At 36.5% G+C, this 72,089-nt stretch overlaps 1 protein-coding gene across 1 annotated transcript; it reads left to right on the top strand.

Annotated features, from left to right (window-relative positions):
* Positions 1–50,061: 50,061 nt before the first annotated feature.
* LOC125117318 (proline-rich protein 3-like) lies at positions 50,062–65,735 on the top strand. The gene is made up of 2 exons (XM_047763120.1): positions 50,062–50,174; positions 65,291–65,735. The coding sequence occupies exons 1-2, from the start codon at positions 50,062–50,064 to the stop codon at positions 65,733–65,735; spliced, it is 558 nt and encodes a 185-aa protein (XP_047619076.1).
* The last annotated feature ends 6,354 nt before the right edge of the window (positions 65,736–72,089 follow it).

The following is a 72,089-nucleotide window of genomic DNA, read 5'->3' as shown; positions in this document are numbered from 1 at the left end:
GATGGCCAACAAGCACTTGAAAGAATGCTCAACATCCCTGATTATTAGAGAAATGCAAATCAAGACTACCATGAGATACCACCTTACACCAGTCAGAATGGCCGTCATTAATAAGTCCACAAATAACAAATGCTGGAGGGGATGTGAAGAAAAGGGACCCCTCCTGCACTGTTGGTGGGAATGTAAACAACCACTATGGAGAACAGTATGGAGGTACCTTAGAAATCTATACATAGAATTACCAAAGGGCCCAGCAATCCCACTCTTGGGCATATATCCAGACAAAACATTCCTTAAAAAAGACACATGCACCCGCCTGTTCACTGCAGCTCTATTTACAATAGTCAAGACATGGAAACAACCCAAATGTCCATGGGACAGACGATTGGATTAGGAAGATGTGGTCTATATACACAATGGAATACTATTCAGCCATAAGAAGAATGACATAATGCCATTTGCAGCAACATGGATGGAACTAGAGACTCTCATGCTGAGTGAAGTAAGTCAGAAAGAGAAAGACAAATATCATATGATATCACTTATATCTGGAATCTAATATAGAGCACAAAGGAACCTTTCCACAGAAAAGAAACTCATGGACTTGGAGAAGAGACTTGTGGTTGCCAAGGGGGAAGGGAAGGGAGTGGGAGGGACTGGGAGCTTAGGGTAAATAGAAGCCAAATGTAGCCTTCAAGATGGATTAGCAATGGGATCCTGCTGTGTAGCACTGGGAACTCTGTCTAGTCACTTATTATGGAACACATAATGTGAGAAAAAAGAATGTATATGTGTATATGTAACTGGATCACCATGCTGTACATTAGAAAAAAAATATATATAAATAAATGATTTAAAAATTTTTTGAATAATTTGTATACTGGCATATTGAATCACTATTTTGGTAGAATTTGAATTTATTCAAGTCAAACTTGGACTGGTGGAAGGATGTTTTGAAAGAACGGACTTGTGGGATTTCTTTTTTTTTTTTCTTTTTAACAATTGCTTTGTATTGAAATTCTTTCCTGTATTGCATTTTCTTTTTTTTGCACTACTGATCTAATTGTCTGCTGACATATCCATTATCTTTTATAGTCATTTTGAGTAGCAAAAGGATTAGTTGCATATGATTTTTACCACTTCGCTTGGACTTGCAACCAGTTCTCCCTGATTGCTTCATGTTAATGGCCTATATAATGCAATTAAAAAGCTCTAATAACTATTTTGGGTGTGCGATGGAAAAGGCCAACTAAAAGACCTTAACAATGACACTGTGTATGCAGGAAAAACTGCTTCCTTGGGGTAAAAAAATACATGAACAAACAAAACCACAATGTCTGGAATATAGGAAAATGTTATGGGAAGAAAAAAACAGAGCTTTTTTTCCTTTTTTTTTTCTGAAAGCTATGTAGTTATTGTAAAACTTCCAAATTTCCTTTGTCAGACATATAAAACATTTTCAACGACAGGAAAATGTTTTTATGGGCCTATCTTCTTACAAGGATTGAGCATTTTATCAGTAGTCACTCCTTCCATATTCTAAATTGTAGAGTCTAGTGACACTTCTCAAGATAATAATAACATTTACATAATCCTACCTCCATTTTTTAAAAATAAAGCAAACTCAATGAAATATGTCTTCCTGAAACCCAAACAATGTTTTTATTTTTTTCAAGACTGAGAAGAAACACCACTGTTTGATGTGCAGTTATCAATAGACTGCTGCTAGTGGAGTTCCCGTCGTGGCTCAGTGGTTAACAAATCCGACTAGGAACTGTGAGGTTGTGGGTTCGAATCCTGGCCTTGCTCAGTGGGTTAAGGATCCCGCGTTGCTGCGACTCTGGCATAGGCCGGCGGCTACATCTCCGATTCCACCCCTAGCCTGGGAAGCTCCATGTGCTGCGGGAGCAGCCCTAGAAAAGGCAAAAGGACAAAAGAAAAAAAAATGGATTGCTAGTGTTTTATTACACTTGCCTCCTTCCCTCTTTCTTTCCTTCCTTTCTTTTTACAATAAAACATCTAATTCACTCTAGGGGAATGAATTAAAGGAGTCCTTCCCTCAGATCTCCTTAAATCTTCTGGAATTTAGGATGTCATATACTTTTTCCTTAAATGGCTCACATGACATGTGGGGCTTTGCGTTTTCTCCATAAGCACCATGACTTAAGATTGGTTTCTGTCCACTGGAAATCAAAGGCTGTATCAAATACTGAAATGGATGTGTGAAGGTTAATTTTGTGTGTCAACTTGGCTGGGGCATGGCTTTCCCTTAAATATTATTTCTGAATGTGTCTGAGGGTGTTTCTGAATGAGATTAGCATTTGAATCTGTGGATTTAGTAAAGCAGAGGAGTAGGCATGATCCAGTCCTTTGAGAGGGTTTGATTAGAACAAAACCGGGAGGGAGATTAGCCCCATTGCTTCCTGCCTGCCTGAGCTGGTTAGGTCCTCCCCTGTCCTTGGACTGAGACTATGCAACTGGCTCCCCTGATTCCCAAGACTTTGGACTCGTACTTGAGTTGTATCACTGGCTTTCCTGGGTCTCCAGCTTGCAGACAATAGCTCATGAGATTTAGCTCCCATAATCACATGTGCCACCTCCTCAAGATAGATAGATAGGTAGATAGATAGATAAATAGATAGATCTATCTCTTGGGTTTTGTTGTTGTTGTTGTTTTTGCTGGAGGACTCTGATTAACACAGTACATTTTTCATTTACGAACATTTTTGGTGAAAATACAAAATCCTCTATTTGATTATTCAAAATAGGAGGGCAGAATATTTGATGGGATGATCTATTCGTAAAGCAAGATTAGAAACTTATCAGCCTTGTTGGCCAGAGGAAGCCCAGAAGTATATTTTGGGGAGGAAGAGAAAAAGGATGAAAACAAAATCAGAAGAAAGAGAGTAAGAAGATAAGGAAAGGAGAAAGAGTAAATGACTTTTTTGGTCTCATAATAGGTGGTTGACAAAAAGTATCTTGATGGAACAGGGAAGAGAGCCACTGGCATCACTTCATGAAAGTCTATGACAGTAGCTCATTCACTCAGAAACATGTGCTGTGGAACTAATATGCATGCAGACCTCTTTGCGTCAATGGCAAGAGCTTGGTGTCTAGGTTCTCAGCTACTGTTTAGTAAAAGAAATAGCCATATAAACAACTGAAAGTCCTGAGGTAGGCAAGAGCAGAGCTTCATACAGGTAAAAATACAACTGACAAGAGGGACCAGAGGTCTTATTCAGAGTAAGAGTTAACATCGGATTTCCCCTGGCTCAGTGGTTAATGAATCCAACTAGGAACCGTGAGGTTTCGGGTTTGATCCCTGGCCTTGCTCAGTGGGTTAAGGATCTGGTGTTGCCATGAGCTGTGGTATAGATCGCAGACGTGGCTCGGATCCCCCATGGCTCTGGTGTAGGCCAAAGGCTATAGCTCCAGTTCGACCCCTAGCCTGGGAACCTCCATATGCCGTGGGAGCAGCCCTAGGAAAGGCAAAAAGACGAAAAAAAAAAAAAAAGAGAGAGTTGATAAGGACACAATAAGGAGTTACCAAAGCCAAAATCTGGAACATAGCCTGCAAAGATGGGAGAAAACTAATTCTGAAAACTCCAGAAAATGAATAGGAACTCTTTAAAGGTATACATTCTTTGAGCAGAGCATGATTAACATAGGAAGTCTGTTGTCAAAGTTGAAATACTCCATCAGCCTTTAATTCTCATAGCAAATTAGAGAACTCAAAGAAAGGTGTAATGATAAGGAAGTGAAGGATTCACTAGACTCTGATAACATCCAATGCCTTAAGTAATCAAAAAAAAAAAAAAAAAGGAAAAGGAACCTTCAGTTTTAAAAGTGACAATGAATTACCTGATATCTTTAGGGAAAAAGAAAGGAATATCTCTTCTAATCCCATTTAAGAGCCTTTTCTTTCTTTCTTTCTTTTTTTTTTTAATCTTCTCTAGGGCCACACCCACGGCATATAGAGGTTCCCAGACTAGGGGTCTAATCGGAGCTGTAGCCGCTGGCCTACACCACAACAACTCGGGATCCAAGCCGCAACGCCGGATCCCTAATCCACTGAGTAAGGCCAGGGATCGAACCCCAAACCTCGTGGTTCCTAGTCAGATTTGTTAACCACTGAGCCACGAAGGGAACTCCCCTCATTTAAGAACCTTTTCAATTCAAAGATCATTTTTAAATTATCATCACAAACTTTTAATATGGCAGTATAGTACAAATTACCAGGAGCAAAGCTTAGAAACAACCTAGTCAATTTATTAATCCAGCATTTATTAAATAGCCACGATATGACCCATTCTTTCTTTGAAACTGCAAAAATAATAGACTTTTGCCCTAAATTCTGAGAAAGTAATAGCAGATTTATAGTTTCATTTACTGTAAAAGTGACTCAAATATTCTGAAATGTTATCTTTAAAGGAATCTCTTTTGGTTAAATTTTAAATCTCAAGACTCAACATATAACTCCTAAAAAATGATAAAAATTAAAAAATATAAAAATCTTCATATTGAAGAATTGATTCATATTGAATCATTTCACAGAAACGGTATCATAAAGCTCTTAACTGTATTTGTAATTTTATTGGGTGACATAAAATTCTAAAGGACTAAGATATGGTAACAGTAAGAAACAAAAGTCCCTATATATCTTTAAAAAATGGATTATATGTAGTGGACAATGTGATAGTGCTCTCATTTAATGACAGTATCAATTTTAGAGACCATACCTTCAGGCAGTTGTCTGCTTCAAAGAATTTGAAAATGGCTCTATCCTACATTCAAAGTATTTCCCCTATGCAATTACAGGTAATCCATAATTTACCAGGTAGAAAAGTGTGGCGTTTAAATATGCAGGCTGTGCTATAATCACCCAAGGTGGAATCTCAGCTTTGCTCTTTTTATCCTCCCTTTTGCCTCACTCATCGAATTTGAATCACAGCAGAACTCTCGCCATATGCAAATCGTGAAGACTAAATGATTAAACTTTATAGTTCAAATGTGGGAAGTAGGAAAGCCATGCTATGCTAAAGGTTAAAGGGATTTTTTTCCTAAAATTTTCACCTGTCTACTATATCGCCACCTAAAATTCTCGGTAACATGAAATGTAAGAGTTTTGGGTCATTTCTGATGAGCTATTTTGAAATACTGATACTTCTGGTGGAAACGCCTTTTAGCCTTAAGACATTCCTATTGTTGCAGATTCTCCTTCCATTGCCATCTGAACGATGAAGAATTACGTTGACATTTCCTATTCTTTCTTGTTCATTTTATAATCCTGACACAACAGCATAGTCACCTGGGGGTAATTTAAGTTTCTGGTCACCAAATCCCATGAGAATAAATGTTTTTGTCATCTTTATCTCCTAATTGTTAACAAATGTTTTTGAGAAAACACAATGTCACATTTGAATAATTTGCATATCTTGAGAAAGTACAAAGTTATAAAGAAAGTCATTATTTTGACCAAAAGCATAGCAGCTGGCATGAATCTTAGTCATGTCCTCAACACAGTTACTTAACAAAACTGTTTTGTCAGTGATTTTGTTCACACCTGTGTGTAAAAGCTGTAGAAATTTATTAAACCACTTCTCTATTTCGACTCACAAACTATAACCTTATCAGCTTATTTATAAAGGTTAGAATTAATTCGCAGTACCTCATAAATCAGCCAGGATCCTTATCTCTTTGCTGGAAATTGATATAAACTTTTATCTGGTATTTAAAATTTTTTCGAAAGGCACAATGAGGAAAAGTAGATTCATTATTAAACACAGCAGAACCCAAAAAAAGAAGCTTTTTAAAAAAACTCTTAGTTAATAGATATACTTTGTGTTCTATTGTCTAATAGTTTTAATAAGGATCATGTATAATGAGAAATTTCTATTTAGTTTGAAATTTATGTGCTTTTGGATTGTAGCTATATAAACCCCCCAAAGTACCTATGATACATTCTGAAAGAGTGTCGCTGAAACTTCTTACCTTTTACAAGTATGAGGCAAACTTAGATTGTGGGTGGGTGATGGTTTTAGCACAAAAAGTGGCCCTCAGAATCTGTTTATTGATTTACACATACTAAATTTGCACCTTAATGATACAGCATGGCATCTGCTATTTTCAGCAGTGCACTGAATTAGTCTCATGACTATTATTAAATATTTAACAATGCATCTATGCATATAAAATCTAATCCTGATTCTTAATTTTTACTTTGCCAAGTGGCTGCTCACAGTACTTCTAATCTCTTAGTTTACTTTTACATAAGTCAACGTACCTAAAAGATACAGTTAAGCACCTGAGAGTGGGGAAAAGAAAGAACAGATGTTTGTCCCTTTCTAGTAATTTGAAGACTTAACATAGTGGTTGTCAAAATGTATCATCCAGCTTGATCAACTGGGAGCACCTGCTGTAAATGAACCTTGCTGTATTCCCAAAGTGGAGCTCAGGAGTCTGTGTATTAATATACACCCGTCTTTTGATGCAAGAAGTTCATGGGTAACATTGACAACATGATGACATCAGGGTGATTAGAGCTGGGGAGGTACAAGTGATTTGTATGGTGTGTTATCAACCAAGAGCAGAACGTAGTTGTAGCGGCCTGAGACCAGGGGGGGATCTAAACTGTTCAAATTGGAGAGGGCGAGAAGAGCCAGTAAATACTGAACCAGGAGATGGAAACCCAGAGTAGTACCAGTGACGAGCAGAAGATCATGTAGGAACACATTTCAAAGGAGAAGAGTAGGTAGAAATAGCCTCTAGCAAGGCAGAGTTAAAGAGAGGCAGTACAGAGCATTTTTCTTTTTTTAGTTCCTAGAGTAGCTGGCAATCTTGGACATCTAATGTCCATCGCCCCTCTCAGAAAGTAATGTTCTATGCAAAATTATATAGTTGATTTGTCTATACATCCTGAGTAAGGCTATTTATTACAAATAAATTTTTCTAACTCAAAATAAGAACTACTCTTTACCTTCATTTTTTTCCCTCCTTCCTTTGTCTTTTACTTTTTGTCCCTCTGGATGATCTTTGCTAGCTAGCATCCTTTCCAAATGAGCCCCTGTTTGAACAGTCTTCAGCCATCTCCTTACTGGTCAGCTTTAAAGGAGTGGTTCTCTGCCCAGGCTTCTACCAGCTTTCCTCACACCAGAGACTGCTTTGTACATCACTTGGCATCAGAGTATCAGTGAAGACTGAGCCCCTCCCTGGGCTGCTGTGATGTTTGAGCTGTCTGCCCTCAGGGCAGCATGAGCCTCTTGCTGGCTCTCACTAAAGCACCAAGTTCGCTCTTGTTCCTTGTTGATAGAGGGGATGTTGGCCCAGGTCTAGTTCACTGGTAAGTACAGTATCACCTATGACACAGTGTACTTGAAATCATACTTGAACAAGTTAAAATGACATTTCTTCCAGAAACACATTACTTTCACATCAGTAATTTATTCTTTAGATTCATCTGCACAAGAGTCCCTGAAAGAACAGTTCCTGAGTTATTTTCCTCTGACTACAATGATATCTGAATACAATGAAATCGTGTTTTAAAAACTCATCCTAGAGTGGACTTCAGAGTAATCCAGATTGATCTAGATACTCACAAAATGAATTTAATTACTGAAATGTCAAAATAATTCTCATTATGTGTTTCTCGCATATTGTCTGTCCCCAGAACAGATTACTCAGAGTATTGCATCAGAAAGTCCACTCTTGTGCTGCAGTACAAGTTTGCTGAGAGAGCTCCAAATTAACTGTATTTTTTATTTATATGAATTGATATGAGTCCAGAATATAAGCAAAGTGAGACTCAAAGCTGAAATGTAGTAAAAAAATAAAAGCAATTGTTCTCTGTTTGAGTAGAGTTATTTTTTTATCTTTGTGGAATGTCTAAATACTTAAATCATATTATGAAGTATTAGCAGTGAAAATCTGTGGCTGAACGACATATATTACAAACTGATTTAGATGAATGAGATCTAGTTCTAATGTCCAGCACATGACATGCTGAAGGTGGGTAATGACCCATGCACAGACGCAGCAGAGGGGGAATTTAACAAAATTGGCAGTGGCTTTTATTAGATCGCACATGGTCAAATAGCATTTATCTGATGTGAAGAATGAACTCAGTGAATTATCAAACAGATGCCTTTTTTTTTTTTGGATGTGCTAAGTCTCTCTGGGTTTATAATAGCTCATCGGAGAACACAGCAACCTCTAAAATTTTGCTGCAAGGTGAGAAAATACCAAACAGAGACAAGTTATTAAAAAGAGAGAATATATCACTTTGAACTCTAAAACACTTGTTCTTAACACATGATGCTTCTTAAAACAAATAAGATGACAGAGGTATATGATTTATAAAACATTTTCTTGTTTAGGAAAACAAAGTGATAAAATCGAATTGATAGATATAGTAGCTGTGAGACCAAAATCATTCTTTGTCTATATAAGCTGTATGTAATAAAAACTCTAAAATAATGTCCTCTATTTTTAAAATTCATTTGCTGGTGCTATTTATATTTTTCAGTCATCTGGCAAGTAAATTTTCTCTCAGTACGCTGAAAATCTAAATCATTACTGTTGATATTCAGGGAATTGAGAGGTATGATTGCTAACTCAGAAACTCCTATTGTATTTTTTTTTTTTTTTGAGTGTGAACAAAAGGGAGTATTGTGATAGGTGGAAAGATGGGCCCTTGAAAACTGTCCATGTCCTAAACCCTGCAACCTGTTAATAGGTTACCTCATGTGGCAGAAGGGACTTTACACAGGTGATTAAGGGTCTTGAGATCGGCATCTCATTTTTCTGGGTCCCAATGACAAGAGACCTTGGGAAGGGATGGCGGAAAGTCAGAGTCAGAGAAGGAGATTTGATGACAGAAACAAACGTCAGAGTGATCTAATTTCTGGCTTTGATTGAAGATGGAAGAGGGTCACGAGGCAACTCTCAGAGACTTGGAAAGGCAGGAATGCTATTTCTTCCCTAGAGCCTTGGGAAGAAATTCAGGCCAGCTAACACCTTGGAATTAGTCCCAAAAAACCTATTTCAGACTTCTAAACTGTGAATATCTCTTATCGCTGTTATAACTTTACTGAAGCATCTTCAAGTATGTGGAAGCATGTGGAGTATTAAACCCTACTTTCCATTTTTGACCTTTAAAGTCTGAGCTCAGGAAGTGCTTCTGTGTCCCTTCATATGATGCTCAGCGAATGCTCAGCACTCCCGGAAGATGTCTTTGTTCCTGGTTGTTGGATATTTTTACTTCAGCGAGGGAGGGCATCCTTTGTGGTCAACAATTGGCCTTATAGATATACTGATTTGACAGTACAGAAGCAAATAAAATCGGTTTCAGATGGATTCGTGTTCTCTGAGAAACGAGTAAGTAGTCTTTCCCTATTTAAAAAGAATCAACTCAAAAAGGAATTTTTGAAACCACCACAAGGTATAACTATAAATGGGTATTTTATATGACTTAGCCCAAGAGTAGATTGCAATTAATGAGCAGAAATAAAATATTGTCTTTCTAAATGATTTTATAAACATTATAACATGGCAATAAAAATGGGATTCTTTTAAAAACAATTACATAAGTGCTTCCCAAAGAATGTTAAGAAAAACCAGTCTGGGAAGCTCACTTTAAAATAAAAAAGGATTTCCCGTGTTGGCTCAGGGGAAACAAATCTGACTAGTATCCATGAGGACACAGGTTTAATCCCTGACCTTGCTCAGTTGGTTACGGATCTGGCATTGTCATGAGCTGTGGTATAGATTGCAGACGCGGCTCGGAACTGGCGTTACTATGGCTGTGACATACTGGTGGCTACAGCTCTGATTTGACTCCTAGCCTGGGAACCTCCATATCCTGCAGGTGTGGCCCTAAAAAGACAAAAAATAAAATAAAATAAAATAAAATAAAATGAAATATAAAAGAGAGGGCTTTATGTTTGGCAATGACACTAGCTTTACCTTCTTCCCTTTTTATAGGAGCATCTGTGAAGGCTTGTCAAAAAGAATGATGTTCAAATTTAACTAAGCTTTCCTCAGTTATTTAAGTATGAGACTTTATAATTTCCTAACTATAAAAAGTGTTGAGCCAAATGAAGATCAAATCTATTTTATAAAGCTGATGGTAAATACTATAATGTATTGCTCCACTTTGAATTCAGGGAGACCCTCTTAAAATTATTATGATAAGGCAGAATTTCATTAGTTCTACCATTGAGATAATCTCCTTATCCCCATTTTTCAGGTATAAAACCTGAGGCTAGGTAGGCTGTGTTACCTGCCCTTGATTGCCTTATGCCTAAGTGGTAGAGATAGAATCAGTGGGAATAGAACTAGTCTGTGCTATGTGTGCTGTGATGTCTTACTTTTCTAGTATTTTGGAATCTTTATTAAATATCCTTCTATGTTTTTTTACTCATGTGAGTAAGACACTTTCATTTAATTTTAAAGTAGAGAAAGTTTCAGGAAGACCAGAAATGAAGCATGTGTTTCTGGTGGTTTATTTGCCTCCAACATGTCCCCAGAATATACTTCCCATGCTATAAATTAGAGCATGTGATGAATTTATGGTGACATTGAATAGAAAATGAATAGTGTATTGAGCAGTAATATTTCATAGACTCTAAAAGAAGTGACAATGTGTAACATCCTACGTGTACAACAGAACTGAATGACCTATCTTGATACAATTTCAGTGATTGCTAATTCAGTCTTTTAGAATGAAACTGAATTCTATTATTAGTCTTTTTTGAGTCACTAAATTTAATATTTAATTGTTCAAGAAGGATAGATAGTAAGACTCCATCACTTTACGTCCCAGAAGTGAACAACTAACTTTTTAACATAAATAATTTTTAGGTTTTTTTTTTTTTTTTTGGTGAGCGGAGTTATATATACCGTGCTTGCAAAAGGCAAGTATAGACTTTGAATCTGTCTTCATTCAGGTCCATCATATTAAGTCCAGCAATGGTTATGATGGTTAAGATTGTTTGGCAGTGGGTAGCTTTATTATTCTTATAAACAGGAAGCTTAAAAATTGTGCCATCTTTATAGAGTCGAGGGAAATTTGCCATGCATGAGATAGTACTTATTAATCATAAATGACCATTTGTGTAAGACAGTATTATCATGGTTGTGGTAGACAGATAGATAGATAGATATAGATAAAGATACTTTCTACCTTGAGTTTTTATAAGACTTGCGCTACAATAACCTGGATGCTCACTTTGTGTTGCCTGTATACTAGCTGGCTGTGACCAGGGATTCCTTTCAACCAAGTTTATCTTCCCGTAGAACTGGGGCTTCCTCCTCTGACAAGGGGATTCCTCAAGATTTAAGATCTCCAAGTGTTAAAATTCTAGTATTTCCAGAACAGCTTTATAAATAGATGGCCCCTAAATCCAGCAGTTCATTGATTCCCTCAGTGAAAAAGCTGTTTTCCCATGTCTGCCATAAAAAAAAAAGATGTCATAGGGAGGGCTTCACATTTCAACAGGCTCTGTGCTTCTGCACATCTCTCTGTGGGAATGATGGGAGGATCAGAGGCTCCTAAAAAATCGCTTGTTGACCTTGGTCCTATGTAAGTTTTCTCAATAAAGTATATTCCTTAAGCCATGTCCTACCTTATGAAATTGATCCTGAATCCCGGTGCACGGTGGGTAAAGACCAAGAAGAGATAGGATTTGCATGGCAAGACTCTTTATGATGTCTGTAACTTACTTAAATTATAGTTTCTGTGTTGGAAATAATTTTGCACTGTCTTTTATATAAAAAGAAATCAATGAGAAGAAAATGGTAGTTCATCATTTTTAACTTAAGGGAAAATGAGGCAGTTAAGTGAAGACTAATATTTAACCATAGCACTTTGTCATTTTATTCAGGAAAAAGAAACATAAAATGAAATATTGTGACAACTGTAGATTCACAAAATTTACAAAAATGTATAATGTGCTTGATTTCACTGAGTAAAAGCATCTGATATTTCATTTTTCAGTAGTTTATCATCATAGTTTTTCAGACTTGTAAAATTCTCTGCAACACTCATGTAAATTATCCTAGACATTTTAGATTGTTTATAGTGTTGGCTACATATTTTACAAAATTAAATTCAGATTTTATTTATTTATTTATTTATTTATTTATTTTTGCTATTTCTTGGGCCACTCCTGCGGCATATGGAGGTTCCCAGGCTAGGGGTCTAATTGGAGCTGTAGTCTCCGGCCTAAGCCAGAGCCACAGCAACGCGGGATCCGAGCCGCGTCTGCAACCTACACCACAGCTCACAGCAACGCTGGATCGTTAACCCACTGAGCAAGGGCAGGGACCGAACCCACAACTTCATGTGGTTGCCCTTGCTCAGTGGGTTAACGATCCGGCGTTGCCATGAGCTGTGGTGTAGGTTGCAGACGCGGCTCGGATCCCGCGTTGCTGTGGCTCTGGCGTAGGCCGGTGGCTACAGCTCCGATTCAACCCCTATCCTGGGAACCTCCATATGCTGCGGGAGCGGCCCAAGAAATAGCAACAACAACAACAACAACAACAACAACAACAAAAGACAAAAAAAAATTATTTTAGTATCTTCATTTACTGTGAGAAATTTCCAAGTTTGGAAGAGTAAATTATACGATCACCCCAATTTATGTATTCTTGAAATTTTTTGCAGTTATCCTCAGCCAAGATTTGGTCACTTGAATTAGACCATACTGCTACTCCTTGAATTCTATTCCTTCCCACAATTTTACTTTCCTTTTTATTGAGGTACAGTCTCTCTAATTATTGAACCAATTATGTATGAGTGATATAATTTTCCACTATTTGAAAGGACTGTCTTTATATTGTACTATTTTTGAATGATAATTGAGTTGGTTCCAGATTTTTCAGTGCCACATATTTTCTCTTAGTACTTTTAAGATAAGGTTCTATTGTCTTCAAGGCTCTTTCATTGGTATTGAAAACAGTCTAATTTTTCTTTTCTTAAGCAACTCATCTTTTGTTTATGGTTGCTTTCAACACTCTTTCTTTGTGTTTGGTGAGGAGCTGTTTAACCTTGAACAAGATGTGAATTTCTTAATCAGTTCCTTGGAAATAAGTGGCCAGTTTCAATCTAAGAAACCATGTCTTATCTAAATTCTGGATGATTTCAGCCATTGTTTTTTGAAATATAGCTTTCCCTTTAATTTCTCCTATTGTAACTCTTAATGTGGTAAAACTCTACTGCTTGGTGAGTTCACACCATTCCTAGGTTCCTTCTTCATTATATATGATTACTGAAAAGACAAATGCTGCTAAATACTCACTTTCCCAGTCTCTCTTGAAACTAGGGCTTGCCAAGTAGCAGTTTTAACCAATGAGATGTTAATTGGAATTTCTGTGTTAGCATTTCTGGGGAAACTCTTTCATGATGAAAAGGGAGACTTAGCTAGTGTTTCTTTTTTCCCCTTCCTTCTTCCTCCCACAAATTGAAATGCAATGAGAGGAGCTTCAGCAGTCTTAATTTGGACCAAATGAAAGGCTGAGAAGAGTCAGAGATGGCATCCGTGATTTACCTAAGACAGAAATCTTTTGCCTATTTGCTGCCTCCCTCCAAATTTCTAATTATAAAGTAAAATAATCTCAGTTTCTTTAAACAGAGTCAGTGGAAAGGATTTAGGTGCTGATACTTTACTTGAGAGGAATGTACCAAGAGTGAGGATGAGACAATGAAGCAAGGAAATATGCCAAGCAAGATAATGCCACGTATTACTTACCACCTGGCTACCTGTTTACCAAGAGACACAGAGAGATGCAATAGGCATGTAAAATGTTTTTAAAACATTGAGAGTAGAATCTTCACATCAAAGTAGTTCACTGGAGAGATAATAGAGGGCCGGGCCTCCTGCTTCTTATGAGATCACATGGGTGGCAAACACATGATGAGAATAACTTCATGGAGTTCTCTTCTCCTTCCCTGTTATGGGGTCCAGCCTCTTCATGGCCATTCATTAAGCCATGTCCCATACACTGTAATATGAGATTTCATACCAGTATAAATGAGAAGAGGTGATACTGAAAGGTGGGGTGTGGACCACAAAAAAGGAAAGGGGATATTTGTGAGCATCTAAGAAAACACAGAACTTCCTCATTTAAAATTCCACAACTTATCCTGAGATTTCTCATAATATTCCCTTATTTTATGTTTTTTTTTTTCTTTTTTTTAGGGCTGTACCCGTGGCATATGGAAGTTCCCAGACCAGGGGTCATATCAGAGCTGCAGCTGCTGACCTAAGCCACAGCCGCAGCCACAGCAACATGGGATCTCTGAGCAGTGTCTGCAACTTATACCGAAGCTCACAGCAACGCCAGATCCTTAACCAACCGAGTAGGGCCAGGGATCAAACCTGCATCCTTATGGTTACTAGTTGGGTTCATTGTCACTGAGCCACAATGGGAACTCCATTCCCTTATTTCCTATAATAGGATTTATTGCTAGCTAATACCATGGTAATATATTTATATTATTCATATATCTATTATCTTTCACTTTATAATAGTTGGAAAGCTCCATGAAGTCAGAATTTTTATCTATTTGGTTGTTAAACTGCTATTTCCCAGAACCAAGAACATTAATTTATTGGTATATAACATAGGAATGAATTGTAGCCATGTCCAGCCCTCATCTCTTGTATATTAATATATACAGATTCATCTTTCAGTCATTTGGACAGCTTAGACTCATCCCTATTGGATGTTCCCTACACAGCAGGTGATTTGACTTAGTATTTTAGTGGTTTAGAACATTAACTTTAGAGTTACTTTGCCTGGATTTGAATTTTATCTGTTCTGCTTATAGTTGTGTGACCTTCAAAAATATTTAAGCTATTTCGTTTCACCCTCTGACAAATGATGATATTAATATCTATTTCTTGTGGTTATTATAAGGAAATATACAGCATCATTTGTAAAGCATTTTCATGATGCCTGGCACCCAGTAAGCCCCTGGTAGTGGTTTTTAATCCTCGGAATCTAACCAGAAAAACAGAAAACACTCCAAATATTTAAAATAGAATTTGGTGTATATAAGTTGTTATACTGGTAATGGAAAAGCAGAGAAAATGAATAGAAAACCATGGTGAGACAATTCACCAATGAGCAATAACAGGACGAGCAATAGCAACAGCAGGATGTTGCTACCATCTCTAGACATTGGGCAGAGAGGGACAAGGTAACATTATGAAAATTCAGGGACCAGAGGCAAGAAACTAGAAGCTGGTGTCTTGAAAGCGATATAGGCACAGTCTGATGATCAGGATGAGATGATGCCTAAGGCCAAGATGGAACCAAATAGTCTATTTCCTCTTTCCTTTCACTCTTCCATCCTCCCTTTTGTGGAGCCCCACAGAAAAGCCAACTGATAAAAGATCCTTGGAAACACAGTTTATGGGATCCCATTACCCATTTTACAGAGCCAAAAGGAGAGAAGTAAGACATGGGTCCAATGGCAAATAGGCCCAGGGTCTGCTCCGCCTTATCTATCATCATTGCCAATATTTCAGCCTTTCCCAGCTCTATCGTTCAGTGTAATTCAAAAGATTTTTATTTCTTTGATTGCCTACAAATGACTTTATACTCGATTGCATTTTTAGTGCAGATTATTTACTTGGTATATAATCCACCTTGCAAAGTGCCTTGTTCATGGAAAATACTCAAGTATTCAAGGAATAAATGAGCCTGATTCTGTAAAGCTGTATTAGGACTTTACAATCAAAACTTGACCATTTCACCAGCTTAAAACTTCACCTACATACTTCTAATTTCATTTTATGCTTCCTTGTTGGAATAAATCACACTTTTTATCAAAGCAAATGTGTTCCATTTCCATTACTGGCTTTCTATGCCAGAGAAATCATATATGATCAAGGATTATTCCTGTGATAGTTTCTAAGAATTTGTTGTGCTCTACACCAGTTGTTATTAATGGATGGTTTATTGTATCTAGATACTGTTCTTTGTTCTTTATATGTTTCTCAAAAGCCAACTAGTTTCAGTATTAGTGAATCACATTTTCTTAATTTCATTTAAAATATTGTGTGTGAATCTAAATTCTGTCCATTTAACAAATAGTAAGTTTTAAGCATACTTCCCCTCAAATGTTACTTAATTCATGAAATTCCATATTGCTTTTATGAAAAGAATACCTTTATTTTCTAACTTTGGAATCTTTTTCTTGAGAAGTTCCTCAAGCTAATGTATCTTCAAATGCAATTCCATTTGTATATAGGACATCACACTATAAATCCTCTACTTTTCTAGCTATAAATACAAGTCAGACCCAGAAAATGATACTTTTCATTATGTTATTCTACTCTATTTCTAAAATTACTCGGTTTTTCCACAGTGAATGCTCCTATGTGCTTCAAAAAAATTTTTTTTGTCTTTTTTATTTTTAGGGCCACACCTATGGCATATGGGGGTTCCCAGGATAGGGGTCGAATCAGAGCTGTAGCCACTAGCCTACACCACAGTCACAGCAATGTGGGATCCGAGCCACATCTGCAACCTACGCCACAGCTCATGCCAGCGCTGGATCTTTAACCCACTGAGCAAGGCCAGGATTGAACCTGAGTCCTCATAGATACTAGTCAGATTTGTTTCTGCTGAGCCTCGATGGGAACTCCTAAAACTTTTTTTAAGATTAAAATCTGTGTAATAATATTTCACCAACATAGTGCACATTTCTTCTGGCATTTATATACCCTTTATCTTACTCATTGTACAAATACAATGTTTAGAACTGTGCAACTTTCATATTATGCACAAGATAAAGAGTTTCAAGAATAAAGAAGTAGGAATAAATAGCAGCCCTAATTTCTCATGCTAAATTGAATTTAATAGGACTGATATTTTGTTAGAACAGTCTCAACCCCTGTTCATGCATTTATTATAAATGAATCTTCCTCTAAAGTACTTTGTAATTCCCATGTGATATCTATATCTTTCTTTCTACTGAGATATTTATAGAACCTGATATGCTTTTAATATTTCTTGAAAATTGTCCCATGTTTCAAACATTACTGGTAATTAGTGGTTTATAGAGCAATATATTTCATCATCCTTTTACCACTTCACTTACTTGAGCTATATTCACAGAGTAAAGAATCTGAAAATTGCTCATGCCCAAAGCTAGGGCTGAGTGGGATTGGGACATGTAAAGCCATGGAGGAAGGAATTGAATCCAAATTTAAGGCAAGGCAAGCTCATGGATATGAACCAGATTTAGGATTTATCTCCTACCCACCCTTCCAAAAGAAGACAGTGAAAACAGAAATTTGATATGAAATCTAGAGAGCAGAAGAATATGTCTAATTTAAAATCAAGACACGTTCAGAGGCCAGAACAACATAACGGTTATTAGGAGAGAATATGAGGGACTATGTCGTAGGCTGATTTGTGACTTTGGGATTTTTTTTTCTTTAGCCTCCTTACGTGTGATTAAATTCTCTCTGCATCATTTATAGGTAGATCATAAGAATGCAGAATGATGATACATTTCAGACCTAACTTACATAGTGTAATTTTCTTAAACTACATGCATTTGGAATATGTTTTTTTCAGATCCTGCCAATAAGAGTATCTGGGTTCAGCTTATCCTGTAGTTGCTTGAGGAGACTCATCTTAATGCTACTTAAGGAATCAACTATTTGGTATTTTGGTTGGTTGGTTTTCGATTTTTAGGGCTGTACCTGTGGCATATTGAAGTTCCTGGGCTAGGGGACTGAACTGGAGCTGCAGCTGCTGGCCTACGCCACAGCCACAGCCATGCGGGATCCGAGCCACATCTGTGACCTACACCACAGCTCACAGCAAGCTGTGCGAGGCCACTGAGCCTCACACTTAACCCACTGAGCGAGGCCAGGGGTTGAACCCACAACCTCACAGACACTAGTTGGTTTCATTTCTGCTGAGCCACAATGGGAACTCCACCAACTATTTTGTTTTATTGTTATTCTTTTTAAATCCTAGCCTTTCAAGTGTTACAGAATTATAAAGTGCAATATAAATATAATGTGAACCACAAAGGTGATACACATATTTAATTTAATTTTTTTTTCTGGTAGGATTTGTTCAAATATTTGCCAATTTTACATTGACCTGTTTACTTATTGTTTATTTTTGTCATATGTAAGTATTAAAAATATATTTTCCTCTATTCTGTGACTTGCTTCATTTTCTTAAAGGTGTTCTTTCAATAGAAAAAGATTTTTATATTTGCTAAATCCAATTTCTAATTTTTGATGGTTTTTTTTACTTGTCTCTCCCAAATTTACAAAATTTTCTGCTATATTTTCTTCCAGAAGTTTTATGGTTGTTCACTTATGGCTGTGCTTTAATTTGTGTTGTTATTATTTTTTGTATGGTGAGATAAGGTCACGGTTAATTTTTTTTCCCCAAATGAATATCTAGTTTTCCTGGCACCACTGTCTGAAAGAACTCTCTCCAATAAATTGCTTCGGTATCAATACTAGCTTTTATATTAAATCTTGAAATCAGGTACTATTCTTCAACTCTATACCACAATTTGTTTATTCTTTCATGGACATATGGCTTGTTTCCATTTCTAGGTTGTTATGAATAATGCTGCTATAACATTTGTGTACAAGCTTCTGTGAGGAAATATATTTTCATTTCTTCTGGACATATACCTCAGAGTTGGATTAATGGATCATATAAAAACCCTCTGTGTTTAACTTCTTGAGAAATAATCAAACTCTTTTGCATAGTGGCTGCATGATCTTACATTCCCACAAGTAATGTACAAGGGTTCTAATTTCTCCATGTTCACTTGCTTTTTCTGTTACTTTATGTGTTTTTTTTATTACAGTTACACTAACTGGGGGAAGTGCTATCTGATTGAGGTTTTAGTTTGCATTTTCTTAATAACTGATGTTGGGGAACACCTTTTCTTGTATCTTTTGGCCATTGATCTATTGTCACTAGAGAACTACTTATTCAAATCAGTTGCCCATTTTTTTTTTTTAATTGGGCTGTTTGTCTTTTGTTGTTGAGTCTTTAGAGCTTGTTTTTTTTTTTTTTTTTTTTTTTTTTAGGGCTGTACCCACAGGGGTCGAATTGCAGCTATAGCTGCCAGCCTATACCACAGCTCATGGCAATGCCGGATCCTTAACCCACCGAGCAAGGCCTGCACCCTCATGGATGCTAGTCAGATTCATTTCTGCTTAGTCATAAGGGGAACTCCCTAGAGTTTGTTATAAATTAACTGTTTAAAAACCTTGTCTTTTCCTGATCGTGATCAGTATTCTGCAGCTGAGTTTATTGCCCCTCTGTACAAAATCAGGATTTTTGTTGGTAAGGAAGAAATGTTGAGTGGTTAGAATTTGGTCAATGAAATGTATCTGTCCCAGTGTATTTCAGCAGATGCTAATACAGTCTAAGTGATGAACTTTGAACCACACTGCAGAATTATTTTGTACCCTTAGATTAATATGTGTTAATTTGCCAGACTCATTCTCTCATTTTTCAATATTACTTTTTCTCTATTAGAGACACATTTAGAAAAAATTACTCATGACAGATAATACAGCTGAAACATCATATTACAGTTTATATTAGTAACATTTTAGAATCATGTTCATTGATGTTTGTGTGTGGGAGAGGTCTCAAAATCAGATTAATGTCAGCACATTTTCATTTGTTCTACTTCTAAAAGTGGTATTTTCGAAGGTTCTTGAAGTATGTGTTCTCTCAGGTTACTATTCTCTTTTCCTGTATTACATGCAGATGATTTGCAGTCCAGTAGGTCAGAAAATCCTTTGTACGATTATGCCTGTATGACAGGGAATCATCCTTTAGCTCACATTTCAGTTGTAACAAGCTCTACTATATACTACTGGGTATTAATGTAGCTGTTCTTAATTTCCAGAGCTGACTTTAGGAAAAAAGAGAAGCGAATGAAGTCTTTGTTCTATATTTATTTTATTCCTTGAGTTAAATTTTCTCTTTTCCCGTCATGAAAACCTTTACTGGAGAAATACTCTGAGAAGATTTTTTTTTTGTCTTTTTGCCATTTCTTGGGCCACTTCCGCGGCATATGGAGGTTCCCAGGCTAGGGGTCCAATAGGAGCTGTAGCCACCGGCCTACGCCAGAGCCACAGCAACGCGGGATCTGAGCAGCGTCTGCGACCTACACCACAGCTCACAGCGACGCCGGATCCTTAACCCACTGAGCAAGGTCAGGGATCGAACCCACAACCTTATGGTTCCGAGTCGGATTCGTTAACCACCGCACCACGATGGGAACTCCTGAGGAGATTATTGATACTAATCACTTTAGTTATTATTCTGACAAGAGGAATTTGCATTTAACAGAGGTTAAAGGAATAAAGCACTAGTAATAGTAAAATTTAAACCCTTGAAAATTGGCTGGAGAAGGACTTTTGGGGGAAAAGGAAGGCAAAAAGAGGGAAGGAGGATGATAGTTTTAGAATCATGGCATTCAGGGCATTCTATCATTTTGACTAGGCCAATTCAGAATGGCCCCTAAATGGTAGCACTCACCTCAACTTTGTCTTTACTTTAAAAAACAAGACAAGATGAAACAAAAAACCCCAAAGCAAAAACCAAAAACTGATATGTGAAAAATTAAATGGAGTACGTAACTATGTATATTTTTATTAATCTTTAAAAATTCTTCAGTTACTATCATTTGACTACAATATCTAGGTCAACATTTGCATCTGGTTCGAGATGGTTACCTCCTTCTGGATTCAGGGCAACAGGGAACTGGTTGTACATTAGATAGAGTAGGTTTACAAAAATCAGATACAAAATAGAGTTTAAATAATAATATACTGCTTTAGTAAAATTCAATTATACATCCCCTTTACCCAAAAAGAGCTTGATAAATATCAAGTAATTATTCCATATATTTAAAAAAAATTGGATTTCTCAATATCTAATATTCTGAATATTTGAGGTGAAGGTGAAAAACTGAATTCTAGAAATTAGTCTTTCATATTATGTTTATCAGACAATTGAGGAACTATTAATTTGTTAACACATGAGTTTCAAAATACCAGAATGTGAGAATTTATAAAGCACCTGATTACATTTGTCATCTAGGTAAAAGAAAATAACTTGCTTGGGTACAAAATATAGAGAAAAATAAGAATTTAATTGAAAACACAAGGCTCTAATATTTCATTCTTCTTTCTTTTAAAATATGATTAATTAATCTTGGATTAATGCAATTTATTTCAAAAATATGTGATTGGATCAGAAATAGAACCCAGATATATGGTATTCAGACAACACCCTGTTATTGATAGTTCAGATTGCCAACTCCTCCAACGAAAGTGAAATAGACTTATATAAAACAGTATAAATAACATGCATAGAGCAATATACATATTGTTATGTATAAAATGGTAAACCAAAGAATAAAAGAGTTACTGAGTAAGGCTTTTTTACTGTTTTCTGTGTCATTATACAAAATTATATAATATTTTGCTGATGGAGGAGAATATACCATCATGGAATTGAGAGGAAAAGCTAATCTATATTAATATGCAGCATTTATTCCTTTCTTAACTAGTTCTTGTGAGATGTATAGATGTCTTCAAATGCAATAGAGAAAGGTACCTAAGAAGAGCTATTGTTTACATATTGTGAAAGCATAAAAATTAAATGATATACTGATTTCTTTGTGATGGATCTTAAAAAAAGACAACGGTCTTCACTGCTATTCTATAAAAAAAAAAAGTCAATGTAAAAAGGGTCAGTAGTGCTCAGAGTTTTAGAATTTTTTGGCAGTGATTTCAGCCAGAAAGTCTATGCATAGTAAAGGTAGTGACCCAAAGAATAAAGGCCCTGTCAACAACTCAAGTCCTTTTAGGACTGTTGTGCACACCACTGATGTTAGCCCTATGTTCAATTTGTGCATGCAAAGTCTTTTTGTGCCAAAATGGAGAGCTTGGCTGAAAAGGTATGTACCTGTAAAATGTCCGCTTAGAGACAACAATTTTGCAAGGACTACCAAAATGGAAAGCAATGAGTAATAAAAGAACATTGACTTTTGGGGGGGAATAGGATTATCCTTGCTCCTTTCATTTAGTTGGATGACTCTCAGATTATCTTGGCAAATGAAGAATAGTCGTCAATCTGCCAGGAAAGAAGCAGCTTTCCGAGAGCAGAATTATGCTCGTCAGCATCCAAATACATTCTCAATGGAAAGGTTTCTCAGCTCAGCTGACGCTGCATACTTAGTGCCTGCAGAGGAAACAAACAGTATAAACTGTCAAGTTGCCCAGACCAGTTATAATTTATATATAACTTGATTATTATAATTCATTGCATGCAAGATCCCCACTTGTCTGGGAATACCTCTCAACTACTATTTAGGGGCAGTAGTTTTGAATTAATTACTCGATATTTCTCAAGCATCATGTGCAAAACCATCAGAGGGCTTGAGCTGTAGTATTGGTTCTTGGCTTTAGTAGTGCCAAACTTGGAAAGGTCTCTATTTCTCCATGTCTCATTTCCCTCAACTGCCATATGTGGATAATTTATATTTTCTTTCCTGAAGGTAAAATGTGATAATAGACGAAAAAATACTTTTGAAGATGTCAAGTGATGTACAAGTATGAGGTCTTATTATCATCATCCTCACTATCATCATCCTGCTGGCATAAGCCACTCAGTGGCTGAAAAGAATAGTCCCCTGTTATATTGCTCTCAAACTCACATGCCTACTGAATGTGTTAAGGGCTGACACCTGTCAATGCATGGACAGGTGCATTGGGGCCTGGGACAAATTGGGACAAATTTCACAACATGACACGGTGTGGTCTAAGGGGTAACATGTGTTGTCAGAACTAACCAGGCAGAGAGTTCAGACAGTCATTAGTTTCCCATCATCCTGTGGAGTGTGAGATCCATTCCATTGCTGGAGAAAATACCCTTCCCCTTCTGAGTGTCCTCATATAGCGTAAGTCTGAAGAAGAGCTGTGCTCAGGGGAAAGTAAGCAGTCTGTTTGGCATAGACGGTCTCTATATGAAGGTACCGCTTACTTTCCCAAACACTTTTGTGTTTTCCCAGAAGTGTTTGGGAAAGCCAGTTTCCCTGCACCTGCAGACTGGGGGACAGCTGGAAAATGAAGCTCGTGGATGTTACATGGCAGGCAGAGGGAGCCACTTATCTGGTGGGAGGCTGAATTTGGTTCTTATTCTAGCTGGAATAATAAGTGAGTGCCCTGACGCCCAGCTAGCTCATTGTCCAAGCATTGAACACCCAGGATCTTTTACAGACAGCACCGATTCTTACATGATACTGACTCATTACCTATTCTTTGAGAAAAGGCCACTTTATTCCTTCCTAATTCCCAAAGACAGGATCTATGGGCAAATCTATGATCTTTGAATCATGCCTAACATTCTCAATTCTACCTAGTTTATAAGAGGAATTTTGGCATATGGGGTAAGAGTGCCTGGGTTTTGGAGCCACATGGCAGGGACTCAAATCCCAGTTCCTCTGCTTATGAGTTTTGTGATTGTCTCCATGCTAATATCTCTGTGCCTCAGATCATTCAGTGTAAACTGTGAATAACAGAAATAACTATCCCATATATTTACGTGATGTGAAAAAGTTAAAGCTCCAAGAAAAGCACCTCCTGTGTATATACATACTTAGTAAAAGTTGCTATTTGTATTAGACCTATGCAAATTTGATCACTTAACATTAGAGATCCTAGAAGCAACACTTGCTGACTGAAGTAGGGGAAGGAACCTCCCATCTATTGATCACATACATTGATCCCCATACAGTTCCAGGCATTTGATCCTCAAATAATCATGTTTTCTTTGTTTAAAGGTGAGAAAATCAAAGTCCTGAGTGACTAAGATTGCACAGCAGGTGGTAGATAAAGGAGGAGCTCTCAGGATCACCTGATTCAGGGGCTTCCTGCTTCCTTTGTATTATTCTGTGTCAGAGTATTTATTCCTCCTTCAATTTTCTCTCTCACTTCCTAATTGGAACAACTTTAAAGGATATTTACTCTTTGGAAAATATAATTACCCATAAAAAAGATGTGCATATCTTCTCATATCCTCTATGTTGCTACAAAGGAAAATATTCTCTCTTTACAAACACACGTTTCTTCCAATGTTTAATCTCCAGTAGCAAATGCTCACACAAAGATACAAATATACATCCCTATGCTCGCTAGTATATACATACACATATGCATGTTAGAAATCTGGGTGTGGATAGAACTGGCATAGAAGGCAAAAGTTGATCACATCATACCTAGTAAAAGTTCAAAGAAAATTATAATGCTAAGACTTGGCTGTTAGGACTACATGGAGAAAATGAGCTTTGAGTCAAATTTGTTGTTTGAATTTTGACCAGTACCTGGCCAGTAACTGCAGAAAGTAGAACTAAAAACTAGTTTCTGAGAGAGTGTGGAGGAATTCCATGGTCAGTGTGGAGAAGAACAGATACTGCTTCCTGCGCTAAGAATGTGCCAGAAGTTAAAACCAACAAAAGCCCAGAAAACAAAATCAAGCCAATAGCAACAAAAAAGGCTCAAGTCTGTGGGCCTGATTTAAGGTCTATGTCCAAGTAATGTGACTTCTTTGAGGAGAAGGGAAATGTGAGTCAGGGCGCTGTGCCTCTAATAGAGGAAGGTGCTCGCTATTAGAACCACTCGAGCAGCTCCACAGCCGCACTCAGGGTTGGCCAGCTTCACAGCCTGCAAAGCAAGTGAGGCTGCAGAAATTCAGCACGGTAGTGACCAGATCAGACATCTGCCCTCCTTATAACCAGCAGCGTCTTTGGAAGGCTGACATGACAGTCCACTGAGGGCTACCTCTCCATTCATATGGGGCCCAGAGGATGACAGCTTTTAAGAAAATATAGGCATTCTTGATGCCCTACACCCTCAGCACTGGACCAAAGTAAAGGAATCACTGTGTAGGGCTGGTGTTCCTGGGGCCCAGATACAAAATAAGGATGTTTTTGAGATTTGCTTGAGCACTGACTATACATCCAGGCTCTTGGGGCCCGAGGGTTCAATTTTTGGAAACACACACATGTACTGTCATAAGCATGCTCTTCACTATACATGTATTTAGCTTAGCTCAGGCTAGGAAAGATCTTGTACTACAGCTTAGAAACCCTCCATGGAGAGCTGTAACCCAGGCCTTCATCTGAGTCCAAAACTATGCATACAAGTAAATTTCAGGATAATTGACTTCCTTTACAGTCCTATGTATTTAGTTTTATTCAGCTAATATCAGTATTTTGAGAAGGAACCATAAGCTTTATCCAACTATCAAGGGATTATGGCATGAAATATGCTGAGGTTCCTGCTCTAGGGGATTCTGGTAAAGACAGGAAGAGAAATTGGCAGTTATTGCAGATGCAGTTCAAATATCAGAGATGTAGACAGCATGGCGGGGCAGAATATCCCTGACCATGGTGGACGCATTCTTCCTTTAAAATGAAGGTTGTCCCCCTTCAAATATGAAAGTCACCTCTATTATTCTTTCAAGTATTTATATACCATCTTTACTTTGATACCTCTTGAATAGCTTTTTTGAAATGTTTATTTCAAATAAAACACTTTTTAAATTTTCATGATTTATACCAGTGCATCTACTTATTAGATTTCTAAAAGCTCTCCAGAGATAGCTGAAAACATGCCATGATATTAATTTAAGTATCTACTCTTTATTCCACACATGTCAAAATAAGTTATACCAGGGAAAATAATACACATTTCTTACCTGATTATAATTTCTGGTGTCATATATCATTTTCAGTGAATACTAATTGCTCTTAACTGGCATTTGATTGAAGCAGTAAAGAGGTGGATTCATTCTGTTTCACTAATTGATTCAAGTTGGGTTTGGGCCAAGGCTTATAACCTAAATGTCCAATAATTAGGGAATGATTAATTGAATCTTAGCATATCCATATGACAGAATAATGTGAGGCTGTTAAAATGGTATTTTAGAAGAATACTTAGTAAAATTGGAAAATGCTTACAGTAAATTTACTATCAGTACTACGTGGAGAATAAAATCTAGATTCATCATCCTGGACTCTAAGACCTTATATGATAGGACTTTGGCACAACTGTTCTTTCCATCTTAATCACCTGTCTCCCATAGTCATAACTTCATTCACGCTGGTATTTATTCTATTTAGTAACATTCTAAGACTTTCACACTGTCAGAACTTTGCATTATCCGTCCCCACTGCCTAGAAGGCCATTCCTTCTATCTTCACATGAAAAATACCTTCTTGTCACTGAAAAGGCCCTTCTCCAAACACTTAAGATTGTATCACATATTATTTTTTTACTATCTGATATTGCTTTACTTACTTTTAGCTTATATTTCTACACTTCCTACCAGAATGTGAGCTTCTGGAAATCAGGGACCTTGTACTTTTTGTTGTGTTTTATTCCCATGCTTTGAAAAGTACCTGTATTTAGTAAGTGTCCAGCATATATGCTGAATGAATAAACAGATAAAACAGTACTTTTTTAATTTCAAAAGTAAAATTAGGATTTCCTGTCATGGCACAGTGGTTAACAAACCCTCAGTATCCATGAGGATGTGGGTTCAATACCTGGCCTCGCTTAGTGGGTTAAGTAAGGATCCAGCATTGCTGTGAGCTGTGGTATAGGTTTCAGACATGGCTCAGATCCCATGTTGCTGTGGTTGTGGCATAGGCTGGCAGCTACAGCTCTGATTCGACCCCTAGCCTGGGAACCTCCATATGCCATGGGTGTGGCCCTAAAAAAGACAACAACAACAACAAAATCAAAAGTAAAATTACTTATTTTAGAAATCTTGGGAGTTCCCTTTGTGGCTCAGTGGTTAACGAATCCGACTAGGAACTATGTATGAGGTTGCATGATCAATCCCTGGCCTCGCTCAGTGGGTTAAGGATCTGGCGTTGCCGTGAGCTGTGGTGTGGGTCGCAGATGCAGCTCGGAACCCGTGTTGCTGTGGCTCTGGCGTAGGCCGGCGGCTGCAGCTCCGATTCGACCCCTAGCCTGGGAACCTCCACATGCCACGGGAGCGGCCCTAGAAGTGGCAAAAAAAAAAAAAAAAAAAAAAAGAAATGAAATCTTCAGAAAGTATAAAGAAGAAAAAAGAATATAAATTACCAATAATGATTTCATCCAGAGATAGTTACCATAGACATGTTGGTATTTGTTAAGGCACAGACAGGTCAGAAAACAAAATGAAAAAGCCAGTCCCCTTAGTCTGGTGCCTCTTCCCTCACAGCTACTCAAAGACTTCTCTCTTTTCACTATCCCTGTCTTGTCTTTCTTAATTGTGGTCATCTAACTGTACTGTGTGTTTTAGTCTCCACTTTTTCTTGCTTTTATCTTTTTTTTCTCTCTCAGAAACAAAATGCAAACTTCCCTCATAGACTCCTATGTAACAGTTTAGTGATAATTTTTAATTCTTTGGGAATCACCCTCCATAGCTTATCAGTGTATTTCTTTTCCCCCAAATTGTGCTGTCCCAAACAGGAGTTTTAGTGCTCATATTTTTCTGCACTTCTCAAATATGGAACAGAGCCCAGTGCTGGGACAGTGCTGGAACACAATCACCTTTCACTTTGTCATGGGTCAGAGAAGACCTTCAAGAGGAATTGACGTCTCAGCTGAGGCCTGAAACATGTCTGGATATGCTACCCTAAGTTTGTGAGGTTGGAGACCTGGACACTGGGAGAGGCAGAGAATCCCCAACAGAGAGAACTACTATATGCACAAAGACCCTATGATGAGAGAACATTGAACTCTAGGAGAAATAAAGATTGTTGCACGTTACTGCGACTGCATAACATGTAGGGGACATGCTGGGGAAGTAGGCTAAAGCCAGATAAGAAGGATTCCATGCGGGCAAGAAATCTTTTAAGTGGCTTTAGTACACAAATATGATGAGTATTTACAAAGATCATCCCAACTGCTCATGATGAAATATGAAAAGAGAAAAAATTTTGAAACTTTTGTGCTTATGCAAATATATAATGAATATTTTTTTCATACTTAGGAAGGGAAGACAAGAAGGCTTATGCAGCATATGTTCTGGACTTATTTCAACCATCCAGGCATCAAGCAACCAAAGAAAGAAGATAAAGGTAAGGTGTTATTGATGGCTGCTGATAGTGAGACTCCTATTATCTGTGTTTAAATTGTCCTTCCTCATTATTAGGCCGTCGCCAAGAGAGATGGTAAGGGCCACCATGTTTTGGCTGGCATGGTGGTTGTCATAGGGGATCATCAATTATTGTCTTTCCTCATGTAAATCAGGGCTCTCTTGAGGTTTCTTCTCTAGATGGTCTTTACATAATCAAGAAGCTCCAGCAGGATCTCTGTGGGCAATCCCATCCTACTGTGCTGGGGAGATGCAAGGTAGTAATGCTTTTTCCTGTGGAACCTTCCACCTGCTGACCAGAGACAGTCTTCTTGCACTTAAGGCCAATTCCAGATTGGCTGGCCTTCCTCCATCTGCTGTCCTCAACACTGTTAACTTTCAGAATTTAATTGATATATCTGGCATGTGAGTGATGTCCTTCTTTCCTTTTTGGAATATTTGTGAAAATGGGGTGGAGGGAGACTCCACCCCATTTTCACAAATATTCCTTTAATTTGTTCCACAGGTGATATAAGTGAAGCAGAGTTTTTAAAGGGGTAGCTTAGGCAAGTTACTGTGAGTAGACAACTCAGCATTGTGTCTTAGAAATATACATAGTTTTTCACAGTATAGAAATTATTTCAGGGACATTTCTAACCTTTTATAATCCCTCATATTTACTTTGCTCCTAATATATATATAATATATACACTCCTAATATATATAATGTATATAATATTATATAATATATAATATATAATGTATATATACTAATATATAATGTATATATACTATATACAGTATATATACTCCTAATATATATATAATGCATGTGTGCTCTCTCTCTCTTGCTCTCTCTCTCTCTAGATATATATATATATAACTCAACACATATATAATTAATATATATAATTAATTGGGATCAAAGATAAAAAATTCTTTCCTCGAGGGAACAAACAAAAAAGCCAGTCCCGTTAGTCTGTTGCTTCTTCCCTCGCAGCTACGCAAAGACTTCACTCTTCACTATCCCTGTCTTTTCTTGTATTAATTTTGTATTAGTTTCCTATTGCTGCTCTAACAAATTACTAAGGACCTAGTGGCTTAAAACAATACAAAATGTTTTATCTTACGGCCCTGGAAGTCAGGTATATGAAATTGGCCTTATGGGCTAGAATCAAAAGTGTGATCAACAGAGCTGCATTCCTTCCTGAGACTCTAGGGGAGAGTCCACTCCTTGCCCATTTTAGCTTCTAGGGGCTGCCCACATTTTTGGGCTGTGGTCACTTTGTTCTTACCTCCTCTTCAATGATCATATCTCCTTCTGTGACACTAACTCTTCTCTGCTTTTAAGGACTCATGATTACACTGAGGTCACCTTGAAAATTCAGGACAATCTCCCCATCTCAAGACCCTTAAACTTCATCACAAACGTAAATTCCCTGGTTACATAATAGGTGACATTTTCACAGGTTCTAGGGATTAGGGCATGAGCATCTTTGGGGAGAGGCTGTTTTTCTGCTTACCACACTCTGCATCAGCAGTTTAGATCACTTGTACTCGTTCTTCATTTCTTCTCATTTGCCTTTATGCTTTCATTTTCTCATCTGTAAAAAGTAATCAGAGTTGTACATACCACCTAGGGTTGTTGCGAGGAGTATACTTGGAAGAATCTGGCACACATCACATGCTTAAAAAGCTATTATTACTATGGGGAATAATATAATTTTACAAACACCTTGATGAAGTTGAAAACGCCACCATCCACATATACTGATGGTACGTGGTAGGAACTTATGAGACAATATATGAGAATTTAATATGATGTACTACTTTAGTAATTGATTCTAGGAACATATATACTCACATATTGAACAGTTAAATCTTTGAGGAATCACCAATATTTCAGCAACTCTAGCATAAATTTATGAACAGATTATTTGCAACATTGGCTTTCACCCCCATCTGTGATGAGGTAAAAATCTACATTTTTAGTTTTTTTCTTCTGCATGTTTGTTCAGGAAATTATGATCATTTCCCATTGAGATTCTCTACTCCACCCATATATAGTGAGTATTCCCTTTGTGTCGGCTGTTTCTTTAGGTTTTTGTGATGTAGTTTTAAGATAACAAATAGGGTGTCAAATTTAGGACAAGGAGAGAGAAAGATACATAGATTAAGTGACATTAGAAAGGTTTCATCTACTCAAGCGAGAATAAGAACAATAGTGGCTTAAATAAAAAGAAGTAGGGGTTCAGAGTTACCGTGGGATGGGAGATTTTGAGGAAATCAGTTGTAATTCAAGGGTAGGATATTGATGATGACAGAAATGAAACTGTCTTAAAGATCTTCAGAGAAATGGAAATATGTTTCTTACCTTTAATCATTATTATAGTAATTAGTGATTTCTTTTTATCACTGTCAGTTGCTAGATCCTATTTTTTCAAGCTAACTCCATGGCTTGACTGGTGATATGGGGCTTATTTTTTAAAATTATACATCACCCAGTGGATGTGTTACAATCTCTTCAAAACTGCTTAAACTGTGCATATCAGTCATACCCATCAAGCCATTAAAATCCATCTGTCTTCTCCCACAATAGTTATCACTCCCTATCTTTTTCCTCTCAGAGGAGGAACTGACCTTTCTTTTGCTCAAGTTCACCTTTCCACTGGTTCTAAGAATATTGTTCTTAAGTTCAATTAGTAGACATGTCCTCAAACCACACTGTCACACACACTAATCAATCCTGCATTGCTTGCAGGCAGGTGCTCTCATTTTCTCCTTTCTACAAACAAATTCCATTAAAGAGTCTACAAAAATTGCTAGTTCTTTCATGTCCAATTTGCTACTGAACTCACGTTAATTTGACTTTTTATTTTAAGAAGATAGAAAATACACTTGTTATCATCAAATCCAGTGACTTCTATTTATTTAATTTGGCTGTTCTATTGCATAATAATATTGATCGTGATTTTCTCTGCTATAGTATTCTTCACTGTTATACATTATTTATATTTTCCTCCTCTAGCTCACTAATAATTCTCTTTCTGGCTTTGTTTTGCTCTATCCTTAACTGTTAGTAAATTCCATGGTTCCTCCTTTGACCCTCAATGCATTAGACATGATTATTATCCACTGCTACAGATTTTATTAACACCAATGTAAAAGGCCAATGAAATTAAGCTCTAAGGCCTCCTGTGTATATTATTGCCTTAAATGGAATCAGTGAAGATATTATTGATAAAAGTGCTCAAGCTTGAAACCACAGATGTCCTTGACATGCCTTCCATATCATTCAGCTCTCAGGTCATTCACTGAATCTTTCTATGATGACTATGAAGTCCCTTTCTGCTCCTCCATTGCTCTATCAGTTCAGATTTCCTTTCCCAATTCTCTCAGTTGTTTTAAGTCACTGAACTGAGCCCTCTTGGATATCTCTTATGTTCTGATCCATCCTTTCCCTTCTTTAACACTTGTTTTAAATCTTGGACAGAAAAGGATGATGTATAAGTCCTTTACAATATGACCACATACTCTTTTCATTCACTTACCAAGCTACAATTCATTTTTATCTGTATTAACTCATTTTTGAAATGGCATACATAGCTGAGAATACCACTATTAGAACGTCAAGAAGAAGAGACACACAACAAACACAGCTTCAGGCGCTGCTCCTTCCATAGCTGCAAATGCTAGAAAGAAGCTCTAACAGAACACTTGAGCACAGACAGTAGAAAGAGGCTAGTTGAATCTGTGGCATGCCAGAGGCATGGTCAGAAACATTTGACAAGTGCTGATAATGGCTCACAAAGTGCTTACCACTAGCAACACTATGCAAAAAAGGAAATTAGTTATTTGGTATCATTATGGCTTCCATTGTCATTTCTTAAATCTTCCTTTTCTTTTCTGTTACTTCCTCTCTTTTTCTCTCTCCCTCATCAAATATGCATGACATCTTTCAGTCTAGGAGCTTGTGTTTGCCCCAGGCACCTTACTGTGAATGGGTCACCTAAACATTTTCTGATCCTGAGTTTTTGCCCAAATTAATCTACCTTATCTTCTGCTTGCATAGGATGAGCAGAATAAATTTTTGGCAGAGTACCCAACAGAGGCTTCTTCTTTTTAGTCTGTAGCAGGTGATATTTGCCAAAGATGGCTAAATAGCACCTCTCATGTCATGTGTATTTCTAGAACCTTGTCACACGCATATCAAGAAATGGGAGTTAATTCCCCTCCTCCTGATTCTGAACAGAATTGTGACTTACATGTATCTAGGTGCATGTGGCAAAAATTATGCTATGGCTTTAAAATGGTGCAGCATCCTTCTTATTACCTGAGAGCCTCACTTTGGAGCTTGAAGCTTTGATGTGAGCAGTCTAGCTGCCATGCTTTGAGGAAGCCTGGAGTAGCCCAGGGAGAGAAATCCCCAAAAACCCTGAGATTATACAGTGAGAGAGAGAAGCTTGTTTAGCTTCCAGTGAATTTAGTCATTTACTGTTCCAGTTCCAATCCTTGTCTGACTATAGCCACATGACATATTCTGTGCCAAAAATCGTCCCCATAGTTTATCAGTTTATGCCAAATTCCTTACCTATAAGAAATGTAAGAGGTACAAAAATGTTTTTTAAACATGTAAAGTTTTTTTTGCCGGTTTTGTTTTTTATTTTTTTACTTTATATTTTTAATTATAGTTGATTTACTATATTTACTATATTGTATATGATAGTCTGTCAATTTCTGCTGTACAGCAACGTGACCCCAGTTATTTACACACATGCGCATGCGTGCACACACACACACACACACATGTATATGCACACGCAGACATACACATTGAAAAACAGTATGGAAATACCTCAGAAAACTAAATATAGAACTGCCGTATGATCCAGCAATCCCACTCCTGGACATATATCTGGACAAAACTTTCCTTGAAAAAGATACATGCACGTGTGTGTTCATCACAGCACTATTCACAATAGCCAAGATATGAAAAAAACCTAAATATCCATCAACAGATGAATGGATCAGGAGGATGTCCATAAACATGGAGAATTTGATATGATTTTTTATGTTTCAGTAATAACTGGAACATTGTCCAAGCACCAATTTTGTTCATGCTTCCACTCCACTACTCCCTATTCAGAGTAAACCTTGTTTTGTCAAAACATTCTCCAAGTTGGGTCAAGACGAAGCATGGTTCAGGAGTGACTTGGCTATGGCCAGTAAGATATGGGGCGATTGCTGTGGGCTCTGGGAAAGGAATCACACACGTAACAAAAGTACATTTTCTTTCATCAGGTATCTCCTCTAGAAATGGTGCTCATCTATAACAAGTACACTAAGGGTGAAATGAAAAGATAGAAGGAACCTGGGTCCTTGACATTGTTGATCAAATGAATTAGCCAAACCTTGGAAAGGCTGTACCTGATATTTCTTGTATATGAGGGAATATATTCTGATTTAGTAAGAAATTTGACTTGAATTTTCTGTTATTTGCTACTTAAATCATCTTAACTTGATATCTTAATACAAGTGCATGTGATAGTCAAGGATTATCACTATATCCCTTGCATTAGGGATATAGGAGTTTAGGAGTAGGGATGCTTGGAATAAGCAAGATAAGACATGAGAAGTTGGCCGAATAATCCGGAATCAGAGTGGAGAATTGGTTAGAAAAATTTACCAGGCTGCAAACTGACTAGACATGTAATTGGGTAGTACCAGGCTATCTCAAAGAAAGCAGTATTTTTAAATTAGAAGAAAAATGAGGAATTATTCAAGTGACTAGTCCCCAGGGCAATGGTCTTTCAGAGCATCTGATTTAGTAGCTGGACTAATTGAATAAGATAACAAAGCACACAGAAAGGTAGCATTCTCTTTTGTATGAAATACCCTAAACAGAGGGCAAATGATGGAGTTATGATAAGTAAACTGGAGAAAACTAACTCAAAACATTCACTACATGATGGGCTTGAGCTCTTACTAAGAACTTGAGAGGGAAGTAAGAGAGCTTACCAGTACTCCCTACACAAGCAGTCAGAAATAACTAATTTTAAATTAGTGCTTATTTTATATAAGCATTATATTAAGAACTTTATGTTTACCAACTTATTTAATTCTTAGCAAAACTCTGTATTAATTCCTTCCCAATTTTCAGATAAAGAAGCAGACACAGAGAGGCTGTATAGCCTGCTCATGGTTTTACAGCCAATGAGTGCAATCTAAGGTTTGAACCCTATGCATTACAAAGCTTATTTTGAGAATGATTTATATGTTTAAGTTTCCAAAAATTTGTCCTGATTCTGTTTGGTTGGCTCAGGAGCTGGGAAGATATTTGCCTTTCAGGTGGTGAATATCATTGCTCAAACTATGAGGAAATGAAGAAGTGATGACATATCAGGGGAATTTTCACATTTCCTGGGATTTAAAATATAAAGCCATTTTAAACATAAATGTCTTATCAGAAAGAATGAATATGTTGTAACAGGAATTCAGTGATATGTCTGAAGTATAATAAATAGATAATCCATGGCAGAGATATTACATTGATAAAAGAAATATTTGGAGGCAGAAAGTTATTTCTTTAGCTCCTGGAAACCTTACAGAGCTATCCTAATATAGCAAAGCTAGCTTTGACTATTCTCCACCTACATACTTTCATGTATAGTTAGTGTGAAGTTTTAAGTTACTCTCAGGCAAATGCATGATCTATCTACAGCAGCATCCTTAAATATCTCAGCGTGTATTTGGAGGAATTAAAAATGATGATAATTCATGTAAATAAATTTCTTGACTTTAGAAACTGATGCTGGAAAGAAGATTCTTAAGCAAATACATTTGTCAAATAAAGGGCAGAAAATGATGATAAAGAAGAGGTATTTATGGGTGGGAAGTATTAGACAACATAAAGACACTTGTGGAAAAGGGAAACAAGTAGCAGCAAAAGCCAATAAAAGTTACCTTGGCAACAGAAAGTTTAAACTTTTGGAATTAGGGAGAAAAAGAAACTTTTCATAACTGAAAAGTTTTGTTTCTTCACATTGGAGGAGAGTATTTTTCACTCACGCACTCACTCCCAGATGTGCTCAGCAAAGGACAATGATTTCAACAAATGACAATCAAATCTTATATCAAGGGATAAAATACAAAATTCAATACTGAGTCATCTATATTGAAATAGTTTTTCCTGAGATCTCAATTGTTTTTCCTTTTGAATCTTTGTGTAAAAAGAACTCTAGAATTAGAACTTTACCTTTAATTGCATAGTGTCATTTTATATTCAGAATTAGGTAATTTGCGTAATTGTATTCAATTTTATGGACCACCAGTTGTATTGTAAGACTTTGCTCCTAAATAGCCTCAGGCCTTGGCATAAGCCAGGATCCTCTTTGGTTTGGACAGCGCACCATCCCTTTGGGCATTTCTCTGGAATCCGATTATCATTGCAAGGAAATGTTCTCATTTTTATGGCCAGAGAGAATCAGATTGGGCAATTCCTGCCAAAAAAACACATTGCAGCATCCAAACAGATGAGTAAAGAGGGACCGTTTTAAGAACTTCACGGGTTTGTAGTCTATATTTTGGGTGTTCAGAATCATCAAGCAAAGGCAGGGAAAGTCTTAAGTGATAGAAGAAGTAGGCCACCTAGTCTAAATCTGTGTAGGAGAGGAATACATGCCCTTAGCTTTTGAAAAAGATTTATCCGTAAAGATTATAAAATCGCTTGGTTACCATTGCAACAGTTTGTCAAATAACATAGCAGGAGCTAAGAAAGAAGAAAATCACTTTCAGAAAATTAGAGTATTTTCCAAGATGCTAGCTAACTGAATGAAGCTTCCACTTGACATCAAATTAAGAGCTATAAGAAGCAGTGCTTGGGTTCAACCTCCTCTCTAGTTCAGAAGCATGAATCATCAAGGATGTACCCAGTCACTGAACTACTTACTGTTGCCCATGAAATCTGTTTACTATGAAAAGGAGGGGAAGGAGGGAGGAGTATACATCACTACAACTAGAAGTGAAAGGACACGTGCCAAGCCACAGATAACAGCTAGTCTGCCATATCATACAATACAAAAAAAATTATATTTAGTTTTGTAACAAACTACATAACTGTCTTTCAAAGCAGCTATATCATTATGGATTCCAACCATCAAGTGAGCCTTCTTGTTGTTCCATATTCTCCCAGCAGGTGGTTTTGTCATTGTTTTGGATTTTAGTGTATAGTGACATCTCATTGATTTAATTTGCATTCCTTAATGACATATGATTTGAGCATCCTTTAATATGCTTATTTGCCATTTGTATATCTCCTTTGTTGAGTTATCTATACTTATATTTTGTCCATTTTTAAATTGAGTTGTTTATTTTCTTATTATTGCATATTGGAAGATCTCTGTATAGTTTGGATACAAGTCCTCCATCAGATGTATGTTTTGAAACTATCTTCTCCTAGTCTGCAGCTTGTTTTTTCATTCTTTTTTATAACATCATTCGTGGAGCAGAAGTTTTAAATTTTAATAAGTCCTGCTTATCAATTTTTAAATTTGTGGATAATGATTTCGGTGGTATTTCTTTCCTTTTTGTCAATAATTCAAAATAAAAATATTAATAATATCTTCAATATTAATTTCCTACTGTGAACAAGGCACTTTTATAGGCAGACTTTCCAGTTATCAACCTCTCTTATTTGCACTGATATATTTCATCAGTATAAGGAATTAGACATTGATCATTGGATATTGTCAATGGATATTTTAATGAATGAATATTGAAATAGTCATTGATCTACTTAAAATATTATAGAACAAGTTTTCTAAGAATTTTTTTCTTTAAAAACCAGGGCATATCCTGCTTCAACTTCAATACTGAAAGAGCTTAAATGCTATCACTGCTGTCCTTACAGTAAAAGAAAGCTTTATAAACTGAAAGCCACTGACCCTTCTGGGACCCATCAGAGAACTGAGGTTGCAGAGCAAACTACCATCCCCAAATCTGAGAGACAGGTCTTTGTAGAAAGTCAAAGTTGAGATCTGCTTGTCTGAAGCAGAAACTGCTAAAGCCATAAAATGTGCCCAATACCTTATGCAATGTGTCTGGCTGTCAACAAATATTACAAGTCATGCCAAGAGAATACGTAAAATCAACAAAAACAAAGGCTGGCTCCTCGAATAGATAAATACCGTTAATAAACCTGTAGTCAGATTAACCAAAAGGAAAAAGAGAGAAGATACAAACTGTCAGTATCAGGAATGAAAGAGGGGCCATCACTGCTGAGCCCATAGACATTAAAAGGATCATAAAGGAATACTGCCAACAATTCTATGCCCACAAATCTGATAGTTTAGTGAAAGGGACTGATTTTCTGAAAGACAATCTAACAAAACTGACACAAGGAGAAATAAATAACCTAAATGGCTCTATTACCATTAAAGGAAATTTGATCAATAATTAATAAAAGAATGTACCAGGCCCAGATAGTTTTATTGTTGAACTGAAGATTTAAGGAAAAAAATGATACCACACTTTCATAATCTCTTCCAGAAAACTATAGCACAGGAAGCAGTTCCTAACATATAAGGCCACCATTACCACTATAACCAAACCAGATAAAGATATTACAAGAAACAAAAACTACTGAGCAGTTACTCTCATGAATATAGATACAAAAATCTTTAACAAAATATTAACAAATTGATTTCCATCATGTGCTAAAAGAATTATACTTTTATATAAAAGGTATTCAAGGCTGAATCAACATTTAAAGATGTAGTAATCCATCATATTAACAGGCTAAAGAAGAAAGATTTAGATGATCATACCAAATGGTGCAGAAAGCTTTTAATATACAACATCTATTCATGATAAAGGATACCAGCAAGCTATGAATAGAAGGTAAAGTTCTCAACATGATAACAAATATATGCAAAAGACCTACAACTAACATCATACCTAATTGTGAAAGAATGAACACTTTTTCCTTAAGACCTAGAAAAATGCAAAGCCAACCTCTTAAACCACTCTTATCCCACATTATCATGAATGTTCTAGTTATTGCAATAAGAAAAGATGTAAAAGGCACTGAAATTGGAAAAGGAGAAAAAAAATCTTTATTTACAGTCAGCATGATTATCTATGAATAAAATTACAAAGAATTGACAAAAAAAAATCCTTGGACTAATAAGCAACTACAACAAAGTCACAAGATGCAAAGTTAACATTCAAAAGTCAATTGCTTTCCTGAATACCAGCAATGAACACTAGAAATTTGAAGTTAAAAGAAATACCATTTATAACAGCACAGAGAAATACTTAGGTATAAATCTAAGAAAATATAAGATGTCAGTATCTAGATGGCAAAAACTAGACAAAATTCTGAGGAAAGAAATCATAGAAGATCTAGATAACTGTAGGGAGAGTGGGTTCATGGATTGGAAGACTCGATATTGTTAAGATGTCAGTTCTTCCTAACTTTATAGATGCAACACAGTCTCAATCAAAATGCTAGGAAGCTATCAGATATCAACAAGTGGATTCTAAAGTTTATATGGAAAGGTGGTAGGTCTAGACTAGCTGACAGAATACTGAAGAAGAAAGTTGGAGGACCCACGCTGCTGACTCAATTTCAAGACAATATAAAACAAAGTAGTTTTTGATAAAAGATTAAACATATAGAACAATGGAACACAACTGTGTCTAGAAGTACATCTGTAGTAAACTGATCTTTGACAAAGAAGCAAAAGTAATTCAATGGAGAAAAATTGTATCTTCAACAAATGGCATTGGACCAATTGAGAATCCATATGGAAAAAGTGAACCTGAACAAGGAACTTACCTATTTTATGAAGATTAGCTCAAAATGCATTACAAACCTAAATGGAACATGCAAAACTACCATAAGAAAATATAGGGTAAAATTTAGGTGACAAGTTCTTAGAATATTAAGTGGGAAAGAAAAAAGATTACAAGTTGAACTTTATTAAAATCAAAAGTTTCTGCTCTGAAAATCACAAGGTTAAAAGATTAAAAAGATAAACTACACATGGGAGAAAATATTTATAAAATATATCTGATAAAAGATTTGTGTCCAGGGAGTTCCTGCTGGGGTGCAGCAGAAATAAATCTGACTAGTATCCATGAGTATCAGTTTCAATCCCTGGCCTTGCTATCGGGTCAGGGATCCGGCACTGCCTTGGGCTATGGTGTAGGTCACAGATGTGGCTTAGATCCTGCATTCCTGTGGCTGTGGCATAGGCCGGCCGTTGTAGCTCCTATTTGACCATGAGCCTGAGAACTTCCTAATGCTGCGGGTGTGGCCCTAAAAAGAAAAAAAAAAAAAAAAGATTTGTGTCCAAAATATGCAAAAGTCTTAAAACTCCACAATAAGAAAACAAACAACTCAGTATAAGAAATGTGCAAAAGAGTCACCTTATCAAAGATGTACAGATAGCAAATAGCATCAGAAAGAGGCTCAACATCACATCATTAGGGAAGAGCAAATTTTTAAAAAGGAGCTATTAGTCATATACATGCATTAGAATAATTTTTTTTAAAAAAGATACCCTGGAGTTCCCATCGTGGCTCAGCAGCTTAAGGACCCCATTTTTGAATTATTGCCAAAAATGAAAAACTGTACAGCCATTTTGGAAGCCAGTTTGCGAGTTTGTTACAAAACTGAATGTAGACTTACTGTACAATACAGAAATCACACGCCTAGCTTTGGAATGGTTGCTCATATTTCACATTAGCATTAATTTGATCTCATTTTAAAAGCAGACATTTTATCATCAGCTTTTGTATCGGTAAGGAAAACTCTGCTCTTGGCAACAGCCTCAAGTCGGAATTTAACGTTGCCCAAATGGTAGTGATGTTCACCCTTCTTGGCAAATGAAATTTTCATCTGTTTTTAAAGCAATCTACAGATTATTTATCTCTCAGTTTGCTTCATAAAAAAAGACCTCCTGTGAGGCAGTGTGAATTATTTTCACACTACCACAGTGAGATTTAATGACATTTTTAATAAATAATAATATCGTGTTTACACATAATAAAGTATTACCATTTATAGGGTTTCTAGTTTAGATTTACAAAAATGTACTAAATCAGCCATGAGAATCATGATTTATAATTGTTCTATTACTATTTCTGAAACTATTTATGGTACGAAAGGTTAGTGACTGCTACTGGCATGGTAGTAGCAGAAAGCTAATGATTCTGGTGCCTTTTAGGAGAGTTAGACTGTGGTTCATGTGCAGAAAAAAATACCTCAAGGCTGTGCTTTAAATGCTTAGCTCATTTATCTCTCATCAGTTAGGTAAATGAGTTGAGGAAGTGATTTCTAGTTTCTAAATACTTTTTATATACAACTGAAAGCCTATCTTTTCCTGTTAATGAAATTTCACTCATATAATCTATTCCTTAGTCTAGAAGACTCTTTTTTTAAAGCCTGCAGACAGATTGCTGCATTTACACTCAGCATGCCCACGTTCATAAGCTCCCTTTTTTTTTTTTTTTTACTATATATATAATTTTCATGTGGGGATGGTTACATAAAATGTTCATTAAAGATATATAAGTGAAGGGTTTACTGAAACTCTCTGTATGGTCATTGCAACTCTTAGATAAATCTGAAATTATTTGAAAAGATAATGTTTTTTACAAATATACACTAAGGTACTCTCCTTTCCCCCCAAAAAATGTGTATCTGTTTAGCCTAAGTTTTGAAATGTGTAGGCAAAAGAAATTGCCACAAAATACAATACCTAATAAATTGTTACAACCCCAAGTTCCAACCAACACTGTTGTGTTTTTTCCCCCCTCACAAATCATTATCAATACCATGGTAGTTGAAGACAGAAAATAAATATCGTTGAAAGTCTCTTTACTTGATTGAACAGTAATCTTCATTGGCCATATTTATTGTGATAGATACAGAATTAATTCACCGATAGAAACTTTATTGTCTTGTTGCTTGTCCTCAACCTTTTAGTGTTTCTTGAGCTATTGAGAAAACTCTTAAGCAGAGTAGAATTGTTTTTCTGTCCTTCACTTGGATAAGTTCTTAGGGACAAATATACTTATGACATGGGTTTTTTTAAAGAAAACTTTTTGATGGAAAAATGACTGTAAATGATTGTGCTATACTTTCAGACAAAATAAAGACACAGTTCCAGATTTAGGACTGAAACCTGTTAAGAGTGGGATTGCTTTTGATGTTGAATGTTTTATTTCCTGGAGTATATTAAAGAATATCCTAGTACTTATCTCTTTATTTTTCCTTATAATGTTTTCTTATTTAACTAATAATCTAGCTACTTTAAGTGAAAATAGCATTAATCTTTTTAAAATATGATACTTAAATGTATTTGAATTGGTATGAGCTTAAAATTTTATTGGATTTTCAACCCAAGATGAATTCCAATTTGGTCTTTGCTATGATTGCTTTGGGGATGTGTTATGTTGTTGGTTTAGTTAAAAAGTGAAATTTATAATCCCCAGCATTTCACGACCCTCCCATCTTTGAATTTATTATAAGTTACTTGGTAACTATTCCTCATTTTTTTCAGTCTCTTACATTATCCATGATCTTCCTTTAACACAGCTATAATTCAAGTTTGTCTCTTGACTCTGTAAACCCAGGTCTATGTTCTTGCTGATTTTTGTATTAGGTTCTAGTACTCTGGAAAAGCTTGTCTAGGCTATTGAGTTCCCACATCAGTCATTTGGTTCCCTACATGGGATTCTGAAGTTATCATGTCTGCATTTTATTCTTTTTTGTTTTCATCATTTTGGTAATAGCAGGTAGTGGTTGAATTAGTCTGATTTTCAAACCTCCTTACCTGAAAACCATTCTCAGGAATAAGAGTGCTTCTGGCCTGAGCTGAAGCCCAGAAACCAGAGTTAGTGTGAGTAGTGATGAAATAAAATTTATGTATTCTGACAGAAATTTAAACATAAATTTTTTCTTGACACCCCCCCCCCCCTTTAGTGTGTATTGTGCATCTGCCTTAACCTCCTTAGGAGATAACCTTCCTTCTTAATCTTGTAAAAAGATTCACAATGACCCACTGCTTATTTTGTGCCTGGAGATCTAGATTGTGTAATCTGTCAGTACCTCACTTGATGTAATAACCTTTTGTCTCAAAAAAACATATATATAACTGCTTTGACTTCTAATGAGTTGAACAATCCTCAGAGCTTTTGCAAAGACTATCTCTTGCGTTATAGCAGATTGACTCAAATAAAAATTTCCATTTCTTTCTTAGATTGACTTTTGATTATTTTGTTGACAGTAGGATGTATAGATCTGCATTTACAGAACTTGAAGGAAAGAAAAACTAATAGCAGCCAGGCAGCTATGGGCTCTCACACCGACAGGGACTTTCAGAAGTGACAAAACCAAGCTAAAGTTAAGAAACACCTGGTAAAAATCAAAGGTTTACTTAGATGCAGATACAGAGGATTTTCAGTAATGTTCAGTGTGATTGATCAGAAAGCATCAGGAGTGCATATGAAACTGATGGACGGAGATTCTCTGACAAAGGAAGCCTCTTGTTGGATCATTGCCTCTTATCCATGGGCCGTGGGAGAAGAGATAAGTTTGGCTTTGAAAATAATTCAGTGGAACCCTGACATTTCTGACATATATATCAAGGCCCAATAGCTAATTTAATTAATTAAACCTCTTTGAATGTTTGAATGTTTTAGAAGCAACAACGGTTAAAAGCAATGAATGGAAGTAAAATCATAGGGCAAACAGTATCAAAAGTATCTAGGATTATGCAGAACTTCTTGTAGGTTCCTTAGTTAAAGATTAAAGAAAAAAGTAAGAGTTATGTTTCCTTAAGCATCCAGATTCTTTGAAGATGTATCCTGATTAGAGAAAGAATGGTAGAATATGATAAATATAGAAGATAATTAATGTAAGCATCCAAAAATGTTAAGTGCTTCATCTAAAACCAGTACTCATGAATTGTTAATTTAGTAAAATTTGCTATTATGTTCAGGCATATTAAGCCATATTAAGTAGTATATCTTAATTTAAAGTTATTCCCACATTCCATTAAGTGTAAAGAGTTAAAATAAGAGAATAATTTTTTTTAAATGCAGATGACAAAGTTATTAAAGTAACACTGTTATCTCAGTTTTGGAATTCAGATAGGAAAACACCAATATGAAATAGTAATGTTTATTTCAGTGTTTTAAAGTCATGCAAGCTTCATTATGTAGCTATTAAAAAGCAATTTTTTGTTCATATTGCTTTGACCATATCACCTTAGGCCTTCCAACAAGGTTCTCCTGCCAAGAAACAAATTAAGCATTTATCAGAGGGTCACTAAGGCATCGTTACAGGAGTAATAGCTCACTACAGGTTCTTGTCATTAGTTCATTTATTACCCTTTCTCACAGGCTTTATAGAATCATGGATTTTTAATAAGTCTTGTGCTCTGTGGTTATCTCAGGTTTGTTACAGCTCGTAGAATTTGTTTCCTTTTTGATTCTGACAGCTTGTTGTTTACAAAAAAGTTCTCCTCCCTACAAGAACTCCTATCAAATCGCTTGAAAGATTCTATAAAGTTGACAATTTAATGCAGAATATATACTAATGATAATACCAACTCTTCATTTCTATGGTCCAGTTGCTTACTTTCCCTTCTTTATTATTTTCTAATTTTCAAGGTTATGTATATTATGTAGTTCAATAGTTAAACCCCATGAAATCTGAAAATGTCCTTGATAGGCCCATGCTGTAAAGGTTCTTTAGGTATTTCCAATAGTACACCAATACACCAATATGGACCCTTTCTAAATCAGGACTTTTGGAGGAGAAGATCGAGATGCCTTAGTTCACCTCCTCCCGTGAACACACGGAAAATACATGCACATGTAGAGCAATTCTCACTGCAAACAATCTGGAGACTGGCAGAAGACTCTTATATAAGCAAAGCTGTAAAGAAAGATCCACATGGAGGCAGGTAGGAAAGGGAAGAGAAGTGATTAGTTCCAGAACTTTAACCCTAGGAGAAGACACAGAAGAGATAGACGGCCATTACTTTGGCTTGCAGACCCTCTGTGGGAAGTAAGTGGTTCAGACCACATCTTGGGCATCTGATTCTTGGAGTTCCACCCTGGCAAGATTATTCCCCTTAGCTGGTTTGAAAACCAGTGGGACTAGTGCATAACCTGTGGAAATCTAAATATTACTAGTGAAGAACAAATATACATGCTTATTTTCTTCTGGGAACAAGGCAGAGGAAGCAGACCGAAGCTGCCTGAGACTTTGGCCAGTTTCCATGCAACCACCCCAGCACATGCCCTGGCACACACCTGGCACTTACTTAGGGCCCTCTTTGCTAGGGTGAAGGCTGCTCCTGCCATGGAGAGTGCAAGGTTAAAGGGGATGAGCTTGCTAGGACCTTACACTGAATCTGAATGGGGTATGGGCAGCTATTACTGGTGCTCCAGGAGCTGGCAGACTGGGAGCTATCTTCAGCTCTGACTGGTGACCCAGGACAGCCCCAGCACATGCCTCTGACACATCAGTCACCTGCTCCAAGCCCTCTTCCTTCAGACTGCTCCCCTCTGGGACAAAGATACCACAGCTGGAAGGAGGGAGAGCACACACTTAGAAGAAATGGAACCAACTTGGACCCAAACCTCAGGGCTCCTATTCTGACACCTTGGGACCCAACCCAACCACTGATGGCAGACACTGATCAGAGGAGAAGCCCAGCTCACACCTGGCTCTGGCTCTAGCTCCTCCATGTCCAGCTCCAGCTCTCACCAAGGTGGTAACTGCCAGCACATCCTGGGGGAAGATGTGACCTGTGTTCACTTCAGACCCATTTCTTCCACCAAAGTCACTGGGCACATGTCAACTGCATAGGGACACTTCCACACAAGAACACCCCTTCAGGACCAGGATAGACAACTCTTTCACCTAATTTCATAGAGACAGTGAAAGTTAAACAAAATGAGAAGACAGAGGAGTATGTTTCAAATGAATGAATAAGGGAAAAAACCCTGAAAAAGCAACTAATGAAATAGAGATAAATAATTTACCAGATAAAGAGCTCAAAGTATGAGTAATAAGAACACCAATGGAACTAAGGAAAAGAAGTGATACTTAATGCTTCATTCAGGGCCTGTGTTTCCTTATTGATTTTGGGTCTGGATGATCTGTCCATTGCTGTAAGTGGGCTGTTAAAGCCCCCCACTCTTATTGTGTTATTGTTGATTTCTCCTTTTAAGGTTGTTAGCAGTTGCCTTATATGTTGTGGGGAACCTAGGTTGGGTGCATAGATATTTAAAATTGTTATGGCTTCTTTTTGGATTGATCCTTTGATCATTAGGTAGTGACTTTCCTTGTCCCTTAAAATATTCTTCATTTTAAAGTCTATTTTGCCTGATATGAGTATTGCTATGCCAGTTTTCTTTTGATTCTTGTTTACGTGGAATATTGTCTTCCATCCTCTTACTTTCAATTTGTATGTGTCCCTAGAAGTGAAGTGGGTCTCTTGAAGACAGCATATATGTGGGTCTTATTTTTGCATCCATTCAGCCAGTCTATGTCTTTTGGTTGGGGCATTTAGTCCATTAACATTTAAGATAATTATTGATATGTGTGTTATTATTGCCATTTTATTAATTGCTTTGGATTTGTTTTTGTTGCTCTTTTTACTTACCTTCTTCTCTTGTTCTCTCCTCTTGTGGTTTGATGACTATCTTTAATGTTATATTTGATTTGATTGTTCTCATTTGTTTGTGAATCAATTGTAGATTTTTGGTGCAGTTATTCTAAAGTTTTGATATGTCTCTCTATATATACAAAATTGTTTTAAGTTGTTGGTCTCTTAATTGCAAGTGCATCTCCAGTGTCCTGCATTTGTACCCTCCTCTTCTCACGATTTCTGATTTTGGTGGCATAAATGTGTGTGGATGATTACATATCTTTACTGTATATATATCTTTACTGGGAGCCTTGTTCTTTGTGGTATTTTTGTTTCTGGTTGCAGCCTTTTCTCTTCTGTCTAGAGAAGTTCCTTTAGTATTTGTTGTAAAGCTGGTTTAGTGTTGCCGAATTCTCTTAGCTTTTGCTTGCCTGTGAAGCTTTTGATTTCTCATTCAAATCTGAATGAGAGCCTTGCTGGGTAAAGCAATCTTGGTTGGAGGTTTTTTCCTTTCATCACATTAAGTATATCATGCCACTCCCTTCTGGCCTGCAGAGTTCCTGGTGAAAACCTGCTGAGAACCTTATCAGGGTTCCCTTGTATGTTATTTGTTTCTTTTCCCTGGCTGCTTTCAGTATTTTCTCTTTGTCTTTAATTTTGGTCAGTTTGATTAATATGTGTCTCGGGCTGTTCCTTCTTGGGTTTATTTTATATGGTACTCTTTGTGCTTCCTGGATTTGAGTGAGTGTTTCCTTTCCCATGTCAGGGAAGTTTTTGGCTATTATCTCTTGTCTAATCTATGACGAAGGAAGCAAGAATATACAATGGAGAAAAGACAGCCTGTTCAATAAGCGGTGCTGGGAAAACTGGACAGCCACATGTAAAAGAATGAAATTAGAACGCTCCCTAACACCATACACAAAATAAACTCAAAATGGATGAAAGACCTAGATATAAGACCAGACACTATAAAACTCTTAGAGGAAAACATAGGCCAAACACTCTCTGACATAAACCACAGCAACATCTTCTCAGAATCACCTCTTAGATTAATGACAGTAAAAACAAAAATAAACAAATGGGACTTAATCAAATTGAAAAGTTTCTGCAAAGCAAAGGAAACCCTAAAAAAAAAAATGAATAGACAACCCATAGAATGGGAGAAAATATTTGCAAATAAATCAACTGACAAGGAACTAATCTCCAAAATCTATAAACACTTCCTACCACTCCATACCAAAAAATAAACAACCCCATCAAAAAATGGCCATAAGATCTAAACAGACAGTTCTCCAAAGAAGACATACAGATGGCCAAAAAACCCATGAAAAGATGTTCAACATCACTCATTATTAGAGAACTGCAAATCAAAACCCTTATGAGGTACCACCTTACACCAACCAGAATGGCCATCATCAAAAAGTCTACAAACAGTAAGTGCTGGAGAGGGTGTGGTGAACCCTATTACGCTGTTGGCAGGATTGTAATTTGGTGCAACCACTGTGGAAAACAGTATGGAGATTCCTCAGAAAACTAAATATAGAACTACTGTTTGATCCAGCAATCCCACTCCTGGGCATCTATCCAGAGAAAACCATGACTCACAAAAACATAAGTACTCCGATTTTCATTGCAGCACTATTTGCAATAGCCAAGACATGCAAACAACCTAAATGCCCATCGACAGAGGAGTCGATCAAGAAGATATGGTACATATACACAATGGAATATTACTCAGCCATTAAAATGAACGAAATAATGACATTTTTAGCAACTTGGATGGACCTAGAAATTATCATGGTAAGCGAAATCAGTCAGACAATGAGACACCAACATCAAATGCTATTACTTACACGTGGAATCTGAAAAAAGGACACAATGAACTTCTCTGCAGAACAGATGCTGACTCCCAGACTTTGAAAAACTTATGGTTTCCAAAGGAGACAGTTTGGGGGGTGGGGAGATGCACTGGGGGTGTGAGATGGAAATCCTATAAAATTGGGCTGTAAAGATCATTGTTCAACTATAAATGCAATAAATTCATTGAGTAATTTAAAAAGAATCAATAAACACAGCAAGAACTTTAAAAAGAAGTACAAAATATAAAAATAATGAGTCGGAGCTGAAGAATACAACCGAAATGAAAAACACAGGCTAATGTTTACCAGCAGTGTGAGGGAAAGGGAGAGGGGCAAGGTAGGGGATTAAGAGCTATAAACTAAACTATACCTATTTTATACTGTGTATAAATTAAAGATGCTACAAGGATCTCTTGTACAGCATAGGGAATGTTGATAGTATTTTATACCTTTAAATAAGTATATAATCTATAAAAATATTGAATCGCTATATCACACACCTGAAACTAAAGCTGTGAGTCAGCTATACGTCAGTAATAAAAAAATAAATAAATAAAATGTAGCTATCTGTCTCTATTCTGAATAGCAAAGACCATATTCCAGTGGCTCTGACAATGCTTTGGGACACTACAATACCAGCCCTAGAATAGGAACTACAAAATACCCATGTCCTGAATGCACCTTTATGTTTCCTTTCACTTTTCTGAAAAGGAATCTCATTGCCTTTGCTTCCACATACAAGGCTGTTATTATGCAAGTAACTTGTATATGAGTATGATCTCTTTATGAGATAGTCAGGAATCTTTTCATACAGATATACTCAAATGAGGTAAAATTGTAGTTTACACTCTCATTTTCTAAGCCATTAACAATATTGTGTGATAAACAGTGCCATTCTATATAAATATGTAATGCATAAACATGATGTTTTAATGAGTTCCTCTAAAATTCTTGGTATATGGGGGTAGTGTAATGTAAAAGGAGGTCAAGTGTGGATAGAATAATGAATTTATCATTAATATTCGGTGTCTTTCAGTGCAAGGAAGCTCTCTGTTACTATGCTCTGTATTTTAGGACATCATACCCTGGAATGCCTGCAGTCCTGGTTCTATGCACTTATAATTTATGCCTAAAGGTTCTCTTAGAAAGTGTGCTTATTTTCAACTAGAAAACTAAACCTACATGTATCTCAATGTTGTTCAAACCATATATGTAGTAGTCATAAGTGCAGTTCATCAATTATGCTCGGCCCTCCTTCCCGGCCACCTTGCGCTGGAGAATGGCCATGTGGACTGCTTTGGATAATGAAATATGAGCAGAACTGACTTGTGTCACTTCTGGACTGAGCCAGCATGTGATCCACTACACTTTATCTTCCCTCTGCCACAGGGTCCAGAAATATTCCAGGAAATGGCATCTTCACCAGCTTAGGTCCCAGAATAAGAATGACTCAGAGCACAGTCTCCAGCTGACCTGCAAAGGACATATAATATGAATGAAAAATTAACCTTTATTATTTTAAGTGAATAAATAATTTGAAATAATTTGTTCTGCATCTTAACCTAGTAACCTGACTGATGTAAACATAAATCCTGCCATGAAGGCAAAACACATACGTAGCATTTTTTAAGGGTCTGATTGGAAGATGGCAAATAAAGGATTACTGGATGTTGGGAGACATGGAATCTACTTGTGTAGTCATGAAGCTGTTGTACAATTGCGGTGGAGATAACTTGGCATGCAGGTCAATACCTAATGAACTGGCAGCACTGTTGGAGGAGGTTGGAACACACAGTGTTAGGCACATGTGTTAGCTGCTGTTGAGTACACTTGGCAATGTATTGTAAGAAAGAGTTGACATGAGAAACTAATGGACCAGGTTACAGTAATGAAAGGGAAGAGAGAGAGCCCACAAAATTAGGGTTTTGTATGGTTGGAATAAGCACTTGCTTCTCAACTTAAAGTAAAATAAAAGTAATAAAAATATTTTAAAATAAATTGAAGCAATATTGAAGATGTTATCAAATACTATTGTTTCAATATGAAAACATTACAAACAACATATTTGAAAAAAAACACTGAAAACAATGTGTATTAAAGTCTGAAACAACCTTATGCACAGATCAAATGACAGTAGTTTCCTTTTGTCTGTTTTGCTTTGTATTTTTCAGTTTTCCAAAGTTAACTTCAGTCCAAAAATATTAAATGGAAAGTTTCACAAATAAACAGTAATTCATTTTTGAACTTATGAAGTTTTAAATGTCACTCCATTCTGAGCAGCTTGATGAAAGTAGCACCATCTTGCTCCATTCCACCTGGTATCCCCAACTGTTGACATTATCTGTTTCTGGACGTCCAGCCGTTGACATCATCATGGCTCGATGATCCAGGATCACCAGAAGCAGATGATCCTCCTTTTGATGCATGATCAGAAGATGAGTAGTAGCCTCACTACATCTCATCATGTAGGCATCCCACACCATCAAGAAGAAGTGTGAGTGCAGTATAAGATTTTTGGAGAGAGAGAAATATTTATCTAAATTTTATTACAGTATATTATTTTAATTGTTCTATTTTAATGTTAGCTATTGTTGTTAATCTCTTACCTTGCCTAATTTATAAATTAGGCTTTATCATAGGTATGTATGTATAGGAAATATCATAGTCTATGTAGGGTTCAGTACTGTCTTCGGTTTCAGGCATTCACTAGGGGTCTTGGAACCTACCCCCTGGATAAAAGGGACTACTTCAGTGTTATGAGCACACAGAAGGTGACTTGCTGCAGAGCCTTAGCTAGCTTTTGGTGGACATGAAGTATAAACAGTGAGCAGGATAAATTATTTTATTTTTTGTAACTAAAGTGTAACTTAGCCTATCCTACTTAATAGAGCATGGCGGTGAAAAAGAATCTCTCTTTATTTTTCGTGTGGGAAAATCAAAGATTTGGCTTATCTTTAACAATCATCTTTAAAAGACTGCTTTAGTGAAAGTTAACTCAAGTTGATTTGAAATCTGATGATGAACTGAAAAAGCATAGATATATAATTTACAAAGTATGTGTTGTCATACATTTCAAATCTATTCATTGAGATGCTGTTTAAATAGTTTGCCTTTTTCAGAACCAGTTTTCTTTCTGTGTCTGAGGTGGGTGATACCATTTGTAGAATTTAGCTAAACAAATATATTTTATAATAACTACTGACTAGGTGGAATAATTTTAGATGTATTTGTTTTAACTAAAAGTTATTTTAATATATTTTTCTGCTGTAACCCAAAACCTGGATTCCTGTTTTCTCAACTAAATTAATTTTTTAAAATATGCTTATAATGCTTGGTACTTCACAACCAGTTACCTTTTCCTACTCCTCTGATTCTGATGACATCTAGAAAGTAATCACCACTTTGTTACTGTCTCATCAATTTCTTCTTTGTACTTTATTATTTTATTTAATTTTATTTTAGGGCCACACCCACAGCCTATGAAAATTCCCAGGCTAGGAGTCAAACTGGAGCTAGAGCTACTGGCCTACACAACAGCCATAGCATTGCGGGATCCGAGCCGTGTCTGCCACCTATACCACAGCTCACCACAGAGTCAGATCCTTAATCTGCAGAGCGTGGCCAGGGATCCTCGAACCTGCGTCCAAATGGATCCTAGTCAGGGTTGTTAACCACTGAGCCACGAAGGGAACTCTAGTACTTTAAAAACAGGTAATGCAACTCACCCTTTCCCCTTATCCCCAACCTATGGCAACCATCATTCTACTCTCTGCTTCTATGTGTTTGACTATTTTAGATACCTCATGTAAATGGAATCGTGTGCTATATGGGAATAATCAGTAGATACAAAGTTTGTTATGGGAGATGATTAAGTTCTCTAGAGAGCACTGCGCATATGGTTAAGGATGCTACGCCTGCACACTTAAAAATTTGTTAGAAGGGTAGATTTCATGACAGATATTTTTACTATGATGAAAATGTGGTTTAGATATTTAATTTTTTATTTTTAGAGCTAATGTATTTTGAGATGAATCTTCATAATATTTTGAGAAAAAATTTAGGTTTAAATAGGGGTGACAGGATTTGTTATAGGAGTTTTCCTTTTTCTACATTTTCTGAAGTATATTTTCAAATATGAGGTACATAATTTACTTAATGTCAATCACTATTGTTAAGAGTATTACAACATTTTATTATGAGCTACTTTATTTCCAGCATTTCTGACTAGAGTCTGAAAATGGCTAGTAATTCATAAGAGTCTGTGATCTGTCTTGATAGATTTTAAGGCTATTTGTAGGAGATTAATATCCAGTCATTGTTTGAAGTACATAATTCTGTGTTTTGAAGACTTTCTTAAGTTTCATAATAATAAAAACAAAGTAACAAATAACATGTATTTAATATATGGAACATCTGTGCGAGGTTCTTTTATGTGGAAATAATAAAGAAGAATAAAAACCTGAGTCGTTACAAAGTCTGAATTTTAAATAAAAAAGTTATTTAATTAAATCTGTAACTACCTCCAATTTGACCAAATTGATATTGACAGATTGGGAACTAGCTTATAATGGATGTAGAAGGATGGGAGAAGAATGATTAGCATTTCAAATGCTTGCATATGAATGGACCTTCAAATGTACTTAAAAACAATTTGTTTTCCTAAAACCATTGAAGTCTTTTTTCTAAAGTTATTCTTTATTTAAAACATATAGTGAGGATCATTTTAAATGAATAAATTGTTGCCAGAGAACTGAATCCATAAAACCTTCAACTGTTATCTTTTAGTATTTTTTAATAAAAATTGTATATATTTAATATATGCAACATGATAATTTGATATACATATATATGGTGAAATTATTACTACAGCTAAGCAAATTAACATATCATCTCCCCGTGTAGCTACCATTTTTGTGTGTATGAGGAAAAAGCCTGAAATTTACCTTTTAAGTAAATTTCCAGTATTCAATAATACATTATTACTGACTTTAGGTGTCATGCTGCACATTAGGTCTCTTTATCCTATATAACTGCAACTTTGTACTTTTTAAAAATTATTATTACATTTTCTTTTTTTTTCCCCCACTGTACAGCATGGGGACCCAGTTACACATACACGTATACATAATTTTTTATAACTTTGTACTCTTTAACCAATGTGTCCCCTGGTAACCACCATTCTACCCTCTGCTTCTACGTATTTCAGCAATCCAACTTGTGGGGATAAACCCAAAGAAAATGAAACCAGCATCTAAAAGAGAAATTTGCACATTCCCATGTTTATTGCAGCATTGCTCATGATAACCAAGATATGGAAGCAATCAAGGTGTCCCTTTGTGGATGAATGGATGAAGAAATTGTGATACACATACCTCCCCACACACACAAGAATGTTTTTCAGCCTTGGAAAAAGGGGAGATCCTTAGATTTTCAACAATATGGATGAACCTGGAGGACTTTGTGTCTGAAATAAAGCAGACACAAAGAAAAAAATAATCTCACTTATATGCAGAATCTGATTCTATTGAATTAATATTATTTTTTCATAGAGGAATTTTTTCTTTTTTGGTCTTTCTAGGGCCACAACCCCAGCATCTGGAGGTTCCTGGGCTAGGGGTCAAATGGGAGTTGTAGCTGCTGGCCTATACCACAGCCACAGCTTCTCAGGATCTGAGCCGCGTCTGTGACCTACACCTCAGCTCATGGCAACAGCGATCCTTAAGCCACTTATCGAGGCCAAGGATCAAACCCATGTCCTCATGGATGCTAGTTGGGTTCCTTAACTGCTGAGTCACGATGGGAACTCCCATAGAGGAAATTTAAGCTGCAATACCTGAATTACTAAATATTTTAAGTCAGCATTGCTTGAATGATTGTTTTCATTTGAAGTAATCCAATCAGAGAAAGCAATCAATAACTTGTATCTCAAGATACTGAAAAATTGCAGGTTTTTACGCTGATGATTATATTGTCATCTAACCAGAAACTCACCATGGAAAACTTTGTTTTGATGTCATTCAAGAAGATGAGCATAAAAACATAAAGATCTCTTCATTTATATAATTTTAAAAATGTCAAATTGACATTTTTAATGTAAACTGGTATATTCAAGTATGAAGGATCTGAAACTTTTTTTTTTAAATTAACCTGTTAATTTATGTATTTGAACTCTTACTTAACATTATTAATTAAAACATTTTTTATGTGGGAGGGTATGGAAGATTCAGTGCATTCAATTTTAATTATTCTGTAGGAACTCAGAAGTTCTATTTATGTTAGTAAAGTATGATTTCAATGAGGTGATGAGGTGAGAATTTAAATGATTCGCAGTTTTTTTTTTTTTTCACTCATTCAGCCAGATAGTGAGCATATGCAAATATCCTGTAAACCCATTTCAATACACTTGTGTTCTTTACTTGTCCTTACTTAAGCAGTGACTCTATTAAAATAATAGGAATTTTACAGACTCTAGAAGTTTCTTGGTTAATATTGCCGGAGGAACAACAAAATTATATATATTGTTTTTGAATGGCAGGATTTATTAGTTTTATAAATGGCAATGTAAAATGATTGTACGGTAAGCCTTGCATAATCATTCAGGATCTGAATGAGGCACTTAATTTTTCAAAAAGTTTTGCTGCATTTTATGAGGAAAATTATAAATTACATGTAAAATTGAAGGTCTTTCATCTTTCTGTATATATCAACTTCCACATAGGAAATGGATGTAACTATTTTTTTCCCATTATGGTCATAGATTATGTTACAAAAGGGTCCAACTCTTAGAAAAATCTTGTCACATAAAACTTGTTTTTACCTTACATGTGAGTTATGTTCAAAAAGCTCTGTATAAGATATTTATTGAGAATTCCAACTGTGTGTTCCCAGAGAAAGAGAAGTATTTATGGTAGCTGGTGAGCATAGGTCTCAGAACAGCTTATAGGAAATTTTCCCTCAGACCATTAGTGTTCCCAGACTTATTAATAGGTATTCCCAAGAAAAGCAGAATTTCATGAATAAATACATTGACTGATGCTGCAATGGAATGAATGGAACAAGTTTTCTTACTGCAGGATTCTTCAATGCTTTTAATGCTAATGTGCCTTAATATGCATTGTAAGATACAACATGCCATGTTTCTGAAACTTATTTCACCATGAAACGTCTAATGCTTTTTAAAAGTGCCCTGGACATTTAATTTTCTCCTAGGTAATCAATAGTGCTCATGAGGTCAAGGCAGTATTTGGACTACATCACATACATTAACTTTCTAAAAGTTCTGTGTGTGATCTGAAAAAAAAAATTATACTTGGAATTATACTTGCTACTCCCAAATAGGGATTTAAAAAAAAAAATACAAACAATAGTTTAAATAGATTGTCATTCAGGGGACATGATTATATTTATATTAATCTCGTGGCTTTTTGAACCTCCTGGCATGTAACCATATCCCCTTGCAAAGCCCAGTTTGCAGAGTGCAGAAAATGTTGTCTTATTTGCAACTTTCTAAAGTATGAAGCTAAGACCCAGAAGGATTCACAACCTGTAGGCTGGGAAGCCTGTAAAGGAAAGAGCTAAGATTTGAGTTTGGGATCTAGTGGATGGTAATAATAGTTGCATCCAGTGGGTGTGAAATGGTTTACTATTCCTTTGTAAGCTGTCTGCCACTTCCAAGTCTTCCATATTTTTAAATTTTTTTGTCTTCTATTTTGTCAAATAGTCTATGTTTTCTGCTTTCAAATCTTTGATATTTTGAATTTTCCTTTCTCCTCTGCTCTCTATCTTGTTCGTTTAATCTTTATTCTCACTCTAAGAGTTGCCTTCCTTCTTTTTCTCCATGGCTTCTTATCATCCTGGACCTTGTACAGGAAGTGAATTTTAAGACACTGAATCTATTTTCTAGTCACCAGTAAAGACTAATTATTGGTCGTCCTCCCTCCCCCACCAACGGGTTTTCTTAAAACCTACAAAGAAGAAAATAGAATTTAAGAGTCTCCTTCCTTTGATTCTACTATAATTGACTTTTGAAATTAAACTTCAAGATTGAAAAAACTGATTACAAAGCAGAGAACTCTTTTGAGTATGTAAATATGTGAAATGAAACTTCTAAAATCTCTTATTCAGAGAAAATCCTAGGCAGTATGTACTAGTCATTTTTTTAATTTTTTTTTCTTTTTTTTTTTTAGGGCTGCACCAGTGGCATATGGAAGTTCCCAAGCTAGGGGATGAATTGGAACTGTAGCTGCCAGCCTACACCACAGCCACAGCAACGCCAGATCCGAGCTTCGTCTGTGACCTACACCACAGCTCATGGCAACGCTGGATCCTTAACCCACTAAACGAGGCCAGGGATTGAACCTGTGTCCTCATGGGTCCTAGTCAGATTCATTTCTGCTGAGCTATGACGGGAACTCCACTAGTCGTTTTATCAAAATTGCTATGTGACATCCAAAATGAGCGTGTAAAGGCTTGCATGGGAAAAAGTAGTGGGAATTATCTACTCACATCTTCTCTCCCAGGACACCTTACTCCAGTCATTCTGGACAGCATGGAAAGAGTGAAGGGAATCAGACAAGAGGATAAATGGAAGGGGAGCTCTGGTTGAGAGGCTGGGAGGATGGGAGGAGTACAGGACCCCAGCCTATAGAAATGGTGAGAGAATCCTGGTGATGAAGAAGGTGGCAAGAATAGAAGTATGGAAGCTCATTAGGACATGCTTTGAAAGATAAACGTAGTATCTATAGAAAGCATACAAGAACTGATGTATTCTGTGATGATCAGTAGAGAGATTATTTTCTGTGATTACCTGTAAGGATATTAAATATAGAATAGTTAAAAATTTGGAGTTCCTGTTGTGGCTCAGCAGGTTAAGGACCTGACGTTGTATCTGAGGTTGCGGGTTTGATCCTTGGCCTCACTCAGTCAGTTAAGGACCCAGTGTTGCCACAAGTTACAGCATAGGTTTCAGATGCTGCTCGGATCTGGTGATCTGGTGTTGCCATGGCTATGGTATAGCCTCAGCTGCAGCTCCTATTAGACCCCTAGCCCAGGAACTTCCATGTGCTACAGGTGCAGCCATTAAAAAAAATATATGAAATTTAGAGTTGGCCATTCTTGAATTCAAGTCCCACATTTACCGTTTACTAATGATATGACTTGAGCAAAACTCTTTAACTCATGTAGACCTCAGTTTAGTCACCTGGAAAATGGGGGTGGGCTAGACAAACTACTTACTCCTAAGTTTTAATCTGTCAATCAAATGTGGTACTTCTTGTAAACTGCTTGGCACTAAAAATTCTCAATAAATGCTAGCTAAAATTATTGGTATTAGAGAGGCTGTATATATAAATGTGGGACTGCCTGAATATGTGTTTTAAATTTTTTAGACCCATTTGCAGTTGTAAAATCAGCTCTTTCCTGCTGATGGAAATGCTTAGTTTATCAATTAACTCTATTATAATTTCCCCTCCTGCTGTAAAAGTGCAGTTTTAGTAAATAATGACCAAAGAACAGATGCCAGGAAATGTACTAAATTTTCCAAACTGATTTCTCTGATTCAGTCGGCAACTATTAATTATACTATGCAAATAAATTTTAAACCTCCAATTTCAATGAAATTGAATACCATACTATTTTCAGTTTGGATTTTTTGGAAACACAATTGTCTCCAAACAATGATCAATTGGGCTGCTTTCATCAAAACCAAACAGGTGAAATCAGGCATTAACCTATGTAATTTTAAAAAAGTCATGCCGCATAAGTTTTCTTTGTCAAAAAACTATTGCGGCCCAATGTAAAATAACTAAACTATGTGTTATCTTAAAACTGGTATTAAATTGTTGATCTACCGTTGATATGCTAACAATATGCTACTCTTCTACCTTTTTTTTTTTAAATCACATTTGAAGCTTTTGTCACAAATAACATTTAGAAGGAAATAACAGAATTCAGTTAGAATTGTTAAATAAAATTTGCTATTTATCATATATTGTGTTTTTGGAAATGTCCTGGTTTCTTTATTTGTGTAATGCATTGAATATATGATGTTACTCATATTATTTTATTCGGATGGCAGAAATAGATTCAGAAAGCTAGTTAACATACTCAAATAGCTCTAAGTAGGACAAGTCATGGAGCTAGAATTTCAACCCAGTCTTACACAGAAATTTGTTTTGCTAACTGCCATATCTTGCTGCCTTTTTTTTATGATTGTTCAAAAATAATCTTTCTCACAATTTGAAAGTTTTCAGTTTGCTGTGTGATGAAAACCTCAAAATTCAATTTCTGCCACATTATATCAATATCAAATCAGATGATTTCTGACAATAGTAATAGTTGCTAATATTTATGAGTTATTAGTCTGTGTTATGTATTTCAATATGTACTCTATTTATAAATACCATTTGAAGGAGTAAGTTATTGCTTTAACCCCCATTTTACAGTTGAAGAAACTTGCCTAAAGGAGGCAACTGTGTTGCACACGACTAGCAACTACCACAGTTGTGTTTCAAATCCAGGTCTGCCTGACTCTGAAGTTCTTTACCACTTTACTTTGCCCATGGTATCATAAAATTATATATAATGTAGTAAATCTTATGATGAGAAAAACATATTCCAAGAACTGAGAAATTTCGAGACCGGAAATAATCTAAATACTCTGACGGGTAATTGCTAGCAAACCAAAATTCCTCAAATGAAGATTTTTATGGACTTCCTATTTGTGCTCAACTCAAGATTCAGGTTAAGTTAACATGAAAGTGTAAGATGCCCTTGGGTAGATAGGTGGCAGGGCCTAATATTTTGAAGTTTTGCTCAGCTACAAATATGTGGGTGCAAATTACATACTGTTGTGTTTCTTCATACTCTTCTTGATAACTGAGCTATGATATGCAGCTGAACAACTGTGTCCTTTGCTCTCTCGCCTTCAGATAGCCACTCTTTATCACCTGGAATGTTCCTTGTCCTCTCCACTCACAATACAGTACTTGAAAGAGTCTGGCCCAAGTGGCTTTCTCTAAGAGGCAGCTTAAGGCAGGGGTTAAGAAAGGGAACCCGGAGCCAAACTGTCTAGGCTCAGACCTCTTTCCTGGTATGACCTCACTTAACTTTTTAACATGTTGGTGCCTCAGCTTCCTTATCTGTGAAATCGGGATAACAACAACAATAGCAGCAATAACAATACATTTCACAGGGGATTGTTAGAAGAATTACATGAGTTATTTTTGAAAATATGTAGCCTGATGTCTGGAACCAAGTAAAAGCTGTGTAAAGTAAATAAGTAAATAAAAACAAAACCTTCACTCAGAACCCTGATCGGAAGTGCTCTCTTTATCCCATTTCCTGAAACACTTGATTCAACTCCTAGGGTACATTGCCTCCTCTTATAATTATTTATTTGCATACCCTTTTACTTGTAGTTGATTTTAAGCTTCTTGTGAAAAGACAACTTCTTCCATGGTTTCAGGGTATTGTTCGGTAAGACTCAGGCAAGTGTGAATCAATGACTCTCTAGAGGCAGGTGAATAACTTCCATTTCCTTCCACCCCAGAGAATGTCGCTGATGGTTATAAAACTATTGCATCATCTGGTACAATAAGATGGCAGTTCACACTGGTGGAGATTGTTACCTTCTGAATTGATCATTTGTTGCCTTCTCTGTATGTGGTAGGTGAAACAATGCTCTTACAGAGTTGTCCGTGTCCTAATCCCCAAAACCTATGGATATGTTACCTTACCTGGCAAAGGGATTCTGCAAATATAATTATTAAAGATTTTAAGATAAGAAGATGGAAGCAGAGGTCATAGTGGTGCCCATTGCTGGAGGTGGTGGTCATGGACCAAGAGATGTAGATTGCTTTCTTAGTAAAGGAGAGGAATGGATTCTCCCTTAGAGTATTCAGAAGAAACGTAGCCCTGATGACACATTAGCTTCAAGACCTCTGGCCTCCAGAACTGTATGTCTAATTCTGTTGGTTTTAATTTGTATTGTTTTAAACAACTAAGTTTGTGGGCGTTGCAGCTAGGGGAAACTAAAATCTACTTTTAGGAATGAAAAATAATGATAATAAAAAAGATTGGAATAAAGGAAGGAACAAAGAATGAGGGAACAGAGCATGCTTTACTGCAATTATACTATTGTGGTGAGCATGAATAAGATTCAAAAACCCAACAGACAGAATTACTCATCTCACTTTATGGTGGGCAGTAAATAAAACATGAGTTGTTGGGAACAAAATTTTAAAACAAGTACATTAAGTATTTTCTTCTTAGATATTGGTGGAAGTTTTTTATAAGAAAAAATTTTATTACGAACTTTATCATGACCAAGGCATTGTAAGAAAAAAAACCTAAATCAATACTGTAATTCATTTTAAAAATGCAAGGATCGCAAACCAAGCATAGTTTCTTTTTATAAACCCAGTCTTGGAAACAATGAGTAAACTTACTAAAACATATTCTCTTCTAAGCTACAATATACAGTCCTTTACACTCAAGCCTCCCTTCCACCCCCACTCCCTGATTCTACTTCCAACCAGAAGCAGTTGTTGCATTTAGGGTAGTTGTGAGGGGAGAGGAAACAGAAGGGCAATGGAGGAGATAATACTGTCAGTCTCATTTTAATAAAGAGTCTACAGAAATGCTTCACAGAAGCTTTAATAGCATTCCTGGCAATAACCACCCCCTGTTCCCCATGTATTTTGAATCGGATTTAATTTGAATTAAATAGAAATAAAAACTCTTTACCATTGCACCCTAATGACTGTAATTTTCTCTCAAGCTGTTACTTACAGACACAGTATGCTGCACCTTGAAAAGAACATTCTGATCCTTTTTTTTTTTTTTTTTGAGTCTCAAGGCTAATGTCTTTATCTTAAAAACTAACTTCTTTTTGAAGGATGAGCTTTAATTTTGTGAATTAATATGACATATAAGATCCTCTGGATTTTCCATACAAAGAGAAATTCTCGACTTAGATATATTCCTTTTGTTGCAATAATTCTAGCTAGCCCTATGATACCACCCAGTTTGTCTTTTTCAGAGCTGTAATACTCTTGTCAGCAGCTCTGCTGGAGCATTTATCTCACCAGATCTTTGTAACCCTGATTGCCAGAGCCAAAAATGTCTCCAGAATGACTTCAAGTCATTCAACTCTCTAGTGCCAGATGGTATACAAATTGATCCCTTCTCACAGATACAGATGTCACTGTGCCCAGAGTTTGTTAGAGTGTCTACATCTACTCCTGCTGGGAATATAATTTGGTAGAACAACTCTTTGGCCAACCTGTCAATGATCTGTAGAATATAGACTCATTCCCAGATGACAGCTTTAAAATATGCACTTTTCTATTAATCAGAATGACAGAGAACCACAATTCAAAATTAGGGATGAACACATATTTTTGATGATGCTGCACTGAAGGAGAGACTTGCTGAAAAATTCAGAAGGATGGCTTGAAAAGAAATTTCACTGAATGAGAAATCTAATTTATCTCCTCCTTCTTTCAACGTTACCAAGGAGAATATTAAACTCTTTACAACTGGTGATGTAGGGGAATCTGTTTGCCTCCTTGCATCAGTTCCTTGATATCTAAAGGATGTCAGTAATGAATGGAAAGAACAATAATGTTAAGTACCTGAATTAGGTAAGGGTCAGTTTTCAGAATGAATAACTGAATCCAAACCCTATATCCAAAGTTTTCCATTATTAATATCCGACAGTTTTTAAAGGACCTTTCTTTGGTTCCAATTCTATTCCACATGGTGGTGGAGTTGGGTTATTTTTCTGTTTTAATGCATGTTTAGATCATCCCACCACCTAACTTATTCAATTGATCATATATTCAAAGATGAAGAAAATTTTAGCCTATGACACTTTGGAAGATAAATCTGTTTTAAAATAAATAATTTATAATTGTACGGCCCAATAAAATATTTTAAAATTGTTTGTGATTTAAAAATGTCTGTACCAATATCTCTTTATGAGAAAAAATATAAAATCCAAGATTATATATACTCAAGCATAATCTTGAGAATGAAATGTAAGGCTATCAAGAAGTTATATTTTTTTTTCCTATGGGTTTTTCGTTGCTTTAATTGTGCTGGACTTCAGTCTTAAGCATGGACAAATAAAATTATATATTGCTTTTCCAAAAATTACAGTTCATCAAATTACCAAATTATTGATATGCCAACAAAATATTTTTAGAAACCATCCTAGAGAAAATCTGAAACTAAATCCTATACCTAAGCCAATAGGTTGGTTTGTAGGCATGTCTTTGTAGAATTGATGTATTCTTTTGAATGTGAGGTAGAGTATTTACTATCTAGGGAATGAAAAACTATTGTTTCGTGTAAGCCTTAAATGTGATGCTATTGTTATAAAGAAAATGCCAAAGAAAAACTTACTCAATAAAGGGACATTATCTTTAAAAATTTTATAAGCAAATGCAATAGTCTTTAGGAGTTTAAAGTACTGTACTGCAGCACTGACACAAATGAGCTACTACATAAAGTGCAATTTTTTAACGGCAAAATTGATTTAATAAGTCTCAGTTAATTAAGAGGTTAAAAGTTAAAATATTTAACCAAGGCGATTCTACTGATGGATGAGGTAGAAAAACTGGGAGTTAAGACTAGTTCCATCTGACTCAAGGCAAATTACTTACTCTCATAGTAAGACTGTGGGAACTCTCACAACCTTAATTTACTTACCTGCAAATTGTAGCTACCTGGAGGAATTGATAGACACCTGTATTGTGTTTGCTTCATGGTAGCTACTCAATGATTTTTAGGTATGATGATTATGTTAATATGATACTTATCTAATAACACTACATCTATACCAAATTCGCTCGTCCATTCGACTTTAATAGACTACTCTTTCCATGTTGAAATGTCATCTTTTTAATGGATTTTTACTCTTCAACTTGTAACTTTTTTTTCCCTCTGCTTTATTGCCACATGCTTTTCCTGACTTGTGGTATGATACTAGATAACTGGTATGTCCAGTTACGCCTTTCTCATCAGGCCTTGGGCAACTCTGGCTGCAAATACTTACAAATTTATATTATACCTTTACTTTCTGTGTCTTACTGTTAATTTTCACTTTAGTGCTCTATATTTCAGTAGAGTATAGTTTTAGTGTGTTGTCTCTTTATTTCTCCCTGGTAAAAATTGACTTTTATTAAGCTCAGGCTTCAATTCTCAAGTTATGAGTTATACTATGAGTTATAGTGATGGTTTTGAATATGAAAAAAATTGTTGATTCTGATCGAAAGGACACAAATTGATATCATTATCAACAATTACCTAATAGAGTTGTTGCTATTCATTTATCTAGTATCTTGCAAAGGGCCATCTTCAGTATACAACAAGTTCCAGGCATATTGCTTGTTTTCAAGAAGTGGGAATAACTAGTTCAATTCTTTCACCCTACTATTCTCTATCAGCGTTATAGTGTCGCTTATTTTTAAACACTACTGCCATCACCATCAACAAAAACGCTGGAATTTATTTTAGGGAAAAAACAGTTTTAAAAAAAACCCAGAATTTAATTTTTAAAATATTGTCAATATACTGTGCTTATTATTTTCAGAGGATTGATCTCATATAAAGTTGCCATAAATCTCATTTGTTTTTTGATTTTTAGTAAATCAGCGTGTATAGTAGTGCTAGCCCCCTTCCTCCATCCATCCCCTGCCATTTCAAGAAAACCAACACTATCATGTTCTATTAAAAACAGAAGATTTCTATTGTTTTTGCACCATTAATTTATAGTAATATAGAAGAGTATCCTTATTTCTCACTCTATGTCTCTCTCCACCTTCTGTATAATTGCTATTGTATTAAGTCGAGGCTTATAGAGGAGGCTGTAGTAAATCAGTAGCAGTAATGTTTTCTGTACCTCTTAAAATCATGTAATTATGATTCAGGTCTTCTATAGCTCATGTATAGTAAAGATAGATTCTGCACATCTATATCGACATTTAAACAAATAAAAGTTTATGACCCTGTAATGCAATTTGGGAAGAAATTTCAACCAGTTAATGTAGACCTTGTGAGAAAAATCCATATTGAACACAATTATTGCTGGAAAACAGGATTTACACTTAAAACCTTTTTTCCTTCTATTGCCTTAAGATAGTAACTGAAAAACACTTGAAAGGAATGATGTTTTTAGTTTTGACTATTTCATCATTATTATTGTTCTTAGTCTGAGGGAAAGCACTGAAAACATGGGGCCTTGTAAAGAACAATAAAAGTCGAGTCCTTCACTGCATGTCATTTTTATTTTAGCATCTTGTTCTAAATTACCTCTCAGGGAGACAAGGATATGGGATAAGCAAAATTTATCAAAATCTTAAGATTGTGTGCTTTGGGGAGGAAAGGAATGGCAGTGGTGGTCAAAGATTAAGAGGGAAACAAGCAAATAAAATAAAAGTACAATCTTATAATGATGGTGGCATAAACTAAGGAATAAATTACTTCATGCTCCTGAAATTTAAATGAATAAGTAAATATATACCTTGAAGTGAGAAAAGATAGCACTGAAATAAAACCACAACAGGCATGGCTGACGATACTAGTATACAGGGGTCAAGCCACTTTCACCATTGTGGGCAAACCTCAAACATCATTGCATAAGCATCTGATATACCAGACACCCCAAAATAAATTGGTAATACATGCATGCCATCTAATTGGAATATGGGCATTTTTGCTGACTCAATGTGTTTATCTCATTGGTGGTTTACATAATTTTAAAAAATGTCATTCAATTTAAAATGGGGTATCAAGTGCCAAAACTAGTCTATAAGATATTTTAAACATTCGATGCTATTTATTTATTTTTTATATAGTGATTTTTTATTTTTTTCATTATAGCTGATTTACAGTGTTCTGTCAATTTTCTACTGTACAGCATGGTATTTATAATACTTAGTTTCAAATACTAAAGATAAAACATCTATTTTTGATGATTGAATAGAGATTCACAAATTAGCATATCTACTTTTACCTATTAGTTTTATTTTCAGTACAAAATTCATGTTTGAAATTTCAAGATTGCTATCTTCAGGAATAGATAATCCCTCAAATGATGACCATGATTTTTGAGAATGATCGAAATAAAAGAAAAATACCATAAACCCAGGAATGTGTTCACAAGGGAAGAAGTACATTCTGTGTCTCTGAGTGCTGGACATTTCATAGCAAACCATGCATTGCAGAGACTTCTTGTTTGTTTGTTTTAAAATTTTACGGAAACTTTGGGAAGTTGGAAAGGTGGGGACAGGGAAGAAGATCTACTTTGATTCTGAGTCTGAAATCACATATGGAATTTGGTTTTACCTTTCCTTGGGTTATAGTGATGTTTCTCCTAATGATAATTGTCTCCTCTCAGTGAGGGGCTTATACCTACCCTTGGGATGAACTGATGTGGGCATAGCTCAGTAACCATTAGCTCGGGAACTTCAAAGAGTGAAAGTCAGGTCTGAAATCAGCTGTCTGGTAGAGATTACAGAACAGAAATATGTAACTTTCCCTGAGAATTTCTGGAAACACTTGGATAGGGAGACCTGTGTTTTAAAAGAAAGGGAAATCCCATTACAGCCGTCGCCCCAGCTGTGATGCTGAAAGGAAAGAAGCAGAGTCAGGGCAGTTGCTGCAGGCCCCATCATCAGAGGGGAAGAGACTTGAGACAGGATGGGAGGCTCACAGCTCCTCACAGAGGCCTCCAGGACCAAGGGGACTAGTGAGCCCACCAGTGGAGAGTCTTCTGTTTCCTCCTTGGGGTAGAGGCCCAATTCAAGGAGGCCTGGTCCCTGGTCTGGCCTATTGGTCATGGTTGGCAGGGGAGTCAGTGCTGAATCTCCTCTTCCTGGACCAGGCCAAAGGGAGGCTTTTGCAAAGAACAGAGAAACTCTGGAAGCTCAAACCTGACCTCTTCTGTAGATTACCTGCTGGCCCCAGAATGGACCCCAGGTTGTGGAAGACAAACCGCACTGCCCTCTCTGCCAAAAAAGGCCATTGTCAATATGAAGCCATTGTCACCTAGAACACTGTGCTTCTGTGCAGGCTGGAAGGAGCCCTCTGTGGCCAAGCAGGCATTTATTTCCCTGTGCCCTATGGTGGCTTCTGGGAGGCTACTCCACCCACCACTTGCAGTCAGTGACACCCACCCCCTGAGTTGTATCTCATCACTGGTGCAGTGAGTTCTTTCTTCTGCTTCAGTCTCCCCAGCTTGCTTTCAGGATCCCATCTCTGCTCCCTTCACTTTGGATCACTCTCTTTTGGATCTGAGTCTCCCTTGCCAATTACTGTACAACAGATACATCTTTCATGTTGTTTCTTGTGCATCTGTCCATCCAATCCACAGGATTGCCCTCGATTCCTGAGAGCCCTAGAGCAATTTCCAAGCATTCCCTTCTTCTAGTTGCTTAAGTCCCTTTTACATGACCTCACTCTCACCTCTAGAGTTGTCAGTTGGTCTCTGAAACTCACAGGTTGTCTGACCTGGGGTCAAGTTTAGATGCTTGGTACAGAGTCACTTCGTGAGAGGCCATGCTCCCTGCTTTTGGATCCCACAGTTTCTGTGTTAGTCGCGTGATCCCCTCTGCTGTGGTCTGTGATCACCAAGTTTTGTGAGTCTGCATCCCCTCATAGCTCGGCTCACTGTCCATAGCATTGTTTTGACCCCCAATACTAGAGTAAGTGTTCTTGCCAAAATGAGTGAGGCTCTTGTTCCCTCTAGACTTTGCCCACCTCCCACCATGGGAGAATTGTGAAACTTTCTGTAAGAACCTTCTCCCTGGTCTTGCTCATCCTTCTCCCAGTGCCGGTTATTGTAGACATGATACAGCCCATGAGATAGGTTATGAAGCTTCTGAGGGGCCTTCTATAGCTCCTTCCCATCTCATTTTAGACTATGTCATTGTAGGGCCACCAGTCCTTTTGTTTGAGTTGTATGAATCTCCACCTGGCCTGCCTTTGGTGGAACCTGGACAGTACTGTCACCCTCTTCCCACACTCTGCCTCTGCATCCCTGGCACTGATTATTTTCTGTGAAAACACAGTGAACAGGTAAATTTTGAACTGACCCTGAGGAAGTGGGTCAGGAGCTGTGTGGATAAGAGAGAGGGGAGAACCAGTGGAGAACTAACGATAATTTTTTTTTTCATTTTAACATTTTATATTGATAGTAAATGCAGTAGAAATCAAAGGAAAAAAGCAGGGGTGGGGGGGCATAAAGGAAAAGAGGAAGGCAGGACAAAAGGAAGGAAGAAAGGAAGGAGGAGCAAAAGACAAAAGATAACCCCAAGCTGTACTTTCTGTGGAACTGTACTTCCTATAAATAGGAAGATTCACTTTTAAACTCAGGAATTGTGCTACATTTAGGTTACAACTCCAGGAATACCTAAAGCTAAATCATAGAGCAGTTGGCTTTGCATTTCAGGGAACAAGGCATCTAAAGTCCAAAGGGTATATTCCATGTTTTTACTTAATTAGACAAAATATATTTTGAAGTTTTTAGCAAGCAATAATAATTTCCCTGTTGCACATCTACCACATGCTTGACATGACTTTAAATTTCACATCTGTTATGTGTGAGGTTGAAATTACTATCACCTTCCTTTTTACAGAAAGGAAACTCAAGAACAGTGAAATTAAATAACTCCTCCGAGTTCTCACTGACAGGGATTTTTGAGGACTGTTAGAAATTGCTTCAAATTGAGTTGTCTAACTCCAGACCTTGTGCTCTTTACTGCCATGATATTATTCTGGAAATTGCATTCCTTTTGGCTTCACAGACCTCCTTTGTCAGCTTCTACTGGGAAATGACATTATAGCAGGCACACACACATATGCAAACTCTGCATCTCTACTCCTCAGTGACAACTCAGAATTTGATAAAATTCAAGTGTAATTACCAGTGTTTTTTTTTCCTCAAAATTATACTTTTTCTAAAAGATGATGCATTGAAAACAACCTTACAGACCAAAGTTCTCCAAATATACTTGAATGAATATGGAAGACATTTATTATCCCTCTTTAAATCACGATAGTATTTAAGTGTGACTATTATCTATTTGTTTTTAATAGAGTATCCTGAGTATGATATATTCAAAAAATAATCATTGCTGAATGACCAGATTTGAAAATTTTTCACCTATGAAAGCTGCGTTCTAGTTTTATACACAGCTTTAGCTACCCTCACAATATAGTAATACTATGCCAACATCACAGAAGATTTCCTCCTGATTCTTGCATTAGGAATTTTGTCTCTAACAATGGAAGACAAGGTATATATTATGGACAAGCTGGCTGTTACCCTAATGGTCATCAGAAGAGACTAGATGTGTATCTACAAAAATTTTACATGTTTCTCCAGACACAGAATCAGAGTCCCTTCAGTATAATTTGTATCTTCCATTTCTTTTCAACATATCAATCTCTTTCCTCTGAGACCATGGCTCCTTATAGTCAAAATCCCAGGTTTATTTGGTTTCTGTTTATTTATCTTCTTTGAGGGAACTAGCAAGTAGATGAACAGTCAATTTACAAATATTTCAGCAAGCTGAATTTCACTCTTTGAAATTCTCTTGTGCAACCAGGAACACAGAGTTATAGTTGTTATAATGGTGATGAAGAAAAAAAATCAGTGAGCTGATAATTTGGAAATATCAAACACCATTGCCTTATGAAATCATCTCATCTAAAATTGAGTGGAAGAGTTTCAGGAAAAGATGGAGACTTAGGAGAACCCAGCTTCCCTGTTCTCCCACAAAGATGAATGATTAGATCACTGGCTATGAATGAAAAACAGCTCTGGGAGAGTCCACTTAGGGAGCTTTAGCAACACAGTGAGAAAAACTGAAATAATCATACAGAGGAGAAAGATGGCATCTTCATTTTGCCTGCTTCACCCTATCCCCCATGTCAGCACTCTTCAGCACCAGGAAGGAATTTGCCAGTGAGGGTTTCTCTCACCAGGAAAGGAAGGGCAGAGTGAGCCTTCTCCAGCCTCTTGGAGGCACTGCAGGAAGATCCTGTTTAAGTTTCATCCCACCCAGACTGGCAAAGCTAAGATATATAGAGCTGGTTAGGAGCAAAGAAAAAACAAAAACAAAAACAAACAAACAAACAAACAAACAAAAAACACAGGTTACTATTAGCAGACACACAGCAGGAGCAATTGTTCACAGAAATGAAAGACTTAAACATAAGACCTGGACCTATAAAAATCCTAGGACAAAACGTAAGGAAAAAAATGTCCTTGACATGGATCTTGGCAGTGATTTCCTGGACATGATACCAAAAGTACAAACCACAAAATAATAAATAAATAAGCGAGATTACATCAGACCAAAAGCACAGCAAAAGAAACAATCAGCAAAATGTAAAGGCAACCTATGGAATGGGAGAAAATATTTGCAAATCATATATATGATAAGGGGTTAATATCCAAAATACAAAACAAACTCATATAACTCAATAGCCATCCCCACAAACAAACAAATAAAACTCAGCCTGATTAAAAAATGGGCAGAAGAACTGAATAGATATTTTTCCAATGAAGACATTCACAAATGTTCAACAACGCTACATCATAATTCTCAGGGAAATGCAAATCGAAACTACAATGAAATATCATCTTATACCTGTTAGCATGGCTGTTATCAAAAAGACAACACATAACAAGTGATGCTGAAAGTCTGGAGAAAAGGGAACCCTTGTGCACTGTTGGTGGGAGCGGAAACTGGTGCAGCTACTGGAAAACAGTGCGGAGTTTTCTCAAAAAATTAAAAATAGAACTGCCATAGGCTCCAGCAAGCCTATGTCTGGGTATATATCCAAAAAAATTAAAACAAGATATGCAAAGAGATATCTGTGTCCTCATGTTCATTGCAGCATTGTTCAACCTATTCAGCAACCTAAATGTCCATCAGCAGATGATTGGAGATATATATATATATATATATATATATATATATATATACTGGAATATCATCCAGCCATGAGAAGTCCTGCCTTTCGCGACACCTCTGATAAACCTTGAGGGCATGATACTAAATGAGATAAGTCAGACAGAGAAAGATATATACCTTAGATATCACAAATATGTGAAACCTAAAACAGTCACACTCAGAGAAGCAGAGAGTAGAAAAGTGGTTACCAGGGGCTAGGAGGTGGTGGAAATGGGGAGATTTTAGTCAAAGGATACAAATTTTAGTTATAAGATTAACAAACTCTGGGGTTCTAATGTATAGCATGATGATTATAGTTAATAGTCCTATATACCTGCAATTTGCTAAGAGAGTAGACTTTAATTGTTCTCATCACAAAAAGAAATGGTAATTATGTGAAGAGCTTGAGGTGTAAGTTAATATTATGGTGGTAATCCTTCTGCAATATATAATTATATCAAATAAATACATTGCACACCTTAAACTTACATAGCGTTATATGTCTGTTATATCAATAAGCCTGGGAAAAATAATCAGAAATAAATAAATGAAAGAAGAAAGGAAGTAAAGCAGGCTTTAGGGAGTATTTTGCAATTATCAATCAATTCTTTATGCCATCATGTTTATTTTCTTAGAAATATGAGAATGACTAAGCAATGTATTGCCTTTTTATAGGTGTAAGTAAAAGTATAACATTACCTTGTTACTTTATTGCAAGGTCCAGTTTGTTAGAAACATAAATAACCAATTCCCAATAGAACCTGCACTTAAACAGGAACCAGCCTCTCACATGATACTGTGAATTGATTGTGAACTGGTCAACTTCCTCGAAGTATGGGAGGTCTCAGTTGGAACGTATTCCCAATTTTTTTCGTGACGTTTAAGTCAGATATTTCAGCGATGTAGATGGTTTCATTGAAACCTTATCAAGATGACTGCTAAAAATCTTATATTGGTTCTTTATACTAAAATTTAACTGTAGGAAGATTATAGTATTTCCTGCTATGGTTATAAGCAGTAAGACTTAGACACTGACTTGAGTCCATATCATGTAGTATAAGTCTACAACTTAAGGTAATATTTTGAGAGAGTGTCTTATCTCAGTTTCTAAAGAGGAAGTCACATGTGGAAATATTTACAGAGAAATAAATGAGAGCTGTTTTTAGTTGGAAATGGAAGGGCTCAGTACCATAGCCACCTTTACCTTCTATGCCAAGGCTGGGAACAAGGTTTCCTAGAATCTTCTTCAGAGTATGAAGTTAGGTTAGGGTTTTCCAATAAGAAGAGCTTAGGTGAAACTTGAGAGCCAAGACATCACAGCCAAGGCTAAGTTGGCTCTCTGTGATAGTGGCAAACAAATGTAGCCACTGCTTCACCATCAGCATAAGCTCTCTATTATCTATTGGCTCTAGTTTGAAACCATGAGTTAACAGTTTGTCTAATCCTTTAGGCTACCACCCTCCAGACTTTCTCTAATATGCCCTTCTATATTTGTTTAAGCCCACATTTCTTTATTAAAATCCTCTCTGAAAAATTATAGTGGCTCTATCTCCTTGTATACACCGTGATGAGTAAAATTTTTAGTACCAGTACTTCCCTGGAGACAGACTTAAGGATGGGAGTCTGAAATGATTTTCTGATCTAACAGACTTAAATGGATTGGTGATCCCATTGCCAGTGTAATTAGGACACAATGAAGGCCAATATATTTTTTAAATATATGTATTTGAGATGCCAGAAGGTCATGGGGTCCAAGGAATAAGAACGTAGGAATGCTGGAGTGGATTTTTTGTATGTGAATGTTTTCTCACCCCCTAACCAGGTCCCTTATGATGGCCCAATGAAAAACCCCTTCGGCACAGCTTTGAGAGATAAATTATGAGTATTTTTCCCCCCTAGGGCTACTGTAACAAATTATTGGGAACATCATGGCTTAAAAGAACAGAAATTTATTCTTGCATAGTTTTGGAAGCTAGAAACCTAGAATTAATCTGTCCACAAGGTAAACCTCTAGGAATGAATCCTTTCTTACCTCTTCTAGCTTCTGATAGTTACTATCAATTCTTGGCATTTCTTGTTTTTTGGCAGCTGAACTTCAATCTCTGGTTCTATCTTCACATTGCCTTCCTTCCTCTTTCCTCTGTGTTTCGATATCTCTAAATTTCTCTCTAAGACCATCAATCACTGGATTTAGGACTCGCTCTAATCCAGTATGACCGCATCTTAACTTGACGTTATCTATGAAAGTTTTTTTTTTTTTTTCAATACTCATTTCCAAATAAGTCACATTCACAGGTACCAGGAGTTAGGTGTTCAACATGCTTTTGCTGGACTAAATTCAACCCATACAGTGAGGGAAGCAACAGTATTTTTTAAAGGTACAGTAGTGGCTGGCTGTTTTCTACAAGCAAGGAATGGAGGGTGGTGCTATTGAAGTGAGGATG

This window comes from Phacochoerus africanus, chromosome 16, assembly GCF_016906955.1.
Source record: "Phacochoerus africanus isolate WHEZ1 chromosome 16, ROS_Pafr_v1, whole genome shotgun sequence".
In the NCBI taxonomy this organism is placed as follows: domain Eukaryota; kingdom Metazoa; phylum Chordata; class Mammalia; order Artiodactyla; family Suidae; genus Phacochoerus; species Phacochoerus africanus.
The sequence above is the reverse complement of the archived record's forward strand: the minus strand, read 5'-3'. Positions and strand labels throughout refer to the sequence as shown.

Bases quoted from the DNA above. Each gene is read 5' to 3' on its own strand.
- LOC125117318 (XM_047763120.1), top strand. From the start codon at position 50,062: ATGATCCAGGATCACCAGAAGCAGATGATCCTCCTTTTGATGCATGAT. The intron at 50,175-65,290 runs GTGAGTGCAGTA...ATCCCATTACAG, and splicing joins CCACACCATCAAGAAGAAGT to CCGTCGCCCCAGCTGTGATG.